Source organism: Urtica dioica, chromosome 9 (genome assembly GCF_054948205.1).
Source record: "Urtica dioica subsp. dioica isolate 48M chromosome 9, U.dioica_male_clone48M_v1_H2, whole genome shotgun sequence".
Taxonomy (NCBI): domain Eukaryota; kingdom Viridiplantae; phylum Streptophyta; class Magnoliopsida; order Rosales; family Urticaceae; genus Urtica; species Urtica dioica.
In genome coordinates, this window is record NC_142764.1 from 26,082,507 (window position 1) to 26,154,263 (window position 71,757).

General features: G+C 33.3%; 6 protein-coding genes across 9 annotated transcripts in view; 1 reads left to right on the forward strand and 5 right to left on the reverse strand.

Annotated features, from left to right (window-relative positions):
* The window catches only part of LOC149386264 (beta-glucosidase 46-like), a 6,926-nt gene extending 4,269 nt beyond the window's left edge, over positions 1–2,657 (reverse strand). The window contains exons 1-3 of the mRNA XM_089627026.1: positions 2,414–2,657; positions 2,218–2,284; positions 2,077–2,135 (exon numbers count right to left, since the gene is read on the reverse strand). Coding sequence (XP_089483152.1) covers positions 2,077–2,135; positions 2,218–2,284; positions 2,414–2,584 — 297 coding nt within the window. The 5' untranslated portion in view covers positions 2,585–2,657. The remainder of the gene's footprint in view (positions 1–2,076; positions 2,136–2,217; positions 2,285–2,413) is intronic.
* A 2,865-nt stretch (positions 2,658–5,522) lies between these two features.
* Positions 5,523–18,528, reverse strand: LOC149386265 (beta-glucosidase 46-like). Its single transcript, XM_089626501.1, has 15 exons — positions 18,049–18,528; positions 17,109–17,557; positions 16,758–16,971; positions 12,486–12,761; positions 12,290–12,356; positions 12,146–12,204; positions 8,751–8,826; positions 8,569–8,643; positions 8,195–8,282; positions 7,842–8,094; positions 7,005–7,120; positions 6,573–6,837; positions 6,369–6,471; positions 6,093–6,192; positions 5,523–5,859 (listed from the first exon to the last, which is right to left on the reverse strand). The coding sequence occupies exons 1-15, from the start codon at positions 18,526–18,528 to the stop codon at positions 5,667–5,669; spliced, it is 2,814 nt and encodes a 937-aa protein (XP_089482627.1). The 3' UTR covers positions 5,523–5,666.
* Positions 18,529–23,312: 4,784 nt separating this feature from the next.
* Positions 23,313–29,306, forward strand: PCFS4 (PCF11P-similar protein 4). Of its 2 annotated transcripts, XR_016301297.1 has the most exons (9): positions 23,313–23,832; positions 24,833–24,934; positions 25,031–25,276; positions 25,602–25,663; positions 26,393–26,861; positions 26,978–27,796; positions 27,892–28,437; positions 28,633–28,740; positions 28,962–29,306. XR_016301297.1 is itself a non-coding variant. In XM_089625883.1 (8 exons), the coding sequence occupies exons 1-8, from the start codon at positions 23,488–23,490 to the stop codon at positions 28,675–28,677; spliced, it is 2,634 nt and encodes an 877-aa protein (XP_089482009.1). In that variant the 5' UTR covers positions 23,313–23,487; the 3' UTR covers positions 28,678–29,306. The 2 variants fall into 2 exon arrangements, 1 of the variants encoding a protein (XP_089482009.1); XM_089625883.1 differs by having other exon boundaries at positions 28,633–29,306.
* Positions 29,307–30,172: 866 nt separating this feature from the next.
* LOC149386267 (tryptophan synthase beta chain 2, chloroplastic-like) lies at positions 30,173–36,036 on the reverse strand. Its single transcript, XM_089627567.1, has 5 exons — positions 35,808–36,036; positions 35,367–35,726; positions 32,313–32,746; positions 30,685–30,779; positions 30,173–30,565 (listed from the first exon to the last, which is right to left on the reverse strand). Exons 1-5 carry the CDS (start codon positions 35,934–35,936, stop codon positions 30,390–30,392), a joined length of 1,194 nt encoding a protein of 397 aa, XP_089483693.1. The 5' UTR covers positions 35,937–36,036; the 3' UTR covers positions 30,173–30,389.
* Positions 36,037–41,939: 5,903 nt separating this feature from the next.
* LOC149386268 (tryptophan synthase beta chain 1-like) lies at positions 41,940–45,418 on the reverse strand. The gene is made up of 5 exons (XM_089627354.1): positions 44,993–45,418; positions 44,543–44,902; positions 43,426–43,859; positions 42,314–42,408; positions 41,940–42,209 (listed from the first exon to the last, which is right to left on the reverse strand). The coding sequence occupies exons 1-5, from the start codon at positions 45,350–45,352 to the stop codon at positions 42,019–42,021; spliced, it is 1,440 nt and encodes a 479-aa protein (XP_089483480.1). The 5' UTR covers positions 45,353–45,418; the 3' UTR covers positions 41,940–42,018.
* An 18,762-nt stretch (positions 45,419–64,180) lies between these two features.
* Positions 64,181–70,470, reverse strand: LOC149386269 (homeobox-leucine zipper protein MERISTEM L1-like). Of its 3 annotated transcripts, none has more exons than XM_089625776.1 (12): positions 69,727–70,470; positions 68,753–69,038; positions 68,537–68,654; positions 68,160–68,348; positions 67,634–68,083; positions 67,402–67,503; positions 67,038–67,238; positions 66,762–66,936; positions 66,393–66,664; positions 65,627–65,722; positions 65,140–65,546; positions 64,181–64,644 (listed from the first exon to the last, which is right to left on the reverse strand). In XM_089625776.1, the coding sequence occupies exons 2-11, from the start codon at positions 68,983–68,985 to the stop codon at positions 65,175–65,177; spliced, it is 2,208 nt and encodes a 735-aa protein (XP_089481902.1). In that variant the 5' UTR covers positions 68,986–69,038; positions 69,727–70,470; the 3' UTR covers positions 64,181–64,644; positions 65,140–65,174. The 3 variants fall into 3 exon arrangements, with proteins under 3 accessions (XP_089481902.1, XP_089481901.1, XP_089481900.1); XM_089625775.1 differs by having other exon boundaries at positions 64,181–64,625; positions 65,145–65,546; positions 69,727–70,469; XM_089625774.1 differs by having other exon boundaries at positions 64,181–64,625; positions 69,727–70,469.
* Positions 70,471–71,757: the final 1,287 nt, after the last annotated feature.

Sequence of the window (71,757 nt, forward strand, 5' to 3'; positions counted from 1 at the left end):
TCTTCAGAGAGAATTTGCACTTGACTTTGAAACTTTTCTCTCTCTCGCTCTCAGTTATATTTTGAAATCGTTAGTCGTATTTGAATCGTCGAGCTTGTTGTTTGTAATTGAGATCGGAATATTAATAAAACGTTTATTTCGTTTGAAATAGTCAATTATATTTTGAAATCGTTTAACCTATTAGGCCCTGTTAGCCTAATCCGTAAGAATAAAAAAAAATACTAGCATATATGTTTATTGTCTTTAAATTATTTTGTGTTCTAGCTACTCTCCGATTTGCTTGATCATTTATCACTTTATATTGTATTATCACTTTGAATTTATATTTTTTAATTGATTTTTAGACTCGTTAAGTGATAGTTTTTTAGTTGTCAATTGAATTAAGCAGTAGTGGGTACACGATTTTTATACTCGCTACCTAATTTGATTAAGAAAATAAGCTAATAACATATTAGTGTATAACGTGTATCCTTCTAAATCATTAATTGCTTAAATCACGTGTTCATGTATTTTTATTATTTTTTTCTTCTCATATGCCCATTTTATTAATTTAAAATTATTTGATGACATTTTCTAGATAACCAACTCGACGAATGGTCAAAACTCTCAGTAAAAGGGAAATGAACTTTTGCCTCGTCAGACATACGTCCTCAATTCCCCAACCTAACCAACTTATCCAATCCCTTCCACAGAAAGAACAATGACATTTGATGACTTAAACAACTTAGTCATAGTCGTAGAGAGGAACATCTCAAATTAAAAAGTAAATTAATTATTCTATTACGTTTTCACATACATTGTCCATGACAGCAATTGTGTCATTTAAATTTATTCCTTGTAGCTAGCGTTTTGTATCCACTGCTAAAATTTCCACATCTCGTTATTATACATATCCTTACTCCGTAAGAAATTTGGAAAATTTATACAAAACTGTAATTCGAAAGTAATTAATTGTTATTTAATCTTTGATATAATGGTTCAAGTGATCAGGTTTTTAGCGAAATATAGTTCAAATTTGACACGGTCTAAATTTTTCTGACACTGATCCCGTTTGGCATAGCTTTGTTTTTAAAAAAAGTGCTTTTAGATTTAGTTTTTGAAAAAAACTGTTTTTTCTTTTTTCTTCAAAAACTAACAAGGTGTTTGGTAAACTGTTTATAAAACAGTTGTTGGTAACAAAAACTGATTTAGCGTTTGGTAAAATAAATATATTATAGTAAAAATACTAAAATAGACATGTTCTTAATAATTAAATAATAATCATTAATATACTTATTTTATATACATATATATGAATAATATTTTGTACGAAGATATTACAGTAATTTATATACCAAACTTAAAAAACACTTTTTCTAAAAGCTAAGAATTATAGCTTTTCAATCTCATGTACAAAATCTAAAATCGCTTTTGGAGTTTTTTTGTAAAAACAGTTTTACCAAACACCAAATAAGCAGTTTAGTTTTTCTAAAAACAAAAACAGGGCTTTTTAATCTGAACCAAACGCAGCCAATTAAAAAGCCTTGTTTATTTTGTAAATATTTATCGGTTTTAAATTAACTACTATATCAGAAGATCTAAAAATCATACAATAGTATTTTGTTGAACTATTCTATGAAACAATACTATTTTATCGGTTTAGAATAGTATATCAGAACTATTCTAAAAATCATACGTATGTAACGTATGTTGGTGAAAAAGGTAAGAAAATCTTAAAAAAAAAAAAAAAAAAAGAGAAGATATAATAAGATAGGGATCCCAGTAGGATTCTACTATGATAAGAAAATGATAGTATATTAATGAGAGGGGTATTTTTGTCTCTTCTAGTAAAGATGTGTGTAGTTTTCCTATTTTAAAGATAAAGTATATAAAAGATAAAACATACATGAATACAAATGGTGTTTTTTTTTTCGTATAAAAGTCGCTTTTCGTATAAAGAGGGAGCGGAGTGAAAACTGTATTTATACTCAAATGTCATTTTTTATTCCAAACTATTACTATTTACATTGGATAGGCAAACGGAATAATGAAAACGAAAAATAAAATAACCCTTGTAAAGTAGGAAAGAATCAATACCTGGTACCGATGATATTGATCCACAGCAATATCTCCATTACTTCCATCGACTATTTTCCCTGGAATTTCATTTTGTAATTTTGACGTCAACAACAATAATAATAGAGTTATCAATTTTACAGTCAATCGTATATTATTAACCTGGTTGGTGTGAGAAAACGTCCCAATTATTTACGCCCTTGCCATCGGTTGAGGAAGCTCCTTCAAACTGCAATAGGTAAATCGACAAAATGACTTCGTTTACAAGTTACAACTTACAAGGCAATTAAATAATAATATACACGCTAATCACAAAACGTAATTAGGAGAGTAGAACAAAATAATAAGTAAAGAAGACCTGATAAGCCGAAGAGGCAGTGCCAAAAAGAAATCCCGGTGGCAACAAATCTGAAGAATCGTTGATACTTTTCACATCCAAGGTTTGATGACTATTTATATATTCTGCGATTGAAAGAAAACAGAACATGGAAAAAAACAGAGCTCTACGACGAAGCCTATGAACTCCCATGTTGCATAAACAGAAAACAGATAGCTGGAAAAGTGTTTCTAAAAAATAAATAGAAGGAAAAGTATTATAGGATGTGCTGTCTTTATAGAAAAATATATACAGGCTCTTACTTTATATATGATATGGTATTCTTGTTTTTGGTGTGTTTTTTTTCGTTTGAATATGTATGGCCTTTTCTCTAGTGGATCTCTTTTAATTTGTTTTTCTTTAACTTTTTTTTTTAATATATATTCGGACTCAACCGAAAACATTTTTTCTAAACTAAACTATAGGATATGGAAAGATACACAATCGCTTATTCTATACTTTATTGGACATGATGATTCGTTGGGTTATTAAACTTCGAATAAGGTAGCATTTGTTTAATACCAAAAGCCCATTATATCACTGGACTTTATTCGGTTAAATAACAATCCGTAGAAATGTCCAACATTACCTTCGTTTTAAACCTAATCACTTAAATATTTTATTTTATAATTTTATTTTTTTAAGTCACTTGCTTACAGGATTTTTATTGTTGATGTTTCTCGTTTTATTTAACTTTACAAGTTTCTTTTAAGAATAAACTGTTTAAAATAAATACTTAATTAAAATTTTAACTTAACTATATATAAACATTAAACATATAGCTCTATTCTGAGTTATTTTCTTAATTATTAGATAATTGGACTAGAATTTTAAGCTATATTTTTAATTTTTCCATTTCAATTTTGTATTTGTTATTTACCGTTTCATTTAAAATAATAGTAAAACTGTTTAAAAAATTAAGCTAAAAAGTATCTGAGGAAAGTTTGAAAATTGAAGGTATTCAACAAATTAATATCTTCAAATGAGATATTTTATGTGGTGCATCCTAGCTTAGTTGGTAATTTCATGTCACCTCCAAAGATGAGGTTGTGTTGAGCTGTCCCTAAAAAAATGAGATACTTTATGTAATTCTACTAGAATTATAAGAAAACAAAATGGATAAATTAGATAGGTCTTGTACGATGAGAATTTAGTGATTGAAAAATTAGATGAAGTAAAGTACTTGAAAATTCAATATTGCTGTGTAGTCGAAGTTTTGAAAAAAAAAAAAAAAAAAAAACAGTCACATTTTGTCAACCTAAGCAGTATTAAATTTTTGCTTTACCCAAATTAATCTTTGAGAGCCAAATAAGATATTTGGTTATTTATAGAAACAAATAAAATCATGTAACGAGTTAACTTTTCTCTCTTTTAATTCCTGCCATTATTTGAATTTTAAAATAATATTAGGCATTATTATAGGTTAATTCTGCAAAAAGAATCCAAACTTTGAGCCATCTCTATGAGCTTGATTCTCTAACTATTCCCTTGTATTTTTATTTTCTTGATTAATTTCTTTACCCATGAGAAAATCTAAGTTGAATCATGAGCTAATCTTAAGGAGTTAGAATAATTATGAACCCTAATATGTAATTTTGGGAGCTTTGCTTAGTGCTAGATGTAATTTGAAGCTATAATTTATTTTTATTTATTTTTTAACTTTGAAGTTATTCATTCAAGTGTTTTTTTATGAGTAATGCTTTTCAATGATTGATCAACACTGTTCAATAAAAAAAAAAGGATTTAAATTTTGTAAAAGGGTTTCAATGAGCAAAAGAAAGAATTCCGACACATGTCGTTAATGATATTTGACGCATATGGAAGAAATGGCTTCAGCAGGTTTGGCTTTTTTTATATTAAATATGGGCCATTGGATATGAAATCCAACAGCCTAGATTCAGTCTGCTATTAATGCATAGTCAGATGCTGTAATTTTTTTCCTTAGTTTTTCTTTGATTTCCGATAAAGACTCTTATGAAATCGAAAATTACCACTTCCGATGGCACGGAAGTTCCAAACAACATGATAAAGGATTGTTGTAAAACCAGTCATATTTTTACAACAACAACAAAACATTTCAAACTCAGTAACTAACCCGCGGCAACGCGCGGGTAAATTAACTCGTTTGCAACTAATTATGGGTACGAGGGTGTACTTTGATGTTTGGATAGCTACAAAATCGATGGAGAACTTTGGCTATATTTTTTCATAGATCACGCTTTTCTTTCTATGATGGTCATGGAATCTTTCGAATACAGACTGAGAGGGGAAATATTTCTGTTGATCTCTTAGAAAACAATGTGGTGCGAACGTGATGCAGATTCGAGCGCAGTTGGCAGCCTGTGGGGCCCCGGTAGTCGGGGACACGATTTACATGCCGGCTTCCATAGCCGAGATGAACAGTCCGGGGCTGAACCCGTTTGGAAAATCTAGGAGAGGCTATTCGAGCGAGGACGATAAACAAGTGGCCATTACAGAGTGGATGGGTCGGCACGGGAAAGAACCGAGTGTCGCGATCGGTCTTCAAGCTTGTCAGATATCTTGGGACGATGGCCAGTCTATGTACGAGGCCGGAGCTCCTTGGTGGAGGTCTCAAGAAGCTTAAAGACACGTCTCTCTGGAGCCAAACCACCTTGATCAAAGTATAATCATGTCGCAAAGCTGCCACACAAAAAGGTATTCTTTCAAACTGAGGAAGTTATTTTAACATTTAGTTCACACTTATCGCATTCTTGGTTTGTTCTGCTTGAGAGAAAGTGGAAGGTAAAGTTAGAGGAAATATTGTAATTTTATGTTGTGTTTGGAAGTTATGGAAAAAGAGAGAAGGAAAGTGAGAAAATGGACTCAAACGTGATCCCCATGTATAAATTTGGATGGAAAATGGAATTCACTCATTAGTTATATATTTTCCCACATATTTTCCTTTTCATTATAAATTCACTCCATCCAAACACCACAAGGAAAATAAGAGGGATTTTTCATTTTCAGTTTCCTCATTTTCTCGGGTTCCAAATGGAGGAATTTCCAACTCAAGATTTTCTGCAAAACACGTATGTTTTTTTTTCAGAGGACGTGTTAATTTCATGGTCATCAATTTAAGTTCTGAAACTTCGTATGATCTATTTATTTTCTGTCTTCAATCAACCAGAATAATTTGTATACAAATCTCCTTCAAGAACTTCCCATGAAGAACTTGAAAGAGTGTGTTTAATGGCAATGAACTTTTGTGAATGAATTATTGTGACACGAGGGCTTTGTCCCTGTGCATGGCAATAAACTGTTCAAACCAAGTGGCTGAGAGTTTCCTGGTTCTCTCGAGTGTAGCGAAATCGACGTGGTAAAGCCCAAACTTCAATGTATACCCGGTCAACCACTCGAAATTATCCATCAACGACCACACAAAGTAACCCCTCACATCTGCTCCTTTCCTAAAACAAATTAAATATAAATTAGAGAGCGATGATATCGGCAAAAAAAAAAAAAAAATTTGTTATAAACCGTTAATTAAGTATAGGAATCAAATATGCAAGGAAGTCTTTGTTGTGCATACTCAGGCATTTGTGATCTTTTTTGTGTGAAGTCAATTTTAGAAGAAAAATGGTTCATGCTCAGGCCAATGTAAACAATATTAGAATTATATGTACGTAAATGCCATAATTACCTAATTGATTTGAGCAACGCATCTGAGTAACTAGCTAAGTAATTCAATCTTCCAACATCATATACTGATGCTTCCAAGGGATCCTCTAAGCAGCCATATCCTACAAAGAAAGCCACTTTTGAAATTAAATAATTTACCCCTAATTTTTATAATTTTAGAATTATATGATATTTTCATTTAGCCCCCTGAAAAATTATTTTATTAAATTTGTTCCCTAACTGCAAATGTTGGCTCCGCCACTACGAATGCGCACGTTTATTTAGTCTCGAGTCATACCGTTTTCAGTTAAGAAGATTGGTGTGTTTTTATATCTTTTGGCTACATAATCCACAATTTTTTCCATTCCTTGTGGAAAAACATTTTGCCAATCCACCATATTCTGCACAAATAATTTCAAAGGAAAAAAAGGAAATGAAAGAGATTAATTAGCTTCGGAAGCTATAATCAAAGCCGTTGTTTCAGTGAGAGTATTGTGCTTACAGGCTCACGGTATTCTCCGATTCGAACACCGTTTCTCTCGGAACTTGAGCTGTAAAAACCCTCTGCCTTGGATCCTCCGCTTCCGGGTTCACAGTAAGAGTGCATGCAATCTTGGACATAATAACTTGTGTAGTGGTTGACGCCAATGAAGTCCAATCCAGTCTTAAGTTTCTCCTTATCACTTGTTGAGAATTTCGGTAATGTGGATCCTAAAATCTTTTCCATCTCAGCTGGGTATTTGCCGTAGATAATTGGCTCCAAGAACCTGCGATGTTTATTGATGTTTTAAATAAACGAGATACATAGAGACGTTACTTCTTATATATATATATATATATATATATATATATATATATATATATATATATATATATATATATATATATACACTACCGGATCGATTAATTATGCAGGCGTTGAATAAGTAATTACCAGTCAAAGTAAAATGACAGAGCTCTTTGAACAGCTAAGTGATCTTCTCTTGAGTTGTTCTTTGGTTCATACCAAGCTGCTTGTATGATAATTCCAATAATGCCTCCTTGATGTTTCTACAAAACAAAGAGGAATAAGTTCCAGAAACAATTGGTAACGACTCACGAGTAATTTTTTAAGTGATAAGTTTTACTGATCTTCTTGTCTAAATACATCGGTTTAGAATTTAGTTCAAAATTTAGTATTAATTATATAAGAGAGTATTATTATTATTATTTTTCCTTGACAAAAGAGTAATTTTTTTTTAACTTTTACTAAAAAAAATTAATTAATTTAATGATCTGAGAAAATTTGTCATATTGCATGAGTAAAATAAAACGTTCTAGCTAAATAACCAATTGAAATAAATAGAATTACAAAAGGATGATGTAGCTAAATAGCCAATTTAAAATTATGAATTTGCAAAATAATTAAGGTAATCGTAAAAAATTTTAATCTTGACTATCAAAAAAAAAATTAATACGTAAATTTGGCTATTTTGCTGAAAAGTTGAAACTTTGACTATTTCGCTAATCAATAAGTTTCAAATGACTATTTTGTACATTTTTTTCATTACAAAATAGTCGAAGTTTATGGACAATCGCAAATCAAATTTACTTAATTCCCTAATCAACTGGTTTCCATTCAAAATACTATTTTGTATATTTTTTTTAAAAAGTAGGGTGAGTCAGAGATTCAAATAATTTAATATTCATTGTATAATCATGTAATCCGATAATTAAAAAAAAAAAAAGGTAATTGACTTTACTATCTTAAATTGTTTAGTTGATACTATACCTGGTAGTTATTTCTGTATATGTTTACAGCTCTGGCGTGAGACATGATGATATGATACGATACTAGAAACGGCTCTTTGTCTGAATCTCCTTGTGTGCAATTTCCATATGGTCTCGAACATCTCACCGGCGGGAATGTTCCATTAAGGTAGCCAGAGATGGTGGAGAGGTTTGGCTCATTAAATGTAACCCAATGCTTTACTCTATCGCCAAACAACTCAAAACATGTCTTTGCATAGTAAGCAAAATCCTTCCTATACATTAATTCATTCAACCAAATGTTAACGTCTCTCTCATTACTTGTATATCATTGACACAAAATGATGAAGAAAAAAAATATGTAAAATTACTTACTGTACTTGAGGACTTAACCAGCCTCCATATCTTTCCTCGAGTTTTCGTGGGAAGTCAAAATGTGACAACGTAACAAATGGCATAATTCCTGGAGTAGTTAATATGATAATTAAAATTAATTATAATTAGGCTTGAAGTATTTCCGAGTATTATAACAAATGCAAGAACTAATTAAACATAAACCACAAAAAAGCATTAATTCTTATGTTTTTCGTTGATAAAATAGCTAAAAAGAATTCACTCTATACAAGGTATTATAAAATTATGGTAGAAAATGTATTATTTCCCATTTACTAAAATTAATTTTTTTATGTTATTTAAGAATAAATTGTATTGGTAGAGAAGGTGTGTGTATCGTATATATATATATATACCTTTCAAGAGAAGAGCATCAATGAGTTTGTTGTAATAGTTGATGCCTTTCATATTGACGTCCCCAAATCTTCCTTCTGTGGTGTCATAAATGTTTAAGGAAATATGAGTATTAGAGGACGATATGTTTTCCCAATCTTCAACAACTTTAATTGACTTTTTTATTTTATTTTTGTACACATACCCGGCAAAATTCTGGCCCAGGAAATAGAGAATCGATAGCTATTAACTCCTAGGGACGACATTAGATTTATATCTTCCTGCAAGAACAAGTATAATATTTTTTAACTCCGATGATAATAATAATAACAAATAGTTAACAAATTAGACATATTTACATTTTTAAATTTCTATTTAGCCAATTTTTAGTAAATATTTGTTAAATAATCAATCTTTATCACGGTACAATTATTTACACTATTCTTTACAATTATTTATAATTGATTACACAAAATTGACTATTTATCAAATATTTATTAAAATTGGTTAAATAGCAAACTATATGTAAATATGATTATATATACTGGACCTGATAATAATAACACTAATATTGGGATGACGAGATGATGAATTTTTTTTTTTTTTAAGGGCAGGATGATGATGATGATTGATGGTAATATCGTCACAAAAATCTTAAAATGTGGCTGCATGATTCTTTAGTCACAAGTTATAAATAAGGTAATCATACAAAATACTGTTAAATAATAGTAGATGGGATTAAATGTTGTGACTAAATATTAATATTCCAAACGTGACAAAACTATTATAAACGTGACATGTAGAGTGCTCAGTTATGTATCCTTAGCGATCGAGGTGACAACATTTGCAATAAAATAAAATAAATAAATATTGGATCCTACGCACATAAATCTCAAATGCATGGAGATCTTATTTCCTACAAAATCAACTCCATTTGTTTATAAGTTGGTGTTTGCACACTATCTTTGAAAGAAAACTCCATTTGTTTATAAGTTGGTGTTTGCACACTATCTTTAAAGTTTCTTTCTCCATAATGCAGAGTTCAGCCTCATTAAATAATAGGCCCAGTGGTCATTTAATCATATGAAACGTTAGAAATTATGAAATAGCCAACGTTTCGTTAATTTTTTGTAAATAGCCACGTAAATTTATCTACGCTATCAAAATAACAAAAAACGCATAGTGAATTTCTAGTAAATATGACTATTTACGAAATATTTACAATTTTTTTTTCTATTTACGAAAAATTTACAAAACGTTGGCTAAAACGCAAACACTTATATTTATGTGGTTTATATCGCTAAATTTTTGTAAAATAATTTGATATTGGGTCATCAAATCCCAATGATTGATCACCAAAACTCATTTCAACGAAATGATTTAAATAATTAATAAACGAAATTTATTAATCAACTTTCATTGAGTATTGTCGTACAAATTTAGTAAGTCATTAGGGTCCAGCCCAATTCAATTTACGAGCTTAGAACGTAACCGTTAAAGACCATGACGAAGTCGAAGTCGAAGTCAGCACAAGAGATGCGATCTCGCCTTGGAACCCGGAGAGTTAACGATTTCTACCAAGCCCATTCAAACATAGGAGCGTCGTGGCAAAGGAAGAGGTGATGAAAGACGAACTCACCAACACGTATCTCCGGGGATCTCGCATCTCGTCGTGTTATAAATTATTTTCTTCAGAGAGAGAATTTTCACTTACTTTGAAACTTCTCTCTCTCTCTCTCGCTCTCAATTATATTTGAATCGTTAGTCGTATTTGAATCGTCGAGCTCGTTGTTTGTAATTGAGATCGGAATATTAATAAATCGTTTATTTCGTTTGAAATCGTCAATTATATTTTGAAATCGTTTAACCTGTTAGCCTAATCCGTAAGAATAAAAAAAATACTAGCATATATGTTTATTGTCTTTAAATTATTTTGTGTTCTAGCTACGTCTCCGATTTGCTTGATCACTTATCACTTTATATTGTATTATCACTTTGAATTTATAATTTTTAATTGATTTTTAGACTCGTTAAGTGATAGTTTTTTAGTTGTCAATTGAATTAAGCAGTAGTGGGTACACGATTTTTATACTCGATATCTAATTCGATTAAGAAAATAAGCTAATAAAATATTAGTGTATATATATATATATATATATATATATATATATATTAACGGGAACAAGTACTAAATAAGTGCGCGCGTTCATACCTAAGTATGCCGCAAAGATCTAACATGTATCCTTCTAAATCATTAATTGCTTAAATCACGTGTTCATGTATTTAATTAATTATACTCGATTTATTTGATAACATTTTTTAGATGCCCAACTCGACGAATACGAACCTAAGTATGCCGCAAAGATCTAACATGTATCCTTCTAAATCATTAATTGCTTAAATCACGTGTTCATGTATTTTTTTTTTTTTCTTCTCATGTGCCCATTTTATTAATTTAAAATTATTTGATGACATTTTCTAGATAACCAACTCGACGAATGGTCAAAACTCTCAGTAAAAGGGAAATGAACTTTTGCCTCGTCAGACATACGTCCTCAATTCCCCAACCTAACCAACTTATCCAATCCCTTCCACAGAAAGAACAATGACATTTGATGACTTAAACAACTTAGTCATAGTCGTAGAGAGAAGAACATCTCAAATTAAAAAGTAAATTAATTATTCTAATACGTTTTCACATACATTGTACATGACAGCAATTGTGTCATTTAAATTTATTCCTTGTAGCTAGCGTTTTGTATCCACTGCTAAAATTTCCGCATCTCGTTATTATACATATCCTTACTCCGTAAGAAATTTGGAAAATTTATACAAAACTGTAATTCGAAAGTAATTAATTGTTATTTAATCTTTGATATAATGGTTCAAGTGATCAGGTTTTTAGCGAAATATAGTTCAAATCTGACACTGTCTAAATTTTCCTGACACTGTCTATAAGTATGTTGACAAAGTCGACGTAATCTATTAACGGGACAAAAAGTTAGTGACACGTGATACTTACGCATTTTTATATAATAAAAAAAGCCTTGTTTATTTTGTAAATATTTATCGGTTTTAAATTAACTACTATATCAATAGATCTAAAAATCATACAATAGTATTTTGTTGAACTATTCTATGAAACAATAGTATTTTATCGTTTTAGAATAGTATATCAGAACTATTCTAAAAATCATACGTCTGTAACGTATGTTGGTGAAAAAGATAAGATAATCTTAAAAAAAAAAAGAGAGAGAGAAGATATAATAAGATAGGGATCCCAGTAGGATTCTACTGTGATAAGAAAATGATAGTATATTAATGAGAGGGGTATTTTTGTCTCTTCTAGTAAAGATGTGTGTAGTTTTCCTATTTTAAAGATAAAGTATATAAAAGATAAAACATACATGAATACAAATGGTGTTTTTTTTTTTTCGTATAAAAGTCGCTTTTCGTATAAAGAGGGAGCGGAGTGAAAACTGTATTTATACTCAAATGTCATTTTTTATTCCAAACTATTACTATTTACATTGGATAGGCAAACGGAATAATGAAAACGAAAAATAAAATAACCCTTGTAAAGTAGGAAAGAATCAATACCTGGTACCGATGATATTGATCCACAGCAATATCTCCATTACTTCCATCGACTATTTTCCCTGGAATTTCATTTTGTAATTTTGACGTCAACAACAACAATAATAATAGAGTTGTCAATTTTACAGTCAATCGTATATAATTAACCTGGTTCGTGTGAGAAAACGTCCCAATTATTTACGCCCTTGCCATCGGTTGAGGAAGCTCCTTCAAACTGCAATAGGTAAATCGACAAAATGACTTCGTTTACAAGTTACAACTTACAAGGCAATTAAATAATAATATACACGCTAATCACAAAACGTAATTAGGACAGTAGAATAAAATAATAAGTAAAGAAGACCTGATAAGCCGAAGAGGCGGTGCCAAAAAGAAATCCCGGTGGCAACAAATCTGAAGAACCGATGATACTTTTCACATCCAAGGTTTGATGACTATTTATATATTCTGCGATTGAAAGAAAACAGAACATGGACAAAAACAGAGCTCTACGAAGAAGCCTATGAACTCCCATGTTGCATAAACAGAATACAAATAGCTGGAGAAGTGTTTCTAAAAAATAAATAGAAGGAAAAGTATTATTGGATGTGCTGTCTTTATAGAAAAATATATACAGGCTCTTACGTTAGTTTATATATGATATGGTATTCTTGTTTTTGGTGTGTTTTTTTCCGTTTGAATTTGGTATGGCCTTTTCTCTAGTGGATCTCTTTTAATTTGTTTTTCTTTAACCTTTATATATATATATATATATATATATATATATATATATATATATATATATATATTCGGACTCAGCCGAAAACATTTTTTCTAAACTAAACTATAAGACATGGAAAGATACGCAATCGCTTATTCTATACTTTATTGGACGTGATGATTCGTTGGGTTATTAAACTTCGAATAAGGTAGCGTTTGTTTAATACCAAAAGCCCATTCGGTTAAATAACTTTTAAACCTAATCACTTAAATATTTTATTTTATAATTTTATTTTTTTAATTCACTTGCTTACAGTATTTTTATGGTTGATGTTTATTGTTTTATTTAACTTTACAATTTTCTTTTAAGAAAAAACTGTTTAAAATAAATACTTAATTAAAATTTTAACTTAACTATATATAAACATTAAACATATAGCTCTATTCTGAGTTATTTTCTTAATTACTAGATAATTGGACTAGATTTTTAAGCTATATTTTTAATTTTTCCATTTCAATTTTGTATTTGCTATTTACCGTTTCATTTAAAATAATAGTAAAACTGTTTAAAAAATTAAGCTAAAAAGTATCTGAGGAAAGTTTGAAAATTGAAGGTATTCAACAAATTAATATATTCAAATGAGATATTTTATGCAGTGTATAGCTTAGTTGATAATTCCATGTCACCTTCAAAGTTGAGGTTGTGTTGAGCTGTCTCTAAAAAAAATGAGATACTTTATGTAATTCTACTAGAATTCTAAGAAAACAAACTGGTTATAAATTAGATAGGTCTTGTATATGATGGGAATCTAGTGATTGAAAAATTAGATGAAGTAAATACTTGAAAATTCAATATTGCTGTGTAGTCGAGGTTTTCAAAACTAAAAAAAAACAGTTACATTTTGTCAACCTAAGCAGTATTAAATTTTTGCTTTACCCAAATTAATCTTTGAGAGCCAAATAAGATATTTGGTTATTTATAGAAACAAATAAAATCATGTAACGAGTTGACTTTTCTCTCTTTTAATTCCTGCCATTATATGAATTTTAAAATAATATTAGGTATTATTATGGGTTAATTCTGCAAAAAGAATCCAAACTTTGAGTCATCTCTATGAGCTTGATTCTCTAACTATTCCCTTGTATTTTTTATTTTCTTGATTAATTTCTTTACCCATGAGAAAATCTAAGTTGAATCATGAGCTAATCTTAACTTCTTAAGGAGTTAGAATAATTATGAACCCTAATATGTAATTTTGGGAGCTTTGCTTAGTGCTAGATGTAATTTGAAGCTATAATTTTTTATTTTTTTTTTAACTTTAAAGTTATTCATTCAAGTGTTTTTTTTATGAGTAATGCTTTTCAATGATTGATCAACACTGTTCAATAAAAAAAAGGATTTAAATTTTCTATTAGGGTTTCAATTTGGTGAATACAAACTTGAATGGTGCAAGATTAAGTTCTTTTAAATTTAATGTGTGTTGACGAGAGGAAGAACTTCCGTTTGATCAAATTGCCGTTTTTCGTGCCTACGAAAGCGACAGAAAGAATTCCGACACATGTCGTTAATGATATTTGACGCATATGGAAGAAATGGCTTCAGCAGGTTTGGCTTTTTTTTATATTAAATATGGGCCATTGGATGTAAAATCCAACAGCCCAGATTCAGTCTGCTATTAATGCATAGTCAAATGCTGTAATTTTTTTTTCTTAGTTTTTCTTTGATTTCCGATAAGACTCTTATGATATAAAAAATTACCACTTCTGATAGCACGGAAGTTCCAACCTTAACAGAAAAAAATTTATGTTTCCGTAAGCATCGAAATTGGGTCATCGAAAACGGTGCTTTCAGCACATCGACCAATAGCCAGGATGAATATAAGCACATCTTAGTGCCTTGCATAATCTTATAAAATGCTTGAAATATTCTTGAACCTCGACAAACATAGAGATGTGTTAGTTTAATTAAGTAGAGGATAAAAATATAGTGACTTCGACGAAAGTCTGATCTAAATTGAAATTTTAGACTGTAACACCCAAATTGCTATAGTATCGCCACAAAATTGCTCCCAAAATTCGAATATTAGGTGGGAAATTAGTTATCCAGCTTATCATCTCATCATATCAACATTTACTGTTACTCTCACTTGTATTTCTAAATTTACATGCTTGTTTTCGGTTTAGTTTAAGATTAGCTCTATCATCCATCTCATTTGTTTATCAGAAAACTAGGAAAATAGTCAACTTAAACGTTTGACATTGCTAAATAACAAACGTTTTGTAAATCTTAGGTAAATAACCACTTTCAGACGTAAATCTTAAGTAAATAACCAACGTGTGTTATACGAAAATGGTTATTTATTTAAGATTTACGTTTGAAAGTGATTATTTACCTGTTAGCAATGTCAAACATTTAAATTGACTATTTTACTAATGGATCTTTTGTTTATTTGTGTATAGGAAAGTAGCCATGAATAAATATTGATTTTACAAGCTAGTCAGGATTAAAAGTCATAGTACTCTCAATTGACTATTTTTCTATACCTAAGCCATAGTTTGAATTGGCTACTTCAGACCATTTTTTCAATAATTAATACTACGCAAGCAAACAAATTCCACACAATTTATGAATTTCATATTAACATAAATAAACTTTCAACAATCCAACAAAAATGTAGAATTCTACATTTCTCATAAACTAGAAAATTCGAAATATAGAAAAAGAAGAAAAAAAGAGAATAACAAAGAGATGGGTGCAGAAATCATTTTTAACTTTGACAAAAAAAAAAATACTAAAGCGGTCGTAAATGCTTCATTTAAATGTACAATGAGTATCTATAAACGTGGAAGGAAAGAATTTATTTTCCAAATAAAAATATAATATTCGGTTATCTTTTTAAATAATTAAATCCATAGGTTTTGGCTAACTTGCTAAATATTTAAAAATGTAAGCTTATTTTCTTATGTTTATCTCTTAAATCATGTTGTTGGTTCTAAATTTACAATTTTATTTCAGTATGAGGATACAATAAATTGATACCTGCTAATTGCAGCAAAAAAATCTGTAACGCTAAGAATCGTGAAAAAGAATCAATTGAATTTATTTGGCTCTAACGTAATTATATATATTGAAAAAATAATAATGAATACCTAAAGAATCAAAACCGAATAAAATAGCACTTTTATTGGTATTATTATGACCTCCTAATTGACGCCTCGACTTTTTGGATGCGAAATTCAGTGAATTCCCCGACTCATACGCTTGCTAGTTCTATCAATACTAAAAAAAAAAAAAAAAAAAAAACGACCATGAAAGTCCAAAGATTCAAATCTCTAAACCATTCTGATCATCGCTCTCCACCGTTCGTATTATATGTACGTAACATGCTTTCTTTTGCTTCACTGCTTGGCCTGTTCGCATCATTATATAATATCGACAAAACATAGATCAGCAAAAAATGCAATAATTCATATATCTATCACCAAAGTAATTGACAATACAATTAAATTAGAGGTAATTTAGATGAGACCCAGTCATTTATTTATCATGTGCTTAATTAGCATTCTTTGCAAAAATAATAATAATAATAATAAAAGACTCTCTACGGGAAGATTGATAAACAAAATATTCTTCCCTTGGCACGTAGTGACTCTACCTTCAATCAAAAGGCCATATTTATGTTTCGTCGTCCTCATATAAACAAGTGGAAGCAAAGATATATAAAGCCATGCAGTGTAAATACAAGAAAGTATGCTTATAGATTTTGTCAATACGCTAGTTACCACAACTCATCACGCAATACAGTATGGTCCTAGCCAGAAGATACGTTTCAAGATTCCCAACCAACCAGCATTGAACGTATACTATTATTATTATTATTATGATTATATTATTCTAGGTAGTTTTTGTTTTTACCTGAGAGTAGATGAATGTTCCGAGGATGGCGATGGCGGTTCCGAGGGCGTTGATGGGTTGAATCGGGGTGCGAAATATGATGATGGAGGAGATGATGACGGAGATTCGCTTCATCGTGTTTCCGACGCTGAAAGTCAACGGCGAAATCTGGTCAAGCGACATGTACGAGACTTGGTTGTAGAGGTGGTAGAACACGCTCTGCGCCACCACCCACCTGATTATACCGGTCAGCGATGCAACGATGTTACAGCTATGCATGTATTAGTAAAAAAAAAAAAAAAATTGACGTGACCAAAAAAATAAACAAGACAATAAATAAATAAAAAAAATAAAATAAAATAAAAATTTTACCAGGCGAAGTGGGGCCCGATTTGGGAGACGGCGGCGTCCCAGCCGGCGGCCCAGAGGGCGGGGCCCTCGACGGCGAGGGCGAAGGGGGTGAGGATGAGGAGGGACATGATGGAGAGGCAAGCGTAGTAGTTGGTCCCGTTGACGGATTTGCCCTTCATGCCTTTCTTGGAGAAGATGTTGCGGAAAACGAAGGCGAGGTTGGAGATCATGGCACCCATGAAGCCGGTCATGTTGAAGTTGAGCTCGGTGAGGGCCGCGAGGCCGCACCCTCCGATGATGGGGACGAGGGAGAGGTAGACCGAGGGCGGGAACGCCTCCGCCAGCATGAACCGCGACACCAGCACGCTCAGCGCCGGCTCGCTGCTCTTTATTATGTGAGTGAACGACACCGCTACCTTCGACATGCTCACCGTCGCCGCCACGTGTCCTATCGTGTGCGCAACCGCTACCTAAAAGGACGAATAAGCTAGAATCATAACTCGGCTCGTAATAATAAGATGTGAGAATTTTAACCGTTTATGTAGAAGAATTTGTTGCAACTAGTTAATCTCCTATTTTCTTTTAGTGTTTTAGCAAAAATTTCATTTTATAAAAAAATAATCTAGCGGGCCGAAGTAAATTATAATATTTTCTTAATAAAATAAAACTTTGGCTATTTTTTGAAATGAATATTGTATTGAGTTACTGATCTAATTATGCATCAGATTATTCAACTATTTATTTGTGTTAAAATGGTTATTTCATAGTTAACCAGCTTCAAGAAAAACTATTAACATTAAAGGTTAATTAGTAAATTGCTCTAGAAAAACCACGATTAATCAGTGATGGTTAATGTTCATCTAGAACAATTAAAAGATAATAATCATGTTTTAATTGAGAAAGAATACATAAAAACTAGAAGAAGAAGAAAAAAATAGTAATAATAATGTATATATGTTACTGGGAGTAGGGTTTTCCAGAAATCGAGGTCGGTGTTGGGGGGCTCGGTGATTCGGGTGGCCCAGGAGACGAGCATGATGAGCGAGCCGGCGGCGAGGGAGAGAGTGGAAGTGAGCCACGGGTAAGGGAAAGCGTTCAACACCTTCTTGTTGTAGATGTTGAACACCACGTTCAAACCCCACCACGCCGCGAAGTACACTCCGATCCTCACCTTCTGGGCCGCCTCCGCCGGAACCTCGATCGATACGTTCATCGGCCGGGGCGACTCCGATTCGTAGGCCCGGCATTCCACGTGTCTCCCGGCGGACGCCACGTGGACGGGCTTGGACGACGACAGCGACAGCGACGATGGGACGCTTTGCTGCGAGTTGGCCGCGAGGTTCTTGACTTGGAATGGTTGGAGCTTATTCCGGAGAGAATAAAGCCGTCTCGCCGAGAAGGCTTGAGAAGAACACGGCGTGATCTTTACTGAGGAGATCATTGTGCTGGAGAGAGAGTGATAAAGGAATGTGTATGTGATTAAATATATTACTGTTTTGGTGTTATGGGTTTATGGGTTTCGAGATGGGGTAATGTATATATATGGTTTTCTTTTCTGTACGCATCTTGAGATATTTTCACTTACGAATATACCCTTTTTCTTTCTACCGGCTTATACCCGTGGCACGTGACTTTTTTGTGATTCTTCAGAGATTTTTTTTTAAAATATATATGAATATATATTTTTTAAAACTTTTGAATAGTATATATTTTGTTGATTCCAGGAAAATCACATATTTGATATCGATATAGTATTATAACATACTTGGTTAGATTTTATTTTATTTTATAATAATAATTGGCAGCTTCATATTAATTTGAATATATTATCACAATGCTTTACATTATCTTAAAAGTTTACATGATTCATTATTCGCTTACTCCGAAGTTAATATTCTATGGAAAATTATAAAAATTATTTCCGTTAAGAATTTTTTTAAGGAAAATATTTTCAGATTTAATCACGCATGAATCAAACAAACATATATCTATATGATCAGAAAATTTGAAAATAACTCATAGTCGTATTTCAGCAAGTAACTGTTTCTAATCGATTTATATATTTGTAAAATTTCTTATAATAATTTAAAATAGGGGTAAGCAAAAAAAAAAATTACCAGACCAGACAAACGATTATAAAAGATTTTCTCAAATTTGATTTTATTTCGTTTTTAAACTGGTCACAAACGGTTCAATATGGTTACAAAAAAATAAAATATTGTTTAAAACAGAACAGAAAATTCCAAAAATTTAAATTTGAGACATTTAAATTTATTAATTTGAGTTATATTTGTTAATATGAAAATATTTTTATCAGTATATTTAAAATTGAATATGTTCGTAATATATCAATGATATTAATTTCAATGTCATCTTGATGTATGATTGCCATGATATTTGGCGCATAACATCTGCGCGCATACTTCAACTTATTAATTAATTATTTTGTTATGTAATCCCGTTCATTTTAAGGATATATTCGATTTTCCATTAAAAAGGGTTTCAAAACAAATAATAAGTTGATACATTCAGAGCTATCACCAACAATGTAAACATCTGTTGATTATTCTTTGTATTTGTTGGTCGTTGGCTGTCAAAAAATTATCAGCCACCACAACGTCAAAATTTCACAGCTAGCAATAAAACTAAAATCCAAAAAACTCAAAAGGTCACCAATTTCACTAAGTTCCATTGAAAACCTTCTGGTTCTGGTATATACTGATGTATAAGCTAACCACCCGAAAAGAAAATAAAAAACATATGCTTATTTTGCTTCTTTGCCAATTCTACACCGCAAACCCTCAAAGTCCTAACAAAATACACACAGCTCACGTGACTTATTGCTTTCCATATTAGAGGAAAATAAATAATAAAACTATTACTATAGACAAATATCTTTTGAGAAAGACACAGACACGGTCCTGAATTATTGTTTCCAAAACACAAGTTTAACAGAGTGTGATTGACGAATCTGGTTAACACCAAAACGATCACGTGTCACATTTATGGCTGAAAGAAAAAAGGGCAAAAAAAAACACTATTATCTCATTCTTGAATAAAAAAAGAAAAAAAATGTTTGAAATAACGTGTCATCATTTTTGCAAAGTAGTTAAAAAAAATTAAAATTTTGATATTAACTAGCAAGTCCCTAAATTTGCTAAGTCAACTACCATTAAAGATGGCATTCAATGTAATACCGTGTTGAATTCGATTTTTCTTCATGATTATTTTTATTTTCACTAAAATGTTAAGAATGTCTGTGCCTAAACTATAAGAACTATGAGTTATTATTTATCTCGATAGTGTCTTTTTTATACCTTTAATTCAATACCTTTCAGTAGCATATATTTAATTGATTTTACCATATCCATAACATAAAGGAATACTAAAACATAAATGTATTTTTCTAGCAAAAAAAAAAAAAAACATAAATGTATTTCGATTGATTGATTGGATGTCTGTTTCTAATTAATCTTTCGTATGCAAATTTATTGATCAATATGCATGTATTCATTTCTTTTATGTTAATGTACAATTATTAGGTCAGTCTCATCATTTCAGACTGTTGAAATTTGTTGAAATTTCGCCGGTGCAAAAGGTAATTTTTGACGGCTGTAGTTCAAACTTCAAAGATGTTGGGAATAACTAGAGTGAATGGTGAGTTTTGTTTCCTTTTGGAAACGAAATAACTACTAGTTTCCTTAAAAGAGCCAAAACTCAAAAGTCAAACAAGTTGGTAGTAGAGACTTTGTCATTACCGTGCTAGCCACGTGCTTGGTGTGGTGATATGTGGCTCTTGCATATCTGCAAATAGTATTTGTCCCTTGGTTCTATAAGATTTATGGCTGTTTGTCATGAAAAGTTTAAACAAATTGTTAATGGTTATATATATAGCTAAGCAGTTAATAATAAATTTAAATTTGTTAAAAATTCAAGATTTTTGATATTTGATCATTGTCATATTTAACGACTCTTCATTTCTTAATTATCTCTCTCCTTTAACAACGACTTTCTCTCTCTCTCTCTCTATTGAATTCAAAGGATGTATCATAGTCACTCAGATTTATTCAGTCTGCAACAAATTTACCGACATTAACAAAGATACACCGAAATTAACAATAATTAACTCCTAAAAACCCATTATATGAATACGAATATAAACACAATGGAATAATAACAATAATTAACTATTACTATCAAGATTAACGACAATTTATAGTGTCGAATATATTAAAAAATAAACCATGAAATTTGTCAAATATACAAAAAATAGGTTACAAACTTGTTCAAGGGTAGAGGTGGGGGAATAGCAGAGGAATAGCGGCAAAGTTAGACCCTAATAGGGACAAAGAGAAATGGTTGAGAGAGAGAGACCTTGGTTTGACAGAAGATCAAAACGACGATGGAGCATTGGGGGTGGTGGAAGAGGACCGCGTGTTCAAATACGTGATTTGAACTAGGACCATCCTCTCGCCCCGGTCTAGATGAGCACGCTGCCATGAGAAAGCGCATAGGACAAAATCAGGGAACTGGCGATAAAATTAAGATGGTCGGGACTCGGGTCGTCCGGATATGAGATCTTCTTTGCCGGAAAAAGTGACGGAGCATATAGAGAAAAATACTTATGGTGGTAGAGAGAGAGAGAGAGATAAATTATTGTTATTATTGTTAACATTTGCAATTGTATTGATCAAACAAGCTTGTTCAATAAAAAGTCTAGAACTATCATTTAGTCTTCGTTTCTTTCATGTTTACGTATTAGCATTCATTGTTTCGGAAATGAATTTAATCTTATTACAGAATTCTGAGGCCCATCTCAAGTAAATCTAAATCGACCGTTTCAACCACAAATTAGTCGAGACTGTTTATGGTGTGATCGATTCTTCACGTCAACAAAGATAAAGAACCGATTTTATACAAATAATAACCTAGATACAATGTTTAGCTCCGATAAAGTCGTGACTATTCTAAAATGCCGAAATAATGAGCGCGAGAATAAGCCGCTTTAATGAAAACATGAAAATAGCAACAACCACGACAGGTCGCAGTTGTAGCATCAAAGGTCGCGGCTATTTAGACACGACTTGTCGCTGCTATTCTCGAGTAAAAAAATTGCGATTGTTGCCAGTATTTGTTGTAGTGAGATCCGCCGGTGGTGTGAAGAAGCTCGTCGGATCTTGACGTCCTCGCGTGGAGAAGATGATGGACAACTCCTCGACGTGGATATGATTCAAGCAACGAAGGCGCACAGAGATGACAGTTTGCCACTGAATCTAAAGGAAGCGTCGTCGGACACGCGTCGCGAGAAAGAATAGCGTCGGCGCCGGCGATCCCATCAGGGGAGTGTCGACCCATGGAGACGTCAGACCCATCTCTACACGACAACGTGACCAAACCTCCGCCTCGATCTGGAATTCGCGAGGTCTCTCACCAGTGTTAATTCGTGTTATTTCAATTTATTTATGGTTATTTCGTAATTAATTCATGTTAATTCGATTTATTCGTATTAATTTCGATTTATTTGTAGAAGAATTGGAGAATCTATAAAAGTCGGAGAATTGGCGGTTCGAGACGAATCGGCGGTGAAGTTCAACACAAAATTGCGCAAGTTGATTTGGCATTGAAGACCGGCAGTGAAGATCAATGGTGAAAATCTCATAATATATTTAGAGGATTTTTTAATCTATTAATTAAAGAGTTATTTATTGTATTATTTTTTATTTATTTATTTTTATTAACTAATTTATATTTGGTAACCCTTTATGAAGGGTATTATTGTCTCTTCAAATGAGTTTATGTGATTTATTGATTATTGTACAAAATAAATCTAACGTTGATTATTTTGACAATTTTATGTTTCAAATTATTATTATACTCAAGCACAAAAAAAAAAAAAAAAAAAAAAACCAAAAAAGAACTCCCTCGCTTCTCCTTCCAATCTACCGAATCTAGTTACCTTTTTATTTCCATAGGCAAGAAAGGAATGTAAGAAGGAGTTCTCCCAAGTCCCAACTTATTGGAAAACTTATTTCCAATCTGTGCTTCCCTCCAATAAACGTCACCGTTCAAAGTTTATTTATTTTTATTTTTTTGTAGAAACAAAACGTACCAGCCGTCAGATCTCCAAAGCCAGACTGCACGTCCACGTAATATTTTGTACTCTCACCCGCACTGGAACATACGGTACCTTTAAAACGGCGTGGTTTTGTGCCCTAAATCACCAAAACACTACGCTCTTCAATTTCTGTCGCAAATTCCGAACCAGCGAGATAAAAAATTGTCTCAAGAATCAAGATAGACAACACTCACATCACGAACAGGAAAAAGGAGAGAAAACGAAAAATCTTCGATGGTCGTGCATTTCATGTCGAAACCCTAAAGTTCGAATTTAGGGGAGGGAATGGAATCGGAGAAGGTCGGTCTGGCAAGAGGAAATCGTAGTCCTAACCCTAATTCCAGGGTTGTTGCGATGGCGGGCGAGAGCCAGAAGTCTCCGGCGGCGACGCCGTCGGTGCTTGAGCGGTTCAAGGCGTTACTGAGGCAGCGCGACGACGACCTCAGGGTCTCGGCAGACGACGTTGTATCGGCGCCGAGGACGGAAGAGATCGTTCAGCTCTACGAGCTCGTCCTCTCGGAACTGATTTTCAATTCGAAACCCATCATCACCGACCTCACCATTGTCGCCGGCGAGCAGAGAGACCATGCCAAGGGCATCGCTGAGGCTATCTGCGCTCGCATCCTCGAGGTCTGGGTTCTTGTGATTCCATTTCGGATGTTCAATTAGAGAAAAAGGGCTTTGTTGTATCCTAATTCTTTGGGGATTGTAAATATCAGTGCAAAATCTGTTCTTTTCCTTACTTGCGTTCGAGATATATTTTGATTTTAATTCTTCTTGCTATAAAATAGGTTCGTGATTGGCTCTTTGAATTCTTCAAGTTACAAAATAGCATATTGAAAATTTTATTCAACATATAAAGTATAATAAACGGAAGAATTAGGAGAAATACACTTATTCTGTTTCAAGTGTGACCGGACTAAGAATTAGTTTTGGCAGTCAAACAAGTGGAGTTGAGTGTGCATTGTTAGTTGGTCTGGTGTACTGACTTAACAATAATCTTTTAAAGACTGATAAATAAGAGATATCGTTTTGTAAATCATCAATGGATATTAAAATGGAACTCAGATTGGAGAGAAATTCTCTGCGGAGGAACTGATAGTTATATAACTAGCTCTATCTACTAGAAACATGTTAGTTGTCTGTTTCTACTAATCCTAAATCTGATATTGCATAGATGTCGTTTAGCTTCTTGCATATTTTCGGCTCTAACTGCTCTAACATAACTGATGGTTTACACTCAAGCCCGCTGGCTTTAGTAATCATTGCCATTCTTCGTTGGAATTGTTTAGATTTATATAAATTTGTAGGGTTACTATTGACTCGATAGGTGTTATACTTGTCAATGGAAATGGAAGATAATGGCGCGTTTGACTATTGTAAAAGTTAACTCACCATGCACGTGCTACAGTCACTCTGCTGACTGACAAATTATGCCAACATTAAGATTTGTTAATTACATTTTCAGCATAATTCTGAATAACTATTTTCCCTTCCAGATTCTTTCTATCGGCTGTGTAGAACATAACATACTATGGCACTCGGAGTTAACACTTTTGTTTGTTTGTTTGCTTGTATGTAATGTATGATTGGATCATGTTATCATGCTGCACTATTCTTGTAATTTCAGGTTACGGTGGAGCAAAAATTACCGTCATTGTATCTATTGGACAGTATAGTTAAGAATATTGGTCGTGAGTATATAAAGCATTTCTCTTCCCGCTTACCAGAGGTGATTTCATACTAACTGTTCATCAGATGACCTGAGGATACTTGGAGCTGTTGCGTTTAGGAAATTTACTAACTTTTTCTCGTAGCTTTTTCTTAGGTTTTCTGCGAGGCATATCGGCAAGTTCATCCAAGTCAGCATGGGTCTATGCGCCACCTTTTTGGCACTTGGGCAACAGTTTTTCCACAACATGTCCTTGACAAGATTGGATCACAACTGAGATTTTCTCCATCGGTAAATCAGCAGTCATCAAGAATGCCTTCACTGAGGGCTTCCGAGTCTCCTCGTCAGATACATGTGAATCCAAAATATGTGCGGCAATTTGAGCATTCTGCTCCAGAAAGTGTAAGTTTTTTTGTGTATGATCTATGCTCAAATATCCAGAAATAGTGCTGCTTCCCTATTTTATTTATATTTTTTAGATTATGTAAAATATCATTGCAGTGCATTGCCTTATATAGCTTCTAGTTCTATGGTTGATTACATTTAAATTCGTATTTCAAGCGCCGTAGCTAAAGAATCGCTGAATTTTTAGAATAGCGTTTCTTTTCTCTTGCTAGATAATTTAAATATTAGTTTACTGTTTGCCTTTAGTACTGTTTTCCTCTTTTTCCGAGGTTCAAGATGTTGTGATTTGTTGATGTATGATCGGTTATCGTTGTGTTTTCAGCATATTCAGCCTCATGGAGGGCATTCAGATCTGAAGCTCTACACTCAAAATCCAGCAGTTGGGTATGAATACTTACACTCTTTAGTCTTTACCATGCCGAACTTGTATACTCAGCTAGGGGTGGCAGAGCTAATGCATATATATGAAGTGGAAGTATGGGGCGTGCACTTTTGTCCATATCGTTACAAAGAGTTTAGGAAATTTGATCACTACTACTAGGATTTTTTAGTTATATTAGATAATGACAAGCATTGCGATGACCTCTTATCAAGAAGTTCTTGAGGGAACTTCGCTGAAGATTTTTTTTCGTTCTGCTTTCAATTTATTTCAGTTTAAAAAAAAATAAAGTTCTTGTAGGAAAATGATTTATACTATGATTACTATCTCATGAAGTCTTATTATTAGCAAAAGAAAAGATTTCTTCCTAATAGCTTTTTGTTTAAATTAGAACATCTAGCGAGATTATAGTCTCTTTTAAATTAGACTTTTTTTAAAAAAAAATTAGGCTTATAAATTAGACTTATGTTCATCAGTTATGAATATTTTTTATGGTAAAAAATATCGAGTTATAGGTGGTTCTCAGATGTGCTCTGGACCTATTTGATCATAGATTCTTGCGTTACCAACGGCAGTCTTCTAATGTTTCTTAAGAAAAAATATATCACCATCAAGAACTGATTATTGTTAGACTCTATTGTTGGAATTCGGAGAATGATTATATTGCTATATAAATAATGCATTAATGGTATTTTAATCTACTTATCCTTACGTTTCAATTGTCAACTTGGCAGGGTAATTGATAGAGACGACGAGATGGGTAAATGGCAGAGGAAGCCGTATCAGAACCAGAGTCACCGGGATAGTGCTTTGTACAAAATTAATAATGGACGTGAGCGACAAGGACCAAGAGCTCTGATTGATGCGTATGGAACTGATGATAGGACAACGACTTCAAGTGATAGGGCTCTCCGGATTGAGCGTCTCGATACAAATGGATTGGACCACAGATCTTCTACACTGTTATGGCAGAATAGCGATGAGGAAGAGTTCAACTGGGAAGCTATGAGTCCGACTTTAACAGAACATAGTAGGCGTGATAACTTTCTTCCGTCATCCATTAGAAACTATAAATCAAGGCCTGATCTTGGACCATCGAGAAGCATGACTGTGGAGTCTGATATTCGGAATAGGTGGTCCAGTCAGGGTCAGCTACCAGCCGCAGATGAGTCTCCCCCTGAAGATGCAATATCTTCTCTTAGTGTACGTTCATTTGTTTCCCATCTATTAGACTGTCTTATGTATGCTGTGTTAGGTTTTGTTTTCCCCCTTTGATAAGGCTTATAAAAAAGGTTTTTTTTTTCTTCTTGGCCTTGCAGTTTGGCAGAGGAGGACCGGCTGGTAATGTATCCCAATTTCACGGTGATAATGTTCTTCCTGTCGTTCAGCGATATACCCAAGAATCATGGAATACTCATCATCATCATACTCAGCCACCGACTCACCTAAATCCCAGAGGTAGCGTTACTGACAATTTGCCTCCTTTCATGGACAAGTTTTCAGATGTTGAAAATCAGGCCCTCCTGCCTGTAACCGAGTTGCGGCCGGCTATATCGACGTCAGGTGGACTAAGGCCTCCACTATACTTGAATATTTCACACCCACCACCATTGCGTCCAATTTTGCCGATGCAAAGCCATAAGGGTCAATATGATTATATTAATTCAGCCAGTCAGGGCCTGAATAAACCATTTAACACACCCGGGCAGCTCTCGGATCGATTTGAAAACAAGGAAAGGTTTCCACAATTGCCTAATCAGGCTTCTTTAGTAGCACCAGTGAACCCGCAAAACCCGAGGCTGACTCCTTTTCAGCCGCGACACCTCCCTGTGACTGCTCCGGGGCCTCGGCCGGATTCCGGGTATGTTCAGGTACATGCCTCAGCCGGTGGTGTAGGTCTGTTGAATCCGGTACTTCCTCCGCACTTGGCAAATATCCCAAACAGCTCGTTTCACTCACATGCCAGAGGCTTCCCGCCTCTGCCAGCCGGTCTCCCTCCTCCGTTGCAAACAATACTTCCTCAAAATAGCGGCCAAGCTGTCTCAGGCCAACAACATCCCGGGGGTGGATTCTCTAACTTGATCACTTCTCTAATGGCTCAAGGTTTGATCTCGTTGAACAAACCCAATCCTGTACAGGTGCAACTCAGTCCTTTACCTGCCTGCTATTGTCGGGGATTGATTTTCTGTGCGAATTTCGCATGGGTCTTGACTGTTTTATCTTAAATTTTCAGGAGCCCATAGGACTTGAGTTTAACGTGGATCTTCTTAAAGTGCGTCAAGAATCTGCCATAAATGCTTTGTACGGTGATCTAAAAAGACAATGTACGACTTGTGGTCTCAGATTCAAGTGCCAAGAAGAGCATCGCAGTCATATGGACTGGCATGTGACCAAGAACCGCATGTCTAAGAACCGCAAACAGAAGCCATCTCGCAAATGGTTTGTTAGTGCATCTATGTGGCTTAGCGGAGCTGAGGCATTGGGAGCTGAAGCCGTTCCTGGGTTTTTGCCCGTCGAGACTATAGTGGAAAAGAAAAGTGATGAAGAAATGGCTGTACCTGCCGATGAAGATCAGAAAGACTGTGCACTATGTGGAGAGCCTTTTGAGGAGTTCTACAGTGACGAGACCGAGGAATGGATGTATAAAGGCGCTGTTTACTTGAACACCCCAGATGTCTCGTTGTCAGGCATGGACAGGTCTGAAGGTCCTATAGTGCATGCGAAATGCCGGTCCGATTCTAATGTCGTTCCCCCAGAAAGTTTTGGACAAGATGAAGGGGTAATTCTCTACACCTCTATAAATTCTACATTTAGGCACTCATTTCCAGAAATACAGGGAATTTTAATATATTCTTTTTCTTGTTTGCTGGAACTTTTGAACCCCCCTCTAAACTTATCTCTAGAAATCTTAATGAAATTTATCGTTCCAGATGATTATAGGTTTGTTTCTAAGTTTGGTTTCTGCGGTTTTCAGGGATCATTTGAAGAGGGCAGTCAGAGAAAACGGTTGCGGAGTTAGGGTAGTTAGGTCGTCTTCGAATGTCTCCTGTAACTTATTTTGATGAGTTTCTTCCTGTTTATGGTACGCGCTTAACTTATTTTAACAATAGTCTTGGAGCTTGCAGTCTGAGTCTTGTACATGTATAGTTGGATATGTACCATTTTTCTCGCAGCATAAATTCAAAATTTTTTCCCCTTGTACCAGAAGTGTTGCACAAAAGATCACAGACGACGTTTATTTCAGAATAATTTTCATTGCATTAACACTTTACCTTTCTTTGTTTCCCACCTTACATTTCAAAGGTTACTTTTAGATATTGCGTTGGTACGATTTCTTTTCTATATCTGAAAGCGGCATAGGCTTCGGAGTGCTCATCCATCAAGATCTCTGGCGCTCTGCAACATAAATTTTAGCTTTTTTGGGCTGAGTCACGAATTAAGCACTTGAAACGCCGCACCTAAAAAAATGCCATTGTACATTGTTTCACTATGTGTAGGGTCATTTGGCCTAAATTTCTTTTAGTTTCTGTGTTTATGATGGATTTTCGCTACTGATGGCCATATGTAGTCTTCGAGACGTTTTTATATGTAAGGATATCAATTCTCATTGCAATATCAGAGTTCGTCTACTGCTTTGTCGTCTGTTTCCATCGTGATTTACCATAATTTATAACGCCATGTGTTGGTAGAATTATACATATGCTTGTTTCTATTATAGTTCCTAATCGACTATGTAAATCTTAATGCATCAATACCGAATACATATCTAAACAGATTAACGGAAATGATACAAGTTAGGGTTGGAGTGGATGCGATGCTGTATACCGTTTTTGGTATACCTTTCATAAACCAATAAATTAAATATATATATATATATATATATATAATATCTAATATGCTATCATTTATTAATGATATTTAATTTATTGGTAATAAACAATATTAGAATCATGATGAATATAAAAATTCATGAGTAAAATAAAAAAAGCATTCTATTTCTCAATAGACTCGATCAGAGAACTTTGACTTGTCTTTTCCCCATTTGCTAAGAGCGCCATGAACTCGTCCTACAACTAAGTTGGGAATGAGAAAACGAGCTCCACTTGGCCTCGCCAGACACCTTCGATGATCTGTTTGCACTCATGGTCATCGCACCGTGCTTCCTCAAAAAAGCAGCAGCAAAGACCACCTTGCAAGGCTGAATACTTGTGGGCGTCTTCTCTTCGCTTGATTAGCTCATGGTTGGGAGTTTAGATGTTATAATTCTAGGTTTATAACTTGTGTTTTTCCTTTCAAAACATTGTGATCAACGTCGTAGTTCGCGTTTTGGAGGAGGTTTTAGGGAAGGTGAATTGGGACTTGTAACTTCCTAGAAACTCGAGCTGTGCCACCCCTTGTGCAATCAAGCTAGCGACGATGTTCTCCATCTCTTCATGAGCTGACGTTGTTGTGGCGAGTCTCTTCATTAGTGCATGAATAAAGAAAATAATTGTAACACTCAATTAGGATTTGGAGTGAAGTATTGTTCAATGTGATAACTATAAAATATTATAACATTCAACTTGTACAAAATTACAAGCACAAAATGCATAAAGGAGTAAAAAAAAAATCATCAAGGATATCCAAAGGCAATCTGATGAATTAATTATTCAATAACAGATTTTCACTTTTAAAATAGTTCTGGCTCTATAATAGGAATGTTTGATTAACCAATATTAATTATGCGGTTTATTAGGTTGGTTTAGAGTTTAAAACTATTGAAGCATCCTTGTCTCCCCGGCCACAAACGTTCACGACAACTTTAGTTCCACTAGGCAAATTAGGGCATAGTTTTTTCAAAAACGCCAATGCATGAGACGCTTCTAGCGATGGAACTATGCCTTCTAATATGGACAAAAGTCGACACGCTGCAGAAAATACGAAGAATAATTCATTTATATTACTTACAGACGCCAAGATATTTATACGAAAGTAAATTTTGAATTTCAATAATATTAATAAGATTTGATAAGAACTTTCTGTGTACCGTTGAGAGCTTCTTCATCCGTGGCTGAATAAAACTCGGCTCGACCACTGTCTTTGAGAAAACTTAATTCGGGGCCAACTCCTGGGTACTCAAGCCTTCATTATGTATAATTATGTATAAGTATTTGTTTGGTCCAAACATGAAGGAAACGTACGCATTTTATATATTTGAGGCAGAGTGGGTCATATAACTTATTTGGCGAAGTTTAACTAGTGATTAATTAAGATGGGTATTGAGGAAAAAAAAAAACTAAATTTAACTACTAGGTATTTTTCAAAAAACCTTTTTTGAACCATGAAATAGTACAGCAGAACAAAGTTTCTTACACCACAATTGTACTAACTCTGTAATTAAAAAGAGATTAGATATTCGTTAGCGAAAGAAAACAAACACATGTTGACTAGGTCAACACATGTTGGAACTAAGAAGAAATCATAATAAGTATAACTATTAGATAGTTAAAGGGTGCAAATAGAAAAATTAGAAGTTCTTGTTAAGTAACCATAAATATATAGGAGCATTGCAATTCAAGTGATGAATATGAATTGCAATGAAATTGTAAAAAGGGAAATTAATTTCTTTTAAGAGAGTAAACTTCTCAGAAAGCTCATAATCTATCTTGTATTTCATTCATTCTAATTATTAATAAAATGAGTGCAGTCTGTCCGTTATAGTGTCCTCTAAGTCATATCAATAACGGGCACGAAGCCAATAAAGAGCCAAAGAGGGCTATTGCCCCCCTCAATTTTTTTAATACTTTTTGCTAGTTTTTAAATTTTTTTACCTTAAAAATTTACAAATTAGCTCCCTCAATTTTTTCCCCGCATATTAGCCCCCCCTAACTTGAATTCCTAGCTTCGTCCCCTGTTAATAAGAGTTCCTTTTAATAAAGGTTCTGTTTTGAACCCGAAACGAAAATATGAGGAAAGTAATGCAGAACGAAAAATCAAAATTCTATGTTGTGTTTGATAAGTCATGAAAAATAAGAGACATGAAAGGGGAAAATGAGATAACAGATACAAATGCAAGGCCCCAAAATTAGAAAATTGGAATATGAAATCCATTCATCTATAGTTTTCATTTGAGAAATTTCATTAATTGGGCTTAATAAGCCATTAAATATCAAGATTAGACCCTAATGTTTAAAAATATATGAATATGGACTTTTGACCCAAAATCGGACAAAAATACCCTTGATTCAAAAAACCCATATTTTTCTCTCATTTTCAAATGATTTTCATCACAATTCTTTTTCATGTTCGAATTGGTTGCGCTAGGATTAGAATTTTCATCACCCTAGCTGATTCTTTTTCATATTTTTTTTAAGGAATTTGGGTATATGAAAAAGAATTCTAATCCTAGCGCAACCACCGAAAATTCTAATCCTAGAGCAACCAATTCGAACATGAAAAAGAATTGTGATGAAAATCATTTGAAAATGAGAGAAAAATATGGGTTTTTTGAATCAAGGGTATTTTTGTCCGATTTTGGGTCAAAAGTCCATATTCATATATTTTTAAACATTAGGGTCTAATCTTGATATTTAATGGCTTATTAAGCCCAATTAATGAAATTTCTCTTTCATTTTCCTTCTTACTTTCAAAGCTGATTAGGTTGACAGATCTTACCCGACACCAATGGAGTGAGGACGGACAATCTGTCCCTCATCGTCTTGCAACAAGTAGGTCATAGCCCCGTGGTAGACTCCGAGTTCTCCTCTTGCCAGTGTGGCCGAATGTAGCCCGCTCTCCAACCCTTTCCCGGCCCCTTCCACGCCGATCAACCTCACATCTTTGTCTCCAACGAACTCGTGGAATAGACCGAGCGCGTTTGATCCACTCCCAACGCACGCGATCACCACATCCGGCTTCCCGCCCCACTTCTCTATGGCTTGTCTCCTCGTCTCCTTCCCCACAACCGACTGAAACTCTCGGACCATGGTGGGGCACGGGTGTGGGCCCACCACTGTCCCCGACATATAGTAGCTTGTCTCTAATTTGTTCACCCAAGCTTTGAAGGCCTCCGATGTGGCGTCTTTGAAATTTCCCTCCACGGGCTTAACCTTTTACATCATGTAAAAATGAAAATTAAGTAGGTGCTTGAATTAGCCATATGCAGAAAATTCAACTAGTAAAATAGCTACAATTTTCGTACTATTAACATGTCTTAATGATATTTTCTTCATGGAAGTTTTATTAATGTTTTTGGTAGGTGAGGATACTTTTAGTCACTTTAGTAGATTATTTGGCTAGTTTCCTGGCAAATATAAAATAATTACTTATTTGCACATTTTTAAGTTTTATATAATATAACTAATACTTCCATACAAGAGCGCAATTGATCAACAAAGCAAATATCCACCTATTATTATATTGTTAAATAATAATGAAAATCTCTTTTAAATATGTGTAATTATTCTTAGCTTTGAAATTCATTGTAAATAATGTCATATAACATAATAGGTCACTGATTCATAAAAGAATAATATACTGTAAAATATCATATATAGTGAGTTTGGACCACACATGCAAAGTAAAAGAAGAAGTTATAAGGGTATTTTGTATACAATGTTATAAGTAAAATGTGGTGTATAACAGAAAATCAAAATTCAAATGAAAAATCTGAAGGTCACACATTAAAAATATAAGTAGTTTTATTGAGGATACATTTATGAATTTACAATTAAAAAAAAATTCACAGCTAGAAATACATTTTACCATGATCCCCAAAACCTTAATTTGTGTGGCACTATGTCTTTTATTATGTAAGATTTTTTCTTTTGTGAAGACATGAATTCCATCCTTATAATTAGCGAAGTTTAAAGGATTTTTTTTTTTGTTATTTGTACTTAAATATTTAATGTAATCAAATTAATTATACACTAATATGTGAATGAAAAAAGTGTCAAACAAAATGTTTTACGTACAACGAAATGAATATTTTTAAAATGCATTTGTAATCATTATATTCAAGTAGTCTTTTATTAATCTGATTAAGTTCCAAAGTTAATGTATACATTGTCCCCCTATTTTCTTTTAATACACATGCTATGGTATGGATAGGATACGGACGGACATTTTTTTGATCGAAAGATATGGTATGGACATGTATGGCTTTGATTCGTATGGCCAGAATGATGCATTATTAGGATATGGTTGCAGAGTCGTATCTCCTTTCAAATAATTTTTTTTTTTTTTTTTTTTTTTTTTTTTTTTTTTTTTCTTCTATTAAGATGAGTTGACGATCTTTGTATTTTGCTTCGACCACTTTATTCAAGTGGCTTAGGACCTTTAGAATTCATTTATTTATTCTTTTACCGATTTGTCTTTTCATTTGTAAGTTCTCCGATCGTGTAAGTTTGTTTTTGACCTATATATTTTTAAATATAACAAGAATACAAGTATTTGTTCAAAGTAATCCTCTACTTATTTTTAAGGATTTAACTAAAATTTTATTTTATTTAAAAAATTGTCCACCAAACTAAAATTAATTAAATTAATTATTCAGTTAATTAAATTAATTGAACAATTAATTTAATTAATCTCGTATGAGTTATTTCTCTAATAAATGAAACTTGAGTTATTTTTTAAAAAGAGAATGGATTATTGGATTATTGATCTAATTACCCCAAAAAAATATGATTAATTAAGTTTCGCATGTTTATATCCTAAAATTTCAGTTTATTTTCATGTTTTTTTTTTTTACTTCAAAATTATTAATAACTAAGAAATAAAAAAAAAAATAGTTTATTTAATCACATGCCAAATAATAATAGATGACGCTGATAATACGTCTAGTCCAAGGTTTAAAATATCGATACCGATACCCATACCGAGGTTCTGATTTTACGGATATATCGAGTATCGATGGATATATCGACGGATATTCTATAACAATTTAAATACCGACTACCGATTATATCGATGATATATCGATGATATATCGGATACCGACGGATATATCGGCAGAAATCCTATAAAAATATATAAAATGTATATATAATTTAATGATACATATAACAATTATATTTTAAATAGATATATATATATATATATATATATATATAACATATCTATATAGATATATACGTATATTTATATCTATAAATATACGTAATGAATGAATATATAACATTTATTTAGCTAACAATAAAGTTCACCTTATTATGAAATTAATAAATTTTAAAAAATCACTCCATATAAACATATGTAGTTCTATGAATTTTAATAAGCAATAATGAGTCTTCATCTTCCCAAGAACTCAAGTTTAAATTTTGGGCCTGTTTAGAGCTATGTAAATAGGTATTTCAGGAATAACCTTTCTGTTTTGGCTGTTGTAGGAATTTGTTTTACATTTAAAAAAAATCACTTCATATGTAGTTCTATGAATTTTAATAAGCAATAATGAGTCTTCATATTCCTAAGAACTCAAGTTTAAATTTTGGACCTGTTTAGAGCTATGAAAATAGGTATTTCAGGAATAACTTTTATGTTTTTGGCTGTTGTAGGAATTTTTTTTAGAAAAACGGTATATCGGGAAGAAAACGATATTTAGGCTGTTATATCAGTTTTTTTACCGAGCCTTCAAAAAAACGGATATATCGGCGATATATCCCTATATATCGCCGATATTTAGAACCTACTCTAGTCAAAATATTAATATTTTTCTTCGTTTTAAATTACCTGAGCGCCAAGCAGCTTCATCAAAACGACATTGGAAGGCTGTCTGAGGATGTCGTTGGTGCCCATGAAGACGGTGCACTCAAGCGACAGCCTGGCGCAGGCGGCGGCGGCGGCCACGCCATGAGTCCCGGCTCCGGTGGCGGCGAAGACGGAGATGGCGCCGAGCCGGCGCGCGAGGATGGCCTGAGCCACGGCGTTGCTGGTCTTGTCGGTCCCACCGTGGCCCAAATCCTCTCTCTTCAGGTATATCTCCGGCCCATCGCCGCCGTTTTCCTTCTTGTAGTGCTCCGTCAACCTCCGCGCGTGGTACAGTGGCGTCTCTCGCCCCACGTACTCCCTCAGCACCTCCTCAACCTCCGCCTATACATACATGACGTGTATGTATGTATATATAGCCTTGGTTTATTTTGTTTGATGAGCGTTTAGATTATTATTATATACCTGAAACTGAGGATCGTGTACAGCCGAGTGGAATTCGGCTTCGAGCGTGGTAAGAGGAGTTACGAGAGTCTCGGGGATGAACATGCCTCCGAACTTGCCGAATTTCCCATTTTTGCCCACATTTGCCATTGTTCTAATTGACCGAAAGAATATACACGTATAGTAGACTCTTTCACTACTGCTTTACTTAACCGGCCATGCTTTGCAGAGAAAAGATATAGAAAGTTGGGTTGGTGTTATATTTTAGATTATCACGGGTTGTACTTGTTCTTGTATGTATGAATATTAGGATACAGACAAATTAATTCAGTCCACAAACTATAAGGATAAAATTATAATGATGCAGGATATTTATAAAAAAAAGGTGATATACAGTGTATAACTTTAGGGACCATTCTAGTAGCATATAGTAACTACGCATCATAAACCTAGATCTGAATGAATTGAATATAATTTGTACAATTATTCGCTAAATTTATGCATACTTCTAATCACTACTGGAGCGAGAATATTAACTCAGGGGAAAAAATGATAATAGGAGAGACATTATAAAAAAAATCATATAAATTTGGCCTTATAAAATAATATATATATATATATATATATATATATATATATATACATTGAAAATTAAAAGATTATGTTTTAGAAATATCAAAGGATGCATGTATGCCTCCAATATCGTCCCGTAGAGGTTCTGTCACTGCTTCCAACATAAGAAAAATAAAAATAAGAGGTCCACTAATAAAATGCTCTTTCAAAATTTTGAGATCATCGGTTGATCGAGAAATATAAGCAACCATAGGCGACGGCTCATGTCTGACCTGTTAGGGCCGAGTTCCTCCACCGTGTTTGGTTGCCAACCACCTTAGTATGATATTGTCCGCTTTGGGCCCAAGCCCGTACGGATTTGTTTTTGGGTTTCCTTCCCAAAAAGGCCTCATACTAGTGTAGTTAGGTGGGTCTCTTATATCCAATGTATTCTTTGCATTCACTTCCGATGTGGGACTTTGGTTTGCATCCCAACAATCCTTCCCTCAAACCAAGGACCACATACACATGTACTTCCCTCAAGCGAAATCATCTTGTACCGCCGTTTGGAAGCTAACGGGACCCGCCGCCTGACCGGCATCATTGTCAGGAAGACTTTCGACACAAGGCACACCATCGCGAGATCACCACACAGAGGGATTCTCCTTCACCTTAGTATGATATTGTCCGCTTTGGGCCCAAGCCCGCACGGATTTGTTTTTGGGTTTCCTTCCCAAAAGGCCTCATACTAGTGTAGTTAGGTGGGTCTCTTATACCAATGCATTCTTTGCATTCACTTCTGATGTGGGACTTTGGTTTGCATCCCAACATGACCACCACCGACAGCGACACATGCTGCACCAATGGCCATTTGTGAGAGAAGTAGCTGAGACTTAAGAATTATGGAATTGATATGTGAGAGAAATACACAAATGGAAAATTACGAAATAAGATCGGGCGATAAAGCAAAGTAGCTAAATTAGAATGGCTATATGCAAATTAGCAATATATAGTCATTAAGCCCATCAATTAAGTCAAGTATAAATGACCGGTATATCTTCATTTAATCTGAAAAATGTTAATAAAAGCCATACATCCTAACTAGTTTTCAAGCTAAAAGAAACAACCATTCACACACATTTAATAATAATAATAAAAAACCCAACGAATGAGAACTAATTATGACAAAAACATATAGGGACTAATTACAACAACAAAAAATGATTAAAGTTAAAAAAAAAATAAAAATAAAACAAAGGGTTGTTCTCATTTCTTTGGTGATGGTTATCATACTGTTATATGTGTCCAAAAAGGTCTTCTCATATTAATACTAACATGTGGATTTTGGACACCGGTGCAACTAGACATATCTGTTCTTACAAATCTCTATTTCTAAGAGTCAAGTCTTTACAAAATTCAAGTATCACTCTACCTAACCACTCGTCTATTCTAGTCCATTTCTTTGGTGATGTTAAGATCAATTGTGATCTTCTTTTAAGAGATGTTCTCTTGGTTCTTAGTTTCAAGATCAATCTCATTCCAGTTAGTGCTTTGACTCATGATTTATCTGTCAAGGTATCTTTTACTGATAATGGATTTCTGATACAAGAAATTGCTCATCAGATGATGATTGGCAAGGGTGATGGAAATGGTGACCTTTATGTCCTCACAAATCACATTCAACAACAAAATGATGTGATCAACAAAGTGACAACACAAGTGTGGCATAGATGTCTACATTTTTCTTGTAAGCGTCTAGATTTCTTGAATACCGACCTTGATTTTTCTGTTTACAATAAGCATGTACCATGTTATGTTTGTCCCTTGTCATAGATTCTTCTTATCCTTGGATGATGATTGTACTAGATTTTCTGTTGGATTTACATGCTCATGAATAAAAGTCAAATAAAACCTTTTAGGTCAGATAATGAAAAAGAGTTGGTCGTTGCTGATTATTTTTCAAAACATAGGATTTTACACCAATTCTCATGTGCTGAAACTCCACAAATTTTTTTGTTATGGAGCGCAAGCACCAACATCTTTTGAATTCTGCTCGTGCTCTTTACTTCCAGTCCAAGTTACCTATATCGTTTTGGTCCGACTGTGTTCTCACAACTACTTTCTTGATAAATAGGACACCTTCTCTTTTATTAGGCAATAAAACCCCTTATGAGCTTATATAAGTCACCGGTTGGTTGTAAGTTCTTAAGAGTTTTTGGCTGCTTGTCTACTCTGAGAGCACACATGACCAAATTTGAACCAAGAGCCAAAAAATGTGTTTTCATTGTTTATCCTCCTGGTATAAGAGGATATAGATTGCTTGATGTGCAGACTAGAGAAATTTATGTCTCACGTTTTCAAGAAAATATTTTTCTTTTCGTGATATCGGTGATATTCTGATGACCATGAAGCTTTCCCTGATATTGTTCCGCCTGTTAGTCCTATACTTGTTGTATCTGTTGCTGTGCCTTTAACATCTCAGGAACATGATAGTCATCATCAATCTCATAACCATGAGAATGGTGTTCAAAATGATGAGTCAAAACAGTCAGACAATGATGTAGTGGAACATACTCAGTCAGAACCATAATTGATACAACCAAAACCACATGATACTCAACCTCATGATCATGAATACAATTCAAGATCTCAAAGAACCAGACATGCTCCAAGCTATTTTCAAGACTATCATTGTGGTCTTCTTCAAGATATTCCAAGTGGACATGTTTCATCTGTCGGGGATGATTCCCCCATATAACCATGTAAATGCGGAAAAGTAATTAATTACGCTAATCATGAGCTAATTAATTCAATGATTATATGACAAGATCTAGATTTACGTTAATTAAAAATTATAAGAGAGCATATAAGTCAAGCAACCGAAACAAGAGTAAACAAGTACTTACATTGATTTTCAGTTCACGAACTGAAAGCTTTCACAATTCGTCTTCGTCTTGAACGTACAAGCCTCCACACGATCAAATAAGGGACTCTACTTCAAGGACTCGATGTGATGACACCTTAGTCTTCCGAAACGTAATCTCCGAGACGAATAAAAAAGATGAGTGGACACAGTCTTTATCTCACTAGATCACGAAACTAGGTGTTTCGAGATCTCTCTTATTTTACTAAGAATGGAAACGAATTTCCGAGGGGAAGAGAAGCAGAAGTGCACGGCCAAGGGAGGGCTAGGTTGCACGAAATTTCTCTAAAAAATTGCTTATTTTTGCCTTCTCATGAACCCCTATTTATAGTAGTAAAATGAGATATTCATGGAATCTTCCAGAATATTTTATTTCCTTTTATTGTGTTCACACTGGAGGATTTAATCTAGGCCCTTGGATCTCAACAAGTGAATCCTACTTTTTCTCTCATCCATCAGATCAATATCTATGAGATATTATTCTTTTATTTAAATAGAGAATAATTTATTTAGTGAGATAATAAAGGAGAATATATTATTCTCTTAAATACTTTCCTTTAAATAATGAGAAAATATAGGACAATATCTTATATTTTTCTCTCTCCTTTATTTAAACAACTAAAGAGAAAATATTGGTAAATACCAATATTATAAATTTCGAATTTTAGGCACACGGCCAAAGGGGGATTTGCGCAAACCCTAGTGCCAAAAATTCCCAAATTCGATTTTCATATTTTGTGCAAGGCCCAATTGCTTAAAACCCAATTAATTATTTATTTACTTGGTCCAACAATAAACAAATAATTAATAATTGTTTATTTACTTGATCAAACAATAAATAAACAATTCTACCATAAATATTTATTTAATTCTGCGAATACCCGTTTTCCAGAATTAATGCTGTCAATCACAATTACAGTAAGTGAGATTAATAATGATAAACATTATTATACGAAAGTTCTTATCCGCCTTTATCATAGCCGAATCGGGGACTATGGACCTAGTAATAGGAGCTTAACAAATCCGATGAAAAAGACGAAATAGTCCTTTCTCTTTTGTCCATCGATTCGTCTAATCTTTGTCAAATACTCCACCTTGTAAGCCAAGACTGAACTCTCATTTATACTAGAATTATATTTACTCATCGTGACGAGTGTCCACTGATATAGTCAGTTCGTGATCAAGATCCTCCAGGTTCAACCCGTGTCAAGAGAAGTCAATTTTTCCGTTATACTTCTCTTGATACATATCAGCCCTAAGCATTGTTGCTTCCCCAGCGAAAGATTCTTTCGAACATTACTTACTTCGAAAGTGCGCGCAATCTATCGGTTCTGGAATCAACCCTTAGGTGAGAGAACATTAACCTTCTTTCAGGAAGGCTGGATTCCGTATCTGTAAATCATTTCCCACTCGAATTATGCTCTGAGAAAACTCCCAAGACATAAGCTGTGATTAGCATGAATAGCTTTTTAGCGAATGAGTCAAAGAGCTCAGTAACATAACCCAGTGTCCATGATCACTTCAGGATTTAGATCAAGTCTCATTGTGACCATCATAGTGGCCTCGGTTAGTGTGTCATAACGGTCCTTAAACGACACATCTACACCAAGACCTGTCCGGGTCGTACACTTACCGCAAGTGTAGAATGCTCCCACATAGTGATCAGCCTTCACCCATGTGTTCCATATATATGACTTTAGATATAGTTTTCCAGGCGTATATCAGTCATCGACCATGTTTTAGCACACCGCCAGAACTCAGGTGCCCATCACGTGACTCAGTTAGATACGGAGGCTATGGAATAATGAATGTTTAATAAATCTCATTAAAAAAGAAATAACGCTTTCAATTCAAATAGATAATAAATGTCAAACTTTATTTTATTAATAATTTCAACGAGAATTTACATAAGTATCTTCTCGTGGCCAAGAATTCCTAACATCATCTCCTCATTAAGTAAACCTGGAAAGTTAAGAGCCATAATTATTATGGTGAAGGATTAATCAGGAGATAATTGATCAGTCACTTTTGGGTCTTTAAATTCCAACGGTCAGGTCATTGATTACGCCTATGACTTAACGATGTAAGTTTTGAACTACTCTAACATCCTAAAAACGGTATTCGCGTTTGCAGAGTCACATTCTAATATGATGTGGATAAAGAAAAGTTTGTAATATTGTGATGTATTCTATGACGTACGCGTGTCTGCCAACCATCTTGACTGGTCTTGGTGAATTTTTCACATTGTTGAAATAATTTTAAACCAAACCGGTCTTTGGCGTATTTCGAGATTAATTTCCCTCATGAGGTTAGAGTCAAGGCTGATTTCTTCTCAAGTCCATGTTGAAGATCTATAAATCGATGAGATTGTTTACATTCAATTGATCTATGATCAGATTGAATAGTTGGTGGTTGTTTGTTAATTTCCCACATTAATTGTGTCGAATCTATATATGCTTAAATGTTTTTGTAATTATTTCTTTATTATGCAATCAATCTACCTGGACTAATTAAGCTTGATTAATTGATATTTTTGTAATATAATATATATTTAAAGATATAGATTACAGCCTAAGAATTATTATGCAAATACATTCTGGGAATACAGCTCACTTTTTTTTTTCCTTCCAGAATAATTTCACAAATTACTAGAAACATATGCCTCTGACCCTGAACTATGTATAACATAACGGAATGTCGCAAAGTATAACCTAATTAAAGATGATAATTGCAGAGTATAAATATAATCCAAGCCAATCAATCCTGGGTAGCTTTGGCAGATATGGAGTTGAAAACTATGGCTGCGTCCTTGTCGCCACGGCCACTGATGTTTACAACCACTTTGGTTCCACTTTGCAAAGTTGGGCTCAGTTTCTTAAGATATGCCAATGCGTGAGACGATTCAAGTGCTGGAAATATACCTTCTAATCTACATAATAGTTGGAAAGCTACACACACACACACACAAAAAAAAAAAACCCCGGGAGATTTAATGGAAAAATTACAAAAGGTAATTGCGAAGAAACTTAAATTAACATTATTTGATACTTACCATCAAGAGCTTCTTCATCCGTGGATGTATAAAACTCAGCTCGTCCAATGTCTTTCAGAAAACTCAATTCTGGGCTAACTCCTGGATACTCGAGTCTGCATATCAATTAATTTATTGGATAAATACCTTGTAATTAATTAGTAGTTGTTATTCTAATCTATATATGACTTCATACGTTATAATTTGAGCATAATGATGTAATAATTAAGAACGTTTTTTTTTTTTTTTGTCCAAACGCATTTTAGGAGTGATAAGTTTAGTTAGTTTATCGTTAAATAAGCACTATAATTTATTTTAGTAAATCTTGTATTTTCCGCGTAACTCGAACTTATCTCTCTATTAAAAGGCTGATGGTGTTCACTACTAAACTAACCTCTCTTTTCTACACGATGACTCATATATTAACCATATTAAGTAATTGAACTCGTATACATTTTATGAAGTAATTGGGAATTTAATGAGTCAACCTTATTTGTAACAAACTATTGAAAAGGTTTTGAATGAATAATAAATGTTTGCTTGTAAAATAAAAAACAAAAAATTATCTGCTTATTTTGAATTAGACATAGGACTTCAGTGGTGGGACAAACATGCAGGTATTTTGTCCACGTTTATGTTAGCGACTTGACATTTGTTGAATTATATTGTGATGTCGTTATATATGATGACGCAATATCGTCAAATTGATAGAGAACCTGGCATATGGATAATCTTAATCGGCCAGGCACATCCACAACCACAAAGCGCATTCTATTCTTTTGAGAGCATTTCTTTCCACACAACGCGTAGAAAATAACAATCGCTCAAAAAAAAAAAAATAATAACAATCGCTCAGTCATGTGTAATAATGTTTACTGTGACGTATAATAACAACTCAATTAAACATAATTTTACGATTCATCACTTTGATAAAAAAAAAAAAAAAAAAAAAAACCTAATGCAGATATGCTTAAGATGATTATTGTAATAAATACTTGAATTTGTTTTCCGTAAAATTATAGCTCAAGAGAACAAAAAAAGAAATTAAGAAAGAAGGTTTAAACACAAAAAAACACTAAATTTAATAAGAAATGATGATTTAGTTCACAAATATTAATTAGCGAAAAACATACCCAACTCCGATGGAATGTGGTCCAATAATTTGGCCTTCGCCGTCTTGCAACAAGTAGGTCATAGCCCCGTGGTAGACTCCGAGTTCTCCTCTTGCCAGCGTGGCAGAGTGGAGCCCGCTCTCCAACCCTTTTCCGGCTCCTTCAACACCGATCAACCTCACGTCTTTGTCTCCAACGAACTCGTGGAATAGACCGAGCGCGTTGGATCCACTTCCAACACACGCGATTAGCACATCCGGTTTCCGCCCAAACTTCTCCACGGCTTGCCTCCTCGTCTCCTTCCCGATCACCGATTGAAATTCCCGCACCATGCTAGGGCATGGGTGCGGGCCCACAACGGTCCCCGAAAGGTAATAGCTAGTGTCCAAATTATTCACCCAATTCTTGAAGGCCTCCGACGTGGCATCCTTGAAACTCCCTTCAACTGACTTGACCTTTCAGTTCACCAAGTAGTGTCAATCATATGTGTCCTTGGCTTAGAATTGGAGAAATTACAAAAGAAACGTTTCTTAAGTTGAACATTTTAAAAATAATTATTATTTTAAATCATTTCAAAAATAACATTTTTTTTGCACGATAACTAATTAATTTCTTTACTATAAAATTGTAACAATAAATAAAGTTTTTAAAAAAAGAGTTAATATCATAAAAAAAAAATGTACAAAATAGCAATTTGAAACTTATTGCTTAGCAAAATAGCCAAAATTTCAACTTTTCAGCAAAGTAACCAAATTTACGTTTTCAAATTTTTTTTTTTGACAGGTAAGATTAAAATTTTTGACGATTATTATAAGCAATTTATCACTTTAAGAAAATTACTCTTGGGTGAATTTTTTTTTTAAATCAGATTACTACACATTTTGACTACTTCACTAAATTAAGACAAACCTTGACTATTTTGCAAATTCATAACTTTAAACTAACTATTTAGCGGCATCATCCTATAAAAAAATAGAAACTTTTTTACAACTTAAAATATATTATTTTTATAACAAACAAAAAAAAAATTTAAAAACGCTATTTTTGAAATAAACTACGAACGAGCAATATTACCACCTTAGAATTAGGTCAAGATAGAGAGACTATTGAAATTCCTATTTTGTAGTATAACATATACCTCAGCACCAAGCAGCTTCATCAAGACAACATTAGAAGCTTGCTTTTCTATGTCTTTGGTGCCCATGAAAACGGTACAAGCCAAGGAGAGCTTTGCACACGCGGCGGCCGTGGCAACCCCGTGCTGGCCCGCCCCCGTGGCGGCCACGACTCTTGCCCTGCCCATGCGTCGGGCGATCATCGCCTGCGCTACGGCGTTGTTTATCTTGTGCGCTCCTCCGTGGTTGAGATCTTCTCTCTTAAGGTATATATCCGGCCCTACGCCGCGGTTCTCCTTCTTGAAATGCTCCGTTAGCCGTTGAGCGTAATACAGAGGCGTCTCTCGGCCGACGTAGTCTCTTAGCGCCGTCTCAAGCTCAGCCTATAGAGAAATAAATTTCAATTTTTTTTTTTTTTTTTTTTTTTTTGTGAAAAATTAAAATTTTGAAAAATATATAGAAATTTGACTAACCTTAAACTGAGGATCGTTTAAAACCGATTTAAACTCGGCTTCCAGCATTCTCAAACAAGTTATCAAAATCTCGGGGACGAATATGCCCCCGAACTTCCCGAATTTTCCGTTCCCAACAATATCCATCACCCTCCCTTGACCACTAGGTATTTCATGCGATCTTTTGATCAATGATCTACTGAGGAGAAAGGTTTTAGCTTCTGATGGAATTTCTAGTCTATTAGAATTAGTCCTGGGCGTTGCAATAACTTTACTACTGGCAGCAATTGGACATGTCTTTGTTTTTCTCATTTTGCTGCATGTAATTATTGCTTGTTGGTTTATGAAGTGGGACTTTATGGGACCATTCGTAAAAGCCATTTGTCTTTCAAAGAGAGAGAGAGAGCTAGGTCGAGGGGCTAATTTTATATCAAGATTGTGACGAGAGTGATAATTTTTTATGTCAACCAGAGTCATTGTAGACCTCTATATATAGAAAAAAAAACTGGTTTTTTTATTTTTTTTTATTGGTTACTAAATATTAGAATATATGTATTTTATAACGAGAGTATTTCAGTCTTGACGTCTACTGTGTCTCTTATATTATTTTACTTAGATTTTGCAACTAAAAAATAATTTTTTTTGTATCATAAAATAAAATGGGCTCTTTAGATATATAGACATATGAAAACTTATATTTTTACTATATAATCAATCTTTGATAAATTTTAAATAAATAGTCAGAGATTTTATTAACGAATTAAAAAAACATTAATAGTTGTAAATATGCTTTGATAATTATAAATAATCACTAGATTCTAAAGACATAAATAAAATATTAAAAAATGTGTAAAACAATATAACATCACCATAAGAATTATTTACTTAAATTTATAACAGATTAGTTATTTAACAAATTTTTAAATTTTATTGGTTTAGTTATTCAATCAATTGAAATAAAGTATTCAAAATAGGAAACTGCAATGACCAATTGGTACAAAATAGAAAGAAAAAAAAAATACGTGGGAGACGGAAAATAAACAATTGGAAAATAATAAAATAACATGTTATCTGATACATACATGTTATAATAAAAATATAAAAAAGACAGGATTGGTCGATTCTTTGGAAAGGTTTAAATCAACATGCCAATTTCGTACATTAAAAAACATAAAAAATGAAAAACAAAAAGGAGGAAAATATTGGAAATTGCACGTGATAGATAATCGAACGGGTTGTTAATTTCGTCATCCATTCATTTTTCTCACTATTTTATATATATATATATATATATATATATATATATATATATGTGAACATATGTATATATGTAGTACGAAAGAACAGAACATTAATATTTAATACTGCCCAGGACCCAACTTATTTTCTTTCCGAATAAAAAATAATCGAGGAAAGATAAGAACTAAATTCATGAGACTCTGTGGATAAGTCACTTTCGAGTCTAAAGTTCATACGTCGTCATCCATTCCCTCTGATCTGACTAAATAACCTTGTGAAAATTTGAGTAATCTGAACAAAATTTCATGCCAGCAGGTCTTTGTTTGTGTTACGTTCGGAAGATGAAGAGAAATTGGAGACATGGCGCCCGTATTGATAAACTAACTAATTTCAATACTTTATGAAGAAACTATATTAACTAGCTAGTCAAATAATTATCCTCTATTAATTAAAAAAATAGTCCAACATATGCATATGTCTCCATTATATGATGCATGCGTCATGTCTTAGTTTTTTGGTGCTTTTTTAATTTTTTTAAAAATAATTTAGCTAAAATTTTAACGTAGAGGTGGGCTATATGCCTAACTTCTCCATAATTTATTTGTAATACTAAAATTTTCGAAAGTTGTGTAATAATAGGCGTACAAACTATTAATTTGTACAAAAAGAGAAGAAATTTCTTAGAATGAGAGCCACAAAACGATTATTGAATATACGTTAGTCTGAAGTCTAAAGAGGTACTTATAATAAGATTTATGAAGGAACATTGTATATTTTATCCAATCTTTTCCCAATAGATGTTTACGGAATTGTGACTGTCAAAGTCACCCCCTTTTTGGAGGTCTGATGCTCACATCGGCCATACTTTCTAGTTGGGTCAAGGCTCCAACTTCATGCATCCATTTGAGCCTCAATCCACAAACTTGCATCTTTTATTCACGCGCGGTTACGTGAATATAGTTGGTTCATGGATCGACGACGGCCGTGTAAACAACCCTAGTCTTCCCCGTGTGTTTTTTTTTCTCAGTCACACACCTTCTTGGGAACATTTTGCATGAGGTCACTCATATCTAAATACTACTCCAGGCTAGCTAAGCACACTTATCTTTGAAGTTCTCACGCGGTTGACTTCCAAAAAGAAGATGCATATCTCCATTTAAATCATTCTCAAATATGTGATGATTCAATTGCCAAAAGTATGACTAAATTAAGGTCCATTTCTAATTTCCTACTATTTTCAAAAATTTATCAAACTAGGACTAGTAAAAAAAAAGTCAAAGGAGAGATACACAAAATTCTACCTATTATACCCTCATACTAATTACCAAGCTACCATATTCCCCAATAAAATCTATTCTTTTTTCTCTTTCTTTCTCTTTTTCCCGCTCAGCCCATTGAGTAAAAGATTTTTTTTTTCACTAGTCCTAGTTTGGTAAATTTTTGGAAAAAGTAGGAAATTTGAAATGGGCCTTAATTTAGTCTTACATAAGGAAATGTCCTTCTTATATACTTCAGTATAATTTCATGTGACCGTTCACATGCAATGTGTGATTCTATAGCTTTCCGATCTTGTGGATCAAAGCTCTGATACCAAGTTGTAATTCCTCCTCTTCGGGCCTTATTAAACCTCAACCCCCAATCATGAAACTCTTATACACAGGTACATTACCATAGCTTCTTCATGGGTCGACAACTTACCTTGAAAATCACATGAGTCTTTCCAGTGTATTTTTCCGTTACTCACAAATTTCATGAGAAAACTTCTCAAGAGGCCACTCATTTTCAGATTACTGTAGGCCAATCACACTTGACTTTACATCTCTCAAGTGATGAGCTTCTAAATAGAAGTTTATCTTATGGGTATAGGTCATACTCGATAATCCATTTAAGTCATCCTGCATTATGTTTTCTCCTGCGGTCATGCCTAGTCTCGAAATAATTAAAGTCGAGCTTCCCCGGGTAATGTAGGATTGCACAATTACGCAAGCTTTCATTTTTGGGACACGAGACTGACTGTCATAGCATGGACCCTTGGGTGGTGACAGTCAGGCACAAGGAAGACATTCTTTCTATAAGGAGGTGAAGGTGATCATCTGGTTAAGATTGGTGTCGGCTTTGTGACAATAATTTAGCAGTGCCCCGATGAAATCCGTAATAAATTTCTAGTGGAGTCCAGCAGTGTAATGATGTCGCGATAAAAATGCTCGCTAAGAACTTCTTGAAAAATCACAATGATGCCACGGGGAGAGAGAGAGAGTTAAAAACTCCGACTTTGCGGTCGGTAATGAGCCTTAGAGGCGATGAATGCGTTTTAAAGATTGTGTAAAATTTATTTAGATGACCTCTTCGTTAACTAATCTATCTTACTCAAATTTAGATGACAATGTTGATGACATGTACATGACGGACAACTCGATGATGTATCAATTACGATTCATAACGAATCGCAAATGAGCCTTACCTTCCATCCTCAGTTGGTGATCAGTTACCACACTAGGCAAGGTGTCGAGATATCCATCCCTCAAGATCGAGGTTGTACCCTATAAAAATGTCATCACGAGATCGGGGCATCATTTTCAAGTAGTTGTCCTGGAATTTTTCCGCACCACGGGTTTTCACGAGTCCCAACTTAACCAACGTAAGTAACTATGGTGACTTGTTGTCATGGTTGTGGTTCAACGGTTTCGTTGTCTTGATTACATTGGATAACTTACTTTGTACTTGGGCCATTGTTGGTGAAAGCCCAAATCTACTGTTTAAGATGTCTTGTTAGATGTTATTAGCAGAAGTAAGAACAACTGTAAAGACAACAAGAAAAAGAACACACAAGAATGGTAACCCAGTTAGGCCAAACTGCCTACTTTGGGGGATTATGAATCCCGTGAAAAGTGTAACTTTATTAGACAATAGTATGAGTACAATGACATAATACAAGTTGATGATAACCTTCCACTTATTCCTAACTCCAAACGATTCTAGAGAGTTTCTAATCTAGGCTCCCCCTAGATTTGAGCTCCCCTCAATTTTTACTCTCACATACTCTCAGTGTTTCAATGAATATCAACCACCAGCAACACACCAGGAGCTAGGTTTGTTCTCGCCGGAAAGACACCAACACGAGATGACAAAAGACATACATTTTTCTTTGTCTTGGGTTTTCGGCGTGGTAAAATGTGTAACCCTACACAGGAGAGAAACATTCTCTTATATAAGAGACAAGCAAAGAAAATGTCCTCTGATCCGGAACATAGACAGCTGACGCACATCCAACACAACCAGTAAAAAGATGTCAACGAGACCACGTCGCACCCTGACATTCAAAGATGAAAGATGTTCTCTGTAAAGGAAAAAGCAACATGAGGGACATGAGATTTGCCTGAACTAAACGCAAAACTCCATTAAACAATAGTTGGGTATCCTATAACGAGCATCACTTGCGTCCTTGTTGGGCTTTACATTAATACTTAATGAGCTACACATAGTTTATCATTGGAATGAGAATTGGTTATTGGTGGCTTCTTTGTGCTTCACGGCTGCTCATGGACCTTCGACTACCCCAAACATTTTTTCCGAAGACTAAGGCTCCGTTTGGAACCCGGAAAATAAGAGAGAAAGTGAAAATAATAGAGAAAATGAAAATGTAAGAGAAAATAATAGAAAAATTCAAAATTCTAATTGTGTTTGAAAGTCATAGAAAATATGAGAGAAAATTGACGGGAAAGTAACGATGAGACTAGGGACGGAGCTAACTCAAGTTCAGGGTGGGCTCTAGCCCCCTCCCCCTCAAATTTTTTTATTTACATTTTTTGCCCATTTTTTACCCTAAAATATTTACACTTTTGACCAATTTTTTAAAAAAATTTCATTTTTACCATGAATTTTTTTTAATTATAGCCACCCTAAATTTTTTTATTTACATTTTTTCCCATTTTTAAAAAGTTTTACATTTTTACCCTAAAAAATTTACACTTTTGACCCATTTTTTTTAAAAATTTTTATTTTTACCATGATTTTTTTTAATTAGCCCCCCTAAATTTTTTTATTTACATTTTTTACCCATTTTTAAAAAAGTTTTACATTTTTACCCTAAAAAATTTACACTTTTGACTCATTTTTTTTAAAAATTTTCATTTTTACCATGATTTTTTTTAATTAGCCCCCCCTAAATTTTGTTATTTACATTTTTTGCCCATTTTTAAAAAAATTTACATTTTTACCCTAGACAAATGTGATCCCCTTATAGACAAATGTGGAGAAATTCTCATTTTCCATTTGATTTTCGAAGGAAAATGAAATCCTTATTTTAGTTATACATTTTCCCTCGCATTTTCCATCATATTTTTTTTCTACCATATTTTCCTCAATCCAAACAACCTAAGTAAAATAGGAGGGATTTCTATTTTTATTTCCCTCCTATTTTCCAGGTTCCAAACGGAGCCTAAGCGATGAAGGAATTGAAAGAGAGAACATGCACCAAAATAATTTTTTTGTTCTTATACCCAAGCTTTCAAAACAAAATTTCCATTTCGGTTCTACTTGGAATCGGAAAATTTTGTTCTCTACATGCACTTTCAATTTTGTTTGGAATCTTAAGCATATTTTAAGATTGGAATTTTTGTTATGGCATTACTAGAAATGAAATTCCAATTTTGTCCGAGTATGTATGTTTGATGATGAAGTTTTACTCAAAATTAATTGATAATAAAAAAAATATTTTTTTAATAACTTTATAATTCTTTATTTACTCTGTAAGATTTCAGACTTTTTCTCCCAAAATAGTGATTCTTTTTATTGATATTGGGTTGAATCACCGTTTGTGTATTGCTAAATTATATTTGACAATATAAATCTTTATTAGTAATCATCCTTATTAGTTCTCGTTCATATGAAACGAATTGCGGGATTGCTAAAATGAATTCAGCTCTAAATACACCAACTTTACGTTTATCATTTACTGATCATGTGAAAAGCATTATTGCACTGATAATTTTTATCATAGCTATTATCATTAAATATGGTTTAACCGCGTTATGCTTATTGACTCATGTGAAAAGCTTTAAATAAATAAGTAATTTTTTTTCGTAAGCTTTAAATAAATAATTTTTATCACTAAATAGTATTGCTAAAATAAATGCTTATTTTTTTTCGTTATACTGATCATGTGAAAAGCATTAAATTTTTATCACTTATTCAATAGTATACATGAAATACGCAAGTAATTCGTCTTATTGAGTCAAGTTGCTTTTTCTCTGTGGTGGTGGAACCGCGTTAGTACGATGTGATAATGATAACGTTGTATTACACATAAATGTTTTAGATACACGTTGAAATTGTTTTAGAACAATGTCACGTCAGGTTAGCAGGGTATACACGTTTTGAATAAATTATATTTTGCTTTCGAATGATCCTAAAATTGGGATTTTAGAATTGAGAGGTGAGTGGAAATATTTAAAAGTTGCGTGCATATGAATCATCTTTTTTTGCCACCGGCCACACTTTTATTAAGTTTAAACCAATTTGATGACCATGTATGCTATGTGGAAGTATATGAAAAGACTTTTACGATTGATTAATTAATTGTCACCAAAATTTAGAAATTTGTTAAATAAGTAATTTTTTTTTCGTAAACTTTAAATAAATAATCATTATGATGAAGTATCATTATTTGGACGTTTTTAGTATTTCATTTATACTATTAGAGTCTGATAATTATTTACGATTATTAATGAATATTTATAATTACTAATATTTTTAGTTTTGTTAATAAAATATCGTGATTATTTACTTAAAATTTATTAAAAATTGAATATATGGCAAACCTTGTTTTTTCATGGGACTACGTATCTAAAGAGCCCAATTTTTTTTATATTTAAATGTAAGCATGTAATCTGTTCATATGTGATTCAAAAAAATGTACATATTGTACTCTATCAAGAAATAATTGACCTTTTTTTTTTGGTACGAGTACAATACCAGTATACGATCATGATGTCAACGTACTGACATATTTTTGCTGTGTGGTTTTAACTTGTAACTCTCATATCTCTTAATTCATATATGCATATATATGTTCTAAATTCTTGTAAACGGTCAATTGTGTTGATAACGATACATTAACTTAAAGTTTAAACTTTCTTTTATGCTTGAATGCCAATCAGTTATTGTTTCATAGTTTAGCATTAAAAGAATGTGTGGGGTAAGTATAACTTTTTTTTGTCTCATTGCAAAGATTGGTCTTCATATTTGTTTTCTTAGACATTTCCTTTGAAAAGTAAAGCCTTTTCAGTTTGAAATGTTTCTCATTTTAGAAACCGTTTCCAAATTCATTTAAACTAATTGTAAACAATGAGAAACATACATTTTGAAAAGTAGCAAACATTTTATATGTATTTCAAAAGTAGTCGTTCATTATAGACAAGGTGATTTTGACAGACTTACTCTTATTTAACTACCAACTAAAAAAAAAAAAAAAAAAAAAAAAACCTAAACAATTGCCTATTGATTTCCAACTTTGTAAAAATTCACAAATATATTTAAAAAAAATCTAACAAGCGAAAAAAGAAAACCATTTTTTCAATAAAACAAATCAAACCAACTGAAAAACATTAACCCAATTAAAATTTCAAACTCTAAAATCCGGAGGTGGATATGATAGTTACTTAGTTAGTATCTATTACTAATAGTTAATATCTAAAATTTGTAATAACATCGTTTCAAAACTTTAATTTTTTTGTAGATGCAATTCACTTTTAAGAGGCCATTACAATTCTTCAAATTATTATTGATGGATCTAGGGCTTTGATAGCAAAATCTTGGTCTCACTCTCTCATATTCACACTTCTTTTCTTACCTTTTTTGCTTTTGTTTTTTTACATCACAGTTCACGTGTCCATGAATTATATTTTTCCTTTTTCCTATAAATACAACAGAAAATAATAAAATTAAGTGATTTTTATAATAATGTTAAATATTATACGAGATATTTTTATTTTATATATTTTTATTAAGTGATATATATATATATATATATATATAATCAAATTTATTTATTTCGGGGTACCCAACGGTCGCCCCTCAATATATTCGGTTTTCTCTTGGAGTAACATGTTTTTTTTAGAAATACCCTTCAAGAAATCTATGCGGTACAAGGTGTACCCAAAGATGGAACCACATGGAGACTAGTGGAACAAATGCTCCCCCTGAACTTTTAAAAACTATTATATTTACCCTAAATTTTTTATTTATCAATTTGTATATTTTTAGTCTAAATTGTTAGGATTTTTATTTTTATTTTTTCCCTCTAATCTGTTTTTCAAATTTGCCACTCATGTTGTAATTTTTGGCTCCACTGGCGATTTTGATCAAATAATAAATTAGAACCATTAATTATCAATATTGAGGCATGAATTATTTGGACAAAAGTATTAATTAATTATTTCTAATAGAATTAATGGCTAATTAATTATAATTAATCAAATGTTGGTTAATATGCAAATTTATGATTTCTATATCTATATAACTATGGATCCCTTTCATGGTTCATGCAAGTAACAGCACCAATTATAATTGGTTCTTCTTTTTTTATTTTGAACTTGTCAGCGTCATACCAAAATTTTCAAGGGACTCAGAATGCCAGTGATGCGAATAATACAGTTGTGTACTATAAGTACATTTCAAGTATTGATTCTATCAGTAATAAACCATGCATAAAAAGAGTGCGGCCATTCTAATTCCGGTCTTATCGGATTTATGGTTCTAAATGATCAAAATGTTCCGTTTCAAATTGTACTTGGAGCTAAACACTGATCTATTCCGATTTGTTCCACACTATATATGTAATAAAAAAAAATTAAAACCTAATTATGCTCTAAAAATTCAGAGTGAACATTCTCATAATTTTGGGTGTCATTGATGACCATTTGGGTTAAGTTTTAAAGATGACCCAAATATAATCGAGGCGAAGAAATTCTTCGAGTTATGGTGTGCTAGCCAAATGATTTATAACGATGCAGTCGAAGATAAATTAGACAGCAATTAAAAACAAATTTGTTTCACGACAAATCGCAAACATGTGTTTGACATCACAGCAAATAAACCAGTGAAAAATAAAGCTAATCATCGCACCAAAATACAGACAGAGGCAGAACAATGAACAACAAATTTAAACACTTCACGCCAGAAAACAATAGAAGAGCCTAATTCATTATACATATAACTAAAACAAAGTGATAACACTCGAGTAAGAACAATATTAGTAGGCCAAAATAACCGTCATAGATTACTACTTTTTCTCTATGACGGTTATTTTGTAAGTTGATGTTTATCTCTTTAACAAAGAAACAGACAAAAAGTTACTTAAAAAAAAACATAGAAACGACAAATTACACTGGCCCACTGCTCTTCTCTCTCTCTCGTTATGTTTCTCACGTTAAACTCTATTTTTATTTGGATTAATTCTTTTTTTATCCTTGGACTCGTACTCCGATTACATTTCACTCACTGGACTCGAGAATGTTACAGAATTAATCTCAGATTTCATCTATTTGAGATTAGTTCTGCAACATTTCCGAATACAGGGGGTGAAATGTAATCGGGGTACGAGTCCAATGAGTAAAAAAAGAATTAATCATTTTTAGTTCAAAAGTTTATGAATAAATAAATTAAGATTGAAAAAGACTCTCACATTAATATATTATATCTAATAAAACTAGGCATGGTTTACCACTAAATATCAATTAGGAATCTGATAAAATAGTGTCAAAACAATCATTTATAAAGTTATCAAATCATAAACTTTTGAATTCATTAATAACTAATATTTCCGATAAAATAGTGTCAAAACAATCATTTATAAAGTTATTAAATCATAAATTTTTGAATTCATTAATAACTAATATCATCTGCAATCTTTATTACAATGTATATATTTTTTTTAATATATTAATGGCTGAAATACAAAATTTAAACAATTAACTAACTATAAGTTGTTGATGATCTAATTTTTCGACCATTTGTTTCAACGCTCTTTTACGTGTTGATGATATTTTTAACTACACGTGTTCTTCCTCATTTCTTAAAATGAAAGGTTTATTGTCTTTTACACTAAGCCTATATTTTAATTTTTCACGTAATTAAATCCAATGAGTCTTTATTTTTTAAGCTTAAAAAATATTTTTTAATAAACAAATTCAAGCTAATATTTATCAAACAATATACATAACTTATAAATATACCCATATACAATAGAACAAAGAAAATGTCATATACATGTTTTGCATTAAACTGTTTATTTTACATGTATATTTAGCTAGATATAACTTATAAATAAAATACATTGATTGCATATTAAAAAAATAAACATCTTAATAATATATTGTAGCTACCGTAATTTTGTAGGCTAATTATGTCATATGATTTTAATTTATGATAAGAATTACGATCATTATTATAATATATATTATTAAGTTATTACGCTATTATTCGTATATTACAAGTAAATCTATAAAACACTTGGCAAACAATGGTTTAAAAAATGATTTAAGAATAAATTGGTCACATACAACACATATTTACAAATATGTATATATATACTTAGCAAGTTCATATAATAATCACAATGTACACACATTTATATACACACAGTATAATATTTGGGATCAACTATAAATAGTATGTCTTAATTTTGATAAATTACACTTATCTTTATAAAATTGAAAAACCCAATTTAAAGTTATTAACAATAACTTGCTCACATTCATACATACATGAGCATATATTACAAAAATATATATTTATACAAGGGTAGCATGTTCATATAGAAATTAAAATGCGCAAACATATATATATATATATACAACCATATTTGGTTTAACTAAAAATTTGTAAATAGTATATATTATAACTTTAACGAATTGCACTTATGTTTATAAAATTAAAAAAATCCAATTTTCCGCGACGACGGGCGGGTCCTTTCACTCGTTAAAGCTAAAGTCATGCTAACTATTTTGTTTTTCCTTACTGTGTGATGAATTGAGTGATGTCAGACCATTCTCAGAAGAATATTAGTCGTAAAAATACTCAATATTTTCGATTTGTTGCAATTTACTACTGCTTCTTGAAACGTTGCTAGAAAAATACTCAATGTTATAATATCATTCCACCGTTACTACTTGTTTGTTAAAATAGATGGAAAGATTCATATAAACCATCTAGATGAGCAAAATTAAAATAATAAACATAATATTTAAAAAATAAAAAATTGTTCATTCTCTATCTTTGGCCTAAATTATTTACCTCTTTAACACATTTTCTTTTTATTTTAAATTTATGTTAATATTGAAAAAGGCTGAATATTTTTTGTTTTTAAATAAATTAAAAATATATTAAAATAAAAATAAATAAAGAGTTAGAAGCAATTTATTTAATTTTTTAATTTAAATTATTTATTTTATACAACATTAAAGGTATTAAAAATTAATAATAAATAATATTCTATTAACAAGAAGTTTCCCCCAAAAAATTGTATATATAAATATACATTCTCATGCTCATGGTGAGGAAATGGAGGAGAGAAGAGAATATAAAATTTAATTTTTTGTTTTTTAATTTTGTTTATTTTTAATTTTAATTAAAAATTAAGTTTATTTTTAATTTTGCTCATTTTAATGACTTACATGTGTCTTTCCATCCATTTTAACAGATAAGTAGTAATGGTGGAAAGATATTGTATAATTGAGTAATTTTTCCACTACTTTTAAAAAATAAATATTAAATTGTAACAAATCGAAAACATTGATTATTTTTGTCGCTAATAACTCAACATATGTGTACCTTTAACTTATTTTTGTTTTGCCGTAAAAGACTTTTCTTTCAGGTTTTTGTGGGGTCACTCGGCCTTAATAGAAGATTTACCAAGTCATTTCACAAATACCTTGTTTGAATAGTGTGATTTTCTAAATACCTTGAAGTTTAGAAAATTTCATAAATACCTCTTTTTATTTTTTTAATACGTATTCCTTAGATTTTAGTTAAATGTTGCATTTATAGTAATTTTTCAATAATATAACATGTATCCCCTCTGTTTACAGTTAATAATTTAACTAACCCCTAAACTATTTTTATATGTTTAATAAACCCCTTCATCTAGTTGAGTTTTTATATTTGAATATTTAGAAAATGATAAATTTGTCCTTATGACTTCCAACAACACTGTCTCAAATATTTTCTAAGTAAAAATAAAATTCATAAACACCTAACTTTTTTTTTCTCAGAAGGATTTGCCTATGTTATATAAACACCAAATTAATTTGGTTATATAAAAAATTAATAAAAGCTTATATTCGATCTTTTTCTCTTTCTTTGTACTCAAAGTCAAATCTAAGAAGAAAATTAGAGATAATATTAAACAAATATTATGTCTTTGATTTAAATATTTGATTGAAATATTAGCAATAGCTGGTATCTTTTGATAAAAATAAAAAATAACTTTTTTTTTTAGAAGTAATATTATCGGTCAAAGCTACATGATATATACTCACAGTGCAGGAGCATGAGGCATATTGGTCAAGATTACATGATAATACATTAGTATTAAGTTGAAAGAGGATTAACCTTCACTTGTATAAGGGGTATACGTTTCTGCAATCCAATATGATCGAACCCAAAAACTTCACGGTAGAGATAGATATGAGATTAGTACTAGACTAAACTAGGAACCAGTGCTAAACTAGTTAGTCTTAGTGTATATTAGAACTTACAAAAATAATTTATAATCCCACGTGCACAAATTACAAAGCCAACAAGTCTATCCAACGGTTTAGATCGTTACACACACACACACACACACACATATATATATATATATATATATATATATATATATATTATAATTTATTATAAAGATGTTTCAATTTCTCTAAATATATCATCAATGTACTCCTTTTTTTCTACTTAAATACAATGGTACCTAGTCCATATGTCATGTATTTTATTTTTCCTTTTAAGTAGTGTAATTACACAAGTTTTTTACAAATACATTCTTTATCTTAAGAAATTATGTATTTTATTTTTCCTTTAAGTCTTGTAATTACTCATAAACTTTATTATTTATTGTTATAATTGAAAGCTCACAAGAACAAATATATGAAAAAGACACATTTTTGTAAAAGTTTTGGATCAGAAATTAGAGATTTATATTGCTTGTGTTCTCTTTGAATATGTATTTTTTAAGGTAGAAGTGACTTTTGTCGATTTTTAATTTTACTCCGACATATTTGACCCTCTCTCTTATAGTAGTCTGGGTCCGCCCATGTCCATGAGGGGACCCAATATTTCAATCCCTCTCCAATGCATATGATTTATTTGTTTTTTTTAAATCTTCTACTAATATAGAAACAATTTCGGCAGCCCTAGCGTCCATAAGTAGTCAAGTTCCCCTATCTCCAAATTTTGTTTCAATCATACTTAGTTGATTGAATTCTAGTAATGTGATCTAGTTATATATATCCAAAGAATGTTATTCATTCATATGTGAGAATATATATATATATATATATATATATATATATATATATATATATATATTGTGCTTTTCAAAGGGAACTGGACATGAGTTTTTTTTTTAACAACTTTTTTTCACATGTATTACCAAATTTGTCACTAAATAAAGTAGATTTGTGATAAAAATCCCCTCTATGATTACAGAGTTGTCACAAAATCTAATTTATGTGACATTTAATAATAGATTTGTTAAAAAATAATTTTTATTTTATTTTGATAAGTAACATCAAATTATTGATATTTGTGTCTAATTATCTTTTTCAATATATAACGTGATTCATTATCAAATTTGGGCCTGTACTATTTGGGCTAGGCTCACATTTGAACTCAATGGCCTTCTAATATTGAATACTATACACATATATCGCGTATTTGCAACATAAAATATTTTGTATATCCTGAATAAGTCGGATTCACAAAAACACATATGGTGCGGAGAATGCACCTGCTCTTATCAGAGGTTTGCCATGGATTAAGTTGGCAGGGTGGCTTAGGAAATACTACATGTTTAAAAGTATTAGGAACACATTTAAATTTCTGTAATTTACATTTGGAAATAGTACACGTTTAGAAGTATTAGGAACACATTTAAATTTTTGTAATTTACATTCCTGCAATTTACATTTATGCAAGTTTTACTTGTACGTGTATGGTGATTTACATGTAAAAAATATTATTATTATGAAATATATATTATTATTTTCGAAAATCTTGTTACTCAAGCCAAAACTATAACATCTACTGGGCCTCAGGCTCACCCTTACTTTTCTCTAAAATTTTCTCATAACCAGGAAGCAGGAAGAATGGTTAGGACGATCTCGGAGTTTTGTGTCGTCAAGTGTTTTGAAGATTTTGTTCTAGCTAGCTTAGCAAGTGTATAAATAAGCTTTTGCTATGTTAAAAGTTTGTTTATTTCGAGCTGTTTCGTTGTCTTTGGACTTGTAAACTAAAAGACTGCGTATGTTAAATAGTTCTGTTAAGTTTATTAGTTTATTTATAGTCAATAATCACACTCCAATTTTTCGGGGCGTGACAGATTTAGTATTATTTTACACTACCTTCAAAGTGGAGGAGCTTATGCCCTTCGTTTCGCACTAAAAATCATATTCAAAAGAAGTTAGGTACGCGAATTAGTGAATGAACGCAAATACAAGCTATAATTAAATTATTTGATGTGGTATCTAGTTTCATCTAGTGATAGTTCTACACAACTTTCAAAGTGGATTTCGTAGATTCAATGTCCACTGGCAGCGTATGCCCTTTTAAAAAAATAAGGTGTTCTCAACGAGTCGATCACTTGTCCAAACGATATGATTTGTGACGAAGGCATTCTGTAAATTTGCTGTTCGTGGCTTGGAGCGGCATGGATAAACTTTTAGTGTTTTGTTTCCTCTCATCTTTGAATAACGTTCGAGTCGATATTATGATCGGAAGGCATATGTCTACAGAGATCTTTGGAACGCTGCACACAGCACAATGCAAGGCCAAGGTAATATAATTCAAACTCAACATTGAACTCGAAAGAAAGGCGATTTGAAGATGTGTGATTATGTTCTTAAGATAAAATCCTATGTTCGAATGAAATTGGAGTTCCTCTTTGACATTGTATGTACTCTCCGGACTTGGAGTAAGTACGATTCCTTTGTTGTCTATGTGACGTCTAGATTAGAGCCATTCAATCTTTGTTAAGTTTTAGGAATTAGGGAACATTAAGGGAAATAAAATACAAAAAATTAGCTACGTAAGCCACCTAAACTATAGGAATTGTAAATTAGCCGACCTTTGGTAAATAATTTGTAAATAGCCAACTTACATACGTGGCAGCCTATTAACTACCTAAAATATATGTTTGGTTGTGTTAAATAAGGCTTTTATTAATCTGTTAATAAGTTTACTTGACTATTTACAAGAAATTAACCAAAGGTGGACTATATCTCAATTCACTATATCCGTGTGGCTATATAACTTAATAACCCAATAAAATATGAAGATAAGGGTGGAATTCTATTTTTCTTAGAATGTCCAGTAGAAATGAAAATTCACACGTGGCAATCTACATGTGTTTTCTTCTAACTCAATCTCATTTTTTATTTACAAATTTTCCTTAGACTTTCAACTATGATATAATAGTTTGATATTCATCACATTTTCTTTGAAGATTTTATTTTTTGTTTTTCAAATTTGAATTTGTTCCTTCAAAATTTTACTTTCCAATGCGAAATTCGTGCTCCAAAGGTGACGTTCCGGGTATCAAAATTAATGAATTATATATGGATTTTACAATCTAGATACAGTTATCTTTCTAGAAGAAAATGACTACAAGTTGTTGATAATAATAATAATAATAATAATAATAATAATAATAATAATAATAATAATATAATAATAATAAAAACAGAGTGATCTGAGATAAAGTCAGACATGTCATTTAATTATGACTGGTAAAAAGTCTAAAAACGTATTCATTTGGTACAATAACTATCCAAGAGCAAAGTAATTTATAAATATCTACCTATACAGATAAGTATTTACAAATACACGTATGTTCGAATTTTGAAAATGTGCGTATTCAGCGTCAGCGACCCCTCTGAGACTAGTATTTAATATAGCTACATACGTGTACAAATTGGCTGTTTAATATCCTCTTCAAGTTTTCACATTTATATTTGTTGTAGATACAACATATTATACTGAATTTATGTTCTCAACAACCCTAGCTATTGAAAATCAATTAGTACATTTTTTTTTGGGTGTAACATAAAGGTAGGCGCCGAAATTGTTTCCATTTCGTGTGTGTGTACTATATATATATGTGTGTGTGTGTGTGTGTGTGTGTGTGTGTATTATGTATAAGTATGTGTGTGTCAAGTTAAGGCTGTTTCAAGAAAACCTACGTTAGTTAGTTAAAACCAAGGTTTAAAATACCGTTTTCGATGCCGTTTTGAGTTTTCCTATTGACGAAAAATCGAACGGAAAAAATGTGGAAAATGAAAAATAAAATACCGTTTTCGATGAAAAACTAACATGCCGATAGAAAATTGAACGAAAATAATGTTGATATTTCAATCAATTTTATCTCAATATTTCAATCAATTTCATTTTGATATTTCAATCAATTTTATTTCAATTAATTTCAATTCCAACAATTTCATTTCATTCAAAATCATTTCTAACATTTTCAATTCAATCGACATCATTCTAAAGAATTTCAATTCCAAAAACTATTACTCAAACATTAATATATGTATATGTAAAGGCATAAGCTTACTTAAAAAAACAAAAATAAATGAGTGAAAATATGATTTTTGAGTCGCGGAAAAAAGGATGGTTAGCCGGAAAAAGTAGTGGTTTGTCGAAAGTCTCAAAAGAGTCTGAAAAAATATATATTATAAATTATCACAATACAAATAATTTCAATGAACGAGATTATATGAGAAAAATAATTACACATCAAAATCCAAAAAAAAAAATATGGGTTTAAGTTAAAAAAACGAAACCACATTCGCCAGAGGATTTCACCAAATTGCCGCTGATTTTTTTGCTGATTTTGCACTCAGGATTGTCGAAACGAAAGGGAGCAGACCGAGTTTCGTCGATTGTCGCCGACTTTAGGTGGTCTCCTTCACTGGACTTTGGACGCCAAACATCGCCAGGCAAACTTCGTTTCGCTCGAATTTCTTGGATTTTACACGACATCTACTGCGTTTTATTCTTTCAAATGAACGAAAAAATTTCGGTCGTTTGTTTTTTCTGAACGGTTTGTCGTTTTGTTGGCTTCCGAACGAAAAATTGTGGAAAAACGACAGAGTAGTTTTTGACAGCTGTTTTTGGTCCGGAAACGGCGCCACCGCTGAATAATTCCGAATTTCGCCGATATTTTAAACATTGGTTAAAACTATAGCGGCATTTCTTTGTTTCTTACTTTCTTTGTTAATATATATTTTTTTTCACCCCTTTGTCATAATATCTTACACATAAAGTGATTCCTACTGTCCTTTTTTTTCACCCTTGATTCTATGTCATGGATACATGAAAACTTAAACGAGAAAGTTTTAATTTCACTACGTTTAAAAGTAATTTTTTTTTATTAATAATAAGAAAGTAAAATAAAATAAGAATCAGATATACACACACTTTCATATAAATAAATATTGCAATTATGCCAACATTTTGGTTAATTTTTTTAAAATTAGTCACTTTTATTACTAACCAAAATCATCACGTCATCAAATTTACTAATTCCCACTCTTATTATCACTTGTCATGAAATCAAATTGACGAATTTTCCGTTCTTAACAAAACATTGTCTAAAATGCAATTGAAAATTAGTTTATGTAACTTAGTTAGTTATAATTTCATATATATAGCAAAAAATCGAGCCTTAATTATTAACTTAGCAACAGTAATTAATCGAGTCTCCATGGCTACATCTACAATAACCAAATTATTCAATAAATAATTAACAAATGTCAAAATGATTTGAGTTTTTAAAAATATTTACTAATTTTAAAATTAAATTTAATAACCAAAACAAATTTTGAAACAACTTCATAATGTTAAAAACCATGAAAACTAAGCCAATCAACAAAAAATAATTTAATGAAATAACATATTGAAAAATAAATTATTAATTTGAATAACTTGGCAATTTTTTTTATATCTTAACTAAAAGAAAAAGCAATGCTATTATGTTTTTGAATTTAATCATTAACTAAAAAATTAAAATATAGTACCTAATACAACCAAAGACGACTTAAAATTAGAAGTGTGAAACGTGGACTTAACTTACACCAAAAAACTAGCACAAGTGGAAGGTTTTTCAAACATACATAAGTAGCACATTGCTTACTCTTGCAATGCAGGACTTTCTAGTAGGCTAAAAGATTAGACTGGCTTCCAATCAGGCTTTGCTTGACTGACCCCAAGGAGAGAAAGAGAGAGAGGTGCATTCAAGAGAACCACAAAGATATAGGAAGAGAGATAGAGAGAATATAGAAAGAAATGGGAAATGAAGTAGACTTGGACGGCTATAAAAATCTAGGTTAAATATTCGGAGACATTGTCATCTATGTTTCCTCTGTTTAATATGAATCTTCGATGCTAACGTCGCCGGTAAATTACTTGTCTTGCAAGGCTCGACAAAGGCGCATGAGGTCGATAATGGCTTTAAAGGGGATATTTGTAGAGCTCTCATTATCGATGAGGAACCTAGTTTTATCTTCCTTTGAAAAATGCTATGATTCTTATCAATCGGTTTGTTTGAGATTTGTGGTTGAGTGCCAAATTTTATTAACAAGCTTGAGCATTATTGTTTTTGAGATATCAATCTTACAATTACAAGAGGACAGTAAGATCTCGCCACGCTTGAGCAAAAAAATAAGATGGCACTACCCATGAGCAAAAAAATAGAAAGGAAAAAAAACATAGTTGATGCTAATTAATTAATTAATGTGAGCTACATTAACATTCCTTCCTAACAATGGCTCTATTTAAAAACGCAAGATGTAAAAGAAGACTTCAAAACTCCTAGATTCAGGTAACTTCCCTAGAAAAAGAAAACAAACAAAAAAGACAAGTTATTTCTAACTTTTTATTATGAACAATTACATAAGGGTCTCTCAAAATATGATCTACAGTTCATGATCTTTGTTCGGTAAAGTCAATACCCGAACCCATGTTAACCTTCGCAATGTGGGAGTCAAGTATTACTAGATGACAACTTCACTTGCTTTCATTCACAAGCCCCCACAAAAAGCAAACGGATATTTCAAGGTTCGTTCTTGACTTCTTCCTTTTTACAGCTTCTCCTCTCAACAAAACTCAGCTTCCTTTTTTGATTTTCTTCTTTAACCTATCACTGCAACCAAACACAGGAACTGGGAAGAATTAAATAAAGAAAACAATAATAAAAAACAGAAAATTAGGAAAATAACAAATTTAAACGTTTGACATAGCTAAATAACCAACGTTTGGTAAAATTTAGATAAATAGTCGTAAATAATGAAAATTGCTATATACTTAAAATTTACCAAGTGTTGGTTATTTAACAATATAAAACGTTAAAGTTGACTATTTTTCTAATGAACCATAAAACAAATAGTCTATCGAAAACTAAATAATTAGCAAAATAACTAAAATTTTAAATTTTATTGTGAGACAGTCAAAAGTGTACAAGGTAAAAATAAAAAATAAAAAATAAAAACAATGTCACAAAAATTATTGACTAGGTAAAATTCGTACTTACACATTTTTGGGACTAATTTCATTAATTTTAAACAAAGTTTTGACTATTTTAAAAATCAATTTTAAATTATAGAAAGAAAAAAAAAAACCGCCATGTCATCTAATAATAATATAAATAAAATCCGTACCTTACGTTTAAAGTATATATATAAGTTTGGGGAAGCTATGCAGTGTCACAAGTGACCGCAGCCCTAATCCTCTCGACCGTGCACTTGATGAGGTTGTTGACCGTGGCCACGGAGCCGAGGGAGAGCTTGGCTGAGGGGACCGAGTCGACCAGGATCTGAAACGCCACGGTAATGAGGGACCCGCCGGAGCCGACATCGTGAATATTGGCTCCTCCTCCTCCTGCGCACGGGCCGTCGGGGAGGATCGCGAACCCCGAGGGCAGGAGTGCCACGTAATCAGGGTCTCCTCCGCTGAGCACCACGTTCATCGCCACTATGTCCACCGGAGCGTATATCACGTACGAACCAGTCGCGTCCGTACAGCTCTCTTGTAGTATCAGCATGTTGCTCTGGCTTGAATTCACGCTCTGCATGTGTCGCTCGTCAATCGGTTGGATAAAGTACGATGATAATGATAATTATGATGATAATGGTAATTGGTAATTACATTTACGCGAAGTAGAGAAACGGAGTTGCCCGGGTCTCGGCCGTTGGCTATGTGTGCCATTTCTTGAACCAGGCCACCATTGGAGAGAATATCCCACTGCGGATAATTAGTACACAGAAGATTATTTTTATTTTTATTTTTTATTATTGATTGGAGCATTTAATTGCCATATGGTCCGTTTGGTGAATCTATTGAATTGAAAGCATACAAATGAGTCAGAGAGTGGAATATCATCGGTAGTTGGGATCCTAAATGGTCCCCAAAAAAAAAAAAAAAAAAAAAAAACTCTTTTTCGAGACTATAAATGACATGTATAATTAATTTGAGAAATTGATATATTCAATTTAATCACTAGATAAGCTATATGAACATAAATAGCTCATAATTGGAGGAATTGATCTTCAATCAAATCACTATGGATACGAGATATTGACAAATTACGGTGTGATCTCAATCACCAAATAATAAATAAAATGATTTCATTCTCAAAAGACATGTAATTTCCCATACCAACGGATCAAACAAAAAGAATTAGAAGTGTTGATTTAAGATATAATTTGATTGACTTATTTTAATCGGAAAGACACTGGAAATAGACAAAGGATCTGGATTCATTTCGTAGGGAGTTTTTTTCGACAATATTTAGCTTGTATTAATACACATTTTATATTAAAAAAAAAAGTATACTTTGTAAAAAAAAAAAATGAAAAATGAAAGGGGCTCAATATATTTAAAAAAAACAAAATGGAGGCCGGTGAATAGGTACCTCACTTCGAGAGTTCTCATCGCGCAGAAGATCAAAGACACGTTTGGGTGGGACGGGGAGCCAGAAGGAAGTGGCGGCACTGAGGACGATCCCGGGAGGCCTGCCCGGGTCGTCGGTGCTCTTTCGGGTCATGACACGAACGTCATCGGAGCCGGTGGCCGATAGCGTGGTCCACGCGTGCGCCGTCGAAGCTCCGACCCCAACGCAGAAGCTCATCACCATCCTCTCCGCCAGCTTCAACATGCTCTTCCTTCCCTCCGCGCTCGTTATCACTGCACACACACACACACATATATATATATATCGACCTTAATTAAGTAAGATCCTATGGTTGATGATTGATCGTATATATAGTTATTGATTAGTCACCGCAGAGATCTCCGGCGGGGATGTTGCTGGCCATTGAGCTGGCGAGACGCTCGCACTGGCGGTCCAGAGTGGCGACCCAGCGCTTGGCCCCGAAGGCGAGCCCAGAGTTGACCAACGGCCTGTAGATATTGTGCACCGCTCTGTCGTCCACTTCGACGTGTTCCACCCATATCACCTGCATTGAATTCATTGTCTTGTCTCATTTATTATCCAAACTAAATGTGAGAGGACCCGAATGGGGGTCGGAATTTATTCGGTTGGTTGATTGAGATTTGCCTTTGAATAGCCGTTGGGGAGTTCTTGGATTAAGCAGCCGGACGGCCTTCTGCGGATGCGAGAGATCGGGGTGGGCCGGAGATTTTCCAGCGAGACGTCCACCACGGCCCACGTTCCGTCGCCGTGCTGTTTGCAGTACCGAACGAAGTAGTTTTCTCGGGTCGGAACCAGCGGCGACGGTACTTGAAACTCGGCTGTCATCTGATATGGACATAACAAAATCATGTGTTAGGAACTTTAGGTCAATGTGTTTTTTTTCCCTTTCTGATGTAGTACATGTCATGCATGGGATTAATGTGGCCAAGTAAAGGACAGTACTGTAAGAACTAGTCTAGAAGCTTCAGGAAAATATAAACATCCGTACCACTTGCAAGGCACCATTATAGTTCCCAGCTACTCCGGTTGAGAGGATATCGAGTGTGAATGCTCTTGATACCAGGCCACAAAACACAGTGGACCATTGATTCTGAAACAAGAAACATAAAAGTATATGACCAAAGCTATACTACAATTGATTGAAACGTGGACTAAATAATTAAAAAGATATTTGTACTATACATTGTACTAATCAATATGCTAGAGCCAAGATCACTCACCACATCCATGAGGATTTCAACGAGGTTAGTATGGTTCATAATGACCACAGCCGATTCTCTTGAAGCTTCGGATTTCATCCCCAGCGGCTTAGGCCCGATCCCTCGAGGGAAATTCCTCATGTACTCGTCCTCGTTCAGGATCTCGGAAGCGCTCAAACTGTCCCCCGGGACCCACAAAGGGTCTCCGCCCTGAGCCATTCTCATGAGCTCCTCCATCGCGGCCACGGCCAGCTCAACGATCACAGGCTTGTCGGCCTCGGTTGGGACCGAGACAGACCTCAGAAGATCGCCGCCGGAGCCGAACATCTCTCCCACGAAACCCGTCTGTGCCCCGAAGCTCCCGGCCCCGACCTCGAGGGAGCGCGAAGAGGTGTGGTTGGATGACATGTGAGGGAAAGAGGACAAGGGCTTTCCCACATACTTCGCAGCTATTCCAGATATTCTATCAATCTGCACAAACACATAGTCTAGACTCTGAGTACTTGGCCACTTTACTAGTTAAACCACTTTGATCCACTATAGTTACCTCTTCTCTGAGCCGAGCGTTTTCTATGCGCAGATGTTGCTCGTCGAACGACATCTCTCCGAGAGCCGCGGGGCCTCCGCAGTTGGGACACGTGGCGTTTCCGAGGGCCTCTTTGTACCTACTGTTCTCGGCCCGGAGCTTTTCATTCTCCGATTTCAGAATCGAGTTCTCGCTGCGCTCGTGTTGGGCCTGGGATAGAAAAAGAGCGATTGAGAAACCAGTTCAACTAAATCTGTTAATATACATATTGTAATGACTTCGTTTTTATGTTTTTGGGTGTCATGACTCCCGAGTCCTTTCATGAAATGCTTTAGTACATATATTAGTAGTAAGTACTATGTACATGTGATTATATATGCATATATTAATTTCCGTACCTTCATTTGAGTTCGCTTATTTTGGAACCAAAATTTGACTTGCAAAGGCTCTAACCCTAGCTCACGGCTGAGCTCCTTTCTTTGCTTGTCATCTGGGTGAGGACACTCCTTAAAGAATCTGGGACAGACATAGCATAGAAGCAAAGTACTCAGTACAAACCATAACATTGAGCGTTAATTACAAAAAAAAAAAAAAAAAAAAAAAAAAACACTCACGCTTCCATGTCAGTGATTTGGCGCTGGGTGTGGCGGTGATAGCGCTTCTTCTTGGGACGTTGGTTCGGATCTTGGTCGTCCCCGGACGGAGCGTCCATGGTTTCGGTGCCCGATTTGGTCTCTAGATCGTCCATGTCTCGGATCTTCCCCAGAGGATCAGTCTGATCCGAATTGCTCTTGTGACTCAATTCCATCAAGTGATGGTGCGTATCGAACATATTAGGCTGAAACATTTAAATCCCTTCCCTTTTTTGGCTTCGGAGTAGTGAGATTTTGGGCTATTAATCTACCAAGACAAAGGTTTGAAGATAAGTGTACATTTGACATGAAGGTTAATAAAAAAAAAGCGATTTTGTACTAAAGCCCGAGGAAAAGTGGAAAAATCAAGTAGACTTTATGAGACTGGGTCGCCCTGCTGTCGGAGACCTTTGAATAATATAGTTTTACAATGCACAATATGGAATTAATGACATGTTCCCATTTCTATAGATGCCAGCAAATAATCAGCTTTTACGCCGTGGATAAAGACATAAATACGGATCAAGTAACACTGTAGAAAATAAAAACGCTTGCTGAGAAAATCGTCTTAAACCATATATGACAAGTTCATAAAAATAATAATGCTAAATACGTAAATAAACTTATTGTTTATATAAAATCTGTCGTGTGCGACAATCGTTCCTCTAGTTTTCCTTAGTTCAGCGTTCATATCTAGAAGGACAAAAGTTTGGTTTGATACATCGCTTAAAGAGGACAACGAATCTGAATGACCCTATTTATTACACTTTTGAGAGGAAAGCGAAATGAAATATCAGTAAGGAATAACCCAAATTTGTCCTTAAATAAACAAAAACCAAATAAAACACAAGAAAAAATGGGCCTCCTTGGAAGATTTGCATGAGTAAACCGACTTAGAAAAAAGGCTATAGAACAAAAATGGACTGTAATATGTATAAAGTATGAGCAAAACCCACCTGAATATTCAACTCCGTTAAAGACGGCTTGAATATATGTAGTAGTTAGATGACAGTTTCAGGTCAAGAATCGTTGAAACCATTTTATTGAACTTAATCCCTGAAACCCTAATTGTGGTTTGTATAACCCATCTGCATTTTGTTTTTCCTCTCTTCACCTGTGAGCTGAGTTTTTTTATTTTTTTCCTTTTATGTGGGTGTGTTTTCCTTGTGTAGAAGCTTTTTTGGTTTGGATTTCGTTTCTAAATGACTTCAGGACTTTATGTGAGCAAGGGTTGATGTACAAGTAGAAGAACAAGTATGGGAGTTTAAAAAAAAAGTCATCAGCCTTGGGTCTATTACGTGCCAAACATGAAGTAGATGACCACTACCAAAAATAAAAATAAAAATACAAGTGTTTGACGCTTTGTCTAGAAAAAGGTTCTTTGACTATATAATATCCCAAATTTCAAAGCTTCTAAAACAGAATTATTGTAACGCTTACTTTTAGGATTCTCAATGATCTCCTCGTAAAGTAACAGAAAAAAGGGTTGACTAACAAGAGAAAAAGAAAACAAGCGGGAATGAATGAGAGAGAAACCAAAGAGTCTTTTTGGAGGAAGATGCACAAAACCTTTGAGGGAAAAAAAAAAAATAAGTACTCGAGAGTTTTAAGCTGAAGAAGAGATTAATGGGCTAACAGTAGAGTTGTTGGGAAAAATAGAGTCGATGGAAAAGAGGAAGAAGATAAAGAGTATTGCGGTCATGAAGAGAGAGGGGCAAAAAAACGGACGAGAGAAAAACAGGTAGTAAATAAGGAGAGAGAGAGAGAGAGAGAGAGAGAGAGAGGATGTGGCAGCAAGAGGAGTTATTGCATGCAGGCGTATTGAGATGGTGCAAACGCATTTATGAAGGGAAGGAAAGAAGTAAATGCAAAGCCAGAATTTGAGAGAGAGAGAGAGAGAGTTTGAAATCTCATTCTCATGTTTTAAAATTTCGTCTCTTCAATGGGCTGGGTTTGTGTAATAAGTGAAATGTGTTACGGCTCATTGTTACCCTTTCATTAAACACAAATCAAGTTATAATCACTATGTTTGTGCAATCTTGCGAGAAATAATACAGCAATAACACCCAGGTCATTTATAAAAATATGTTTAAGGGCAAGAGCATGATTTTAGGTAAGCATGACAATTTTCCCGTTACCCATTGTTATCGAGTAAATGAGTAGGGTTCATTAAGATTTTAATGGGTTCATGTCCAGATAATGGAATAGGTGAATCCGTATCCGTCTATCGGGTACCCGACCCGTTAACACTAGAAAAATGCTTTCATTAAAATATATCTCAAGTCCATTAGTTTGTTTCAATCATTAATTACCACTAGACTAAATATTGTTGATAGCGTTGTTTATTATTTTTAGTCAAAAAAATTAAATAAACAAAAAATCATAAACTTTGACATTTATAAACTTTGAATTTAATTTTTCTTTGTATTATGAGTTAAATATTTATTTATGTTTGGATGTTATTAAGATTGTTGGTTTTTAGTCTTTTTTGAAATACAAATGGTTAACTGGGTCTTCCCGACCCGGTATCTGGAAATATTTAGCGGGTAACGGATCCGACATTTTTCTACCTATTTATCAGTCGGGTATACTCGTTAGTCGGTCCGCTTCAAAAATGGGTACGTAGGTCCGTGTAACGTGTCTATTTATCAAGTAGTTCCACATCGATTGGGGACGTATCTTTTTTGCTCCTTATAAAGGTCATGGGTTACTCCTCATATTTCCAATTGATTTTAAGATGGAAATACATAATACTTTAACGTGGTATTAGAGCTAAACTCATTTTTTATGTTGGGCCACCCGTTTCTACAAATTTCATGCTCCATTCAAATCTTGAGCGTGAGTGGGGTGTATCAAGAAGCCTCTCATCGACTGGAGACGTATCATTTGTGTTCATTATAGAGGTCATATGTTACTTTTCCTATTTTCAATTGGTTTTGAGATGGAACTCCATCACACTCTAACATAGTATCAGAGCCAAACTCATT

What these genes read in the sequence shown, in the direction of transcription:
- LOC149386265 (XM_089626501.1), bottom strand. Translation starts at nt 18,528, where the DNA reads ATGATCTCCTCAGTAAAGATCACGCCGTGTTCTTCTCAAGCCTTCTCG. An exon ending in TGGTTAAGTCCTCAAGTACA is followed by an intron (nt 8,095 to 8,194) that starts GTAAGTAATTTT and finishes ATTAATGTATAG; the next exon opens with GAAGGATTTTGCTTACTATG. An exon ending in TCGGAGAATACCGTGAGCCT is followed by an intron (nt 6,472 to 6,572) that starts GTAAGCACAATA and finishes TTATTTGTGCAG; the next exon opens with AATATGGTGGATTGGCAAAA.
- PCFS4 (XM_089625883.1), top strand. Translation starts at nt 23,488, where the DNA reads ATGGAATCGGAGAAGGTCGGTCTGGCAAGAGGAAATCGTAGTCCTAAC. An exon ending in TCTCTTCCCGCTTACCAGAG is followed by an intron (nt 24,935 to 25,030) that starts GTGATTTCATAC and finishes GCTTTTTCTTAG; the next exon opens with GTTTTCTGCGAGGCATATCG. An exon ending in GTTTTGGACAAGATGAAGGG is followed by an intron (nt 28,438 to 28,632) that starts GTAATTCTCTAC and finishes TGCGGTTTTCAG; the next exon opens with GGATCATTTGAAGAGGGCAG.
- LOC149386267 (XM_089627567.1), bottom strand. Translation starts at nt 35,936, where the DNA reads ATGGCAAATGTGGGCAAAAATGGGAAATTCGGCAAGTTCGGAGGCATG. An exon ending in TACACGATCCTCAGTTTCAG is followed by an intron (nt 35,727 to 35,807) that starts GTATATAATAAT and finishes ATGTATGTATAG; the next exon opens with GCGGAGGTTGAGGAGGTGCT. An exon ending in CCTCACTCCATTGGTGTCGG is followed by an intron (nt 30,780 to 32,312) that starts GTAAGATCTGTC and finishes TACATAATGAAG; the next exon opens with GCTTGAGTACCCAGGAGTTG.
- LOC149386268 (XM_089627354.1), bottom strand. Translation starts at nt 45,352, where the DNA reads ATGGCTTTTACGAATGGTCCCATAAAGTCCCACTTCATAAACCAACAA. An exon ending in CCACATTCCATCGGAGTTGG is followed by an intron (nt 42,409 to 43,425) that starts GTATGTTTTTCG and finishes ATTGATATGCAG; the next exon opens with ACTCGAGTATCCAGGAGTTA. An exon ending in GGATGAAGAAGCTCTTGATG is followed by an intron (nt 42,210 to 42,313) that starts GTAAGTATCAAA and finishes GTGTGTGTGTAG; the next exon opens with CTTTCCAACTATTATGTAGA.
- LOC149386269 (XM_089625776.1), bottom strand. Translation starts at nt 68,985, where the DNA reads ATGTTTCAGCCTAATATGTTCGATACGCACCATCACTTGATGGAATTG. An exon ending in ACGCTCGGCTCAGAGAAGAG is followed by an intron (nt 68,084 to 68,159) that starts GTAACTATAGTG and finishes GTGTTTGTGCAG; the next exon opens with ATTGATAGAATATCTGGAAT. An exon ending in TTTCTCTACTTCGCGTAAAT is followed by an intron (nt 65,547 to 65,626) that starts GTAATTACCAAT and finishes CGACACATGCAG; the next exon opens with AGCGTGAATTCAAGCCAGAG.